Consider the following 70,383-nt stretch of genomic DNA (forward strand, 5'->3'; position numbering starts at 1 on the left):
GCCGCGCCTGCCCCACGGCGGCGGAGGGCCAGGCCGCGCCGCCCGCCTCCCCGCCGGCTCCCGCAGGGCGCATGCGCGGCAGCCGGGTGAAGCCGTTGCCCTCACAGCGTGCCCGGAGCGGGGCGTGTCGGGGGCGGGGCTGCGCCGCCGAGTCACTGCCCCGGGCTCCCCGCGCTGCCGGGATTTGCACCGAGCGTTTCGGTAATAAAAAGTGCGAATGTGCCCAGCCGGCACCGCCCGCCTTCAAACCCCTCCGTGCCTTAACTGTGGCAACCGCGGCGCTTGGAAAACTGGCCTCGAAAAAGATGGGGTGCTGCCAAATTCCTCCCATGACCTCTACTTCTAAACAGAGCACTACACAAGTATGTTTTGCGTACCCAAATGAATAAGCAACCTTACCCACACAACAGCGCACGAGGAAATAGCTGTATTTAAGAGCTTACAGAGATTAAGTGACGCTTCAACAGCTGCTCGGCAGTCCTGCACTTCCATGGCGTTTACTGAAGCTTTCGCTTAAAGTCTGCACGTTTATCTTATAGACACAGCATTTAGGTCATTAATGTAATTCGCAAGAGGCTGTATCTGAGATGTGAAGTCTTCGTCTACAGTTTCATTCTCTCTGAGCAAGCAAAGTGATGATATTCTTAATTCTCACTCTTATGGGATTGCCGAGAAGGCATTTTCTGTTCTGTTACAGCAGCCTAAATTCCCAGCAGTATGAAAAACGCAAGATACTTCCTCCAGCACCACGGCAGCCCTCCACCAACAGCCTGTTATGGAAGAGAAGTGTCTGCCTTGTGCTCGCTGCTTGTATTTGTGATTTGTGAGCTCCAAATCCTGGTTTGCTTCCAGAATTATGCTCAACCTGTATAAACAAGAAGTATCATGAGCAGCAGAACTTACTAAATCTCATTTCTGTCTCATGTTTGAATTTTCTCATGTTTAATTCTGGTGGTCAATGGGACAGAGTCCAGTTGGACACCTGTGTCTAGTGGAGTCCCTCAAGGGTCGGTACTGGGACCAGTACTATGCAATATATTCATTAATGACTTGGATGAGGGAATAGAGTGCACTGTCAGCAAGTTCGCTGATGATACCAAACTGGGAGGAGTGGCTGACACAACGGAAGGCTGCGCAGCCATTCAGAGAGACCTGGACAGGCTGGAGAGTTGGGCGGGGAGAAATTTAATGAAATATAACAAGGGCAAGTGTAGAGTCCTGCATCTGGGCAAGAACAACCCCATGTACCAGTACAAGTTGGGGGCAGAGCTGTTGGAGAGCAGCGGAGGGGAAAGGGACCTGGGGGTCCTAGTGGACAGCAGGATGACCATGAGCCAGCAGTGTGCCCTTGTGGCCAAGAAGGCCAATGGCATCCTGGGGTGTATTAGAAGGGGTGTGGTTAGCAGGTCGAGAGAGGTTCTCCTCCCCCTCTACTCTGCCCTGGTGAGGCCGCATCTGGAATATTGTGTCCAGTTCTGGGCCCCTCAGTTCAAGAAGGACAGGGAACTGCTAGAGAGAGTCCAGTGCAGAGCCACGAAGATGATTAAGGGAGTGGAACATCTCCCTTATGAGGAGAGGCTGAGGGAGCTGGGTCTCTTTAGCTTAGAGAAGAGGAGACTGAGGGGTGACCTCATTAATGCTTTTAAATATGTAAAGGGCAAGTGTCATGAGGATGGAGCCAGGCTCTTCTCAGTGACATCCATTGACAGGACAAGGGGCAATGGGTGCAAGCTGGAACACAGGAGCTTCCACTTAAATATGAGGAAAAACTTCTTTATGGTGAGGGTGACCGAACACTGGAACGGGCTGCCCAGAGAGGTTGTGGAGTCTCCTTCTCTGGAGACATTCAAAACCCGCCTGGACGCGTTCCTGTGTGATATGGTCTAGGCAATCCTGCTCCGGCAGGGGGTTGGACTAGATGATCTTTCGAGGTCCCTTCCAATCCCTAACATTCTGTGATTCTGTGATTCTGTGATTAATGAGACAGACATTCCAGCTGAGGCTTTTTTAAGTCATTTTTCTGTAAGTATTCTCTGGTGTTTCAGTAAAGGATGTGAAGTTACTAATAGGCCTTAATGGCCTTGTCTGACCGTGGTCACCCTCCTGGGGCCTGCTCCTGACCCTGCCCGCGGGCTGATATCCCGGCCTGGCCTCAGCACGAGGAGGATCCTCTGCAGACCAGGGTTTAAACAGCCAGCCCCTGTCACCCTTATGGCACATTAACCGCTAAGAAACAGAATCCCCCTCCCCGTTCCGAGCCCATTTCTCCGGGCGCAGCCCCGCGTCCCCCGCCGCTGTCAGACCCTGCGGGAGGAAACACCCGCCCGCCGCTCGCACACGGCCCCGCCCCGCCCCGTTGCCATGACTCCGCGGGAGGGCGGGGCCTCGGCGCCATGGCAACGGGGCGGGGCACAGCGGGCTGAGAAGCCGGGGCGTCACGTGGCGTGGCGGCACGCGCCCGCGACCCTTTCCCCCTCCCCCCTGCGGCGCCGCGGCGGCACGTGGGCCGCGGCCGGTAATGGGCCGCTCCCCGCGTGCCTTGAACCTTCCCGCTGCCCGTAGGCGGGTGACACCGCCCGCCCAGCCGGGACAGCGGTGCTGATTGGTCGGAGGGGTGGGGGAGGCGGGGTCTCCGCCGCGCAGGCGCAGTGGGGCGCGCAGCTCAGGAGGCGGCGGGCGGCGGCGCGGCGGTTTCCGTGGTTGGCGCGCGAGCGGCGGCGGTTGGGCGCGCGCAAGATGGTGAGAGGAGCCCGCGCTGCCTGAGGGGGGGCACCGGGGGGAGCCCGACCGCCGCCGCGGGCAGGATGCGGCCGCGAAGGGACCCCCGCTGAGGCGGGAGGGGCGGCGTGAGGCCGGTGTCCCCGCGCGGCCGGGGAGGAAGGTCTGAGGGGAGAGCGGGGCGGGGGCGGGCACCGTGCTCCTCAGGGCGAGCCGGTGCCCTTCGGTCTGGGGATGCTGCCCGGGAAGGCGCCACCGTGAGAAGCTCTCCCGGCCCTGCCCTGCCCGGCCCCCGGGTGGTGCCGCGCTCACCTGCTGCCCCGCCGGCGAACGACACCACCTCGGTTGTTTCTGTGCTGGGCGCTGGCAGCCTGCGGGGGGAGAGTGAAGAAGCAGCTGTTAAAAAAGGAAGTCGTGACCTGCCTGGCCAGCGGCTGCTCGGCGGGCGGCTAAATCGGTGTCTGGAAATCTTTTTCCAGATGTGTGGCTGGTGTGGATGGTTTAACCACCGGCAGCACCCCCCGCTGCGCCCGTCGGCAGCTGTGCCCGCTGCCCGTGCAGCCCTCCCGTCCCTTAACTTGACTTTCTTTAGTTTTTATTAAACCAAGCTTAGCCCCGACAGATGACCCGAATCTGATGTCACCATGTGTTTTGCAGGCACAGCCTTCAACCTCTCCTAGGGATTTATGTTTGTGTGGCTGCACAGGTATAAGCAAAATTTCTGGGGGTGTTTAGCCTGGAGAAGAGGAGGCTCAGAGGTGACCTTATTGCAGTCTACAACTACCTGAAGGGAGGTTGTAGTGCAGTGGGAATTGGCCTCTTCTCCCAGGCAACTAGTGATAGGACAAGAGGACACAGCCTCAAGCTTCGCCAGGGGAGGTTCAGGTTGGACATTAGGAAGCATTTCTTCTCAGAAAGGGTCATTAGACATTGGAAGGGGCTGCCCAGGGAGGTTGTGGAGTCACCATCTGTGGAGGTGTCTAAGAAAAGACTGGACGTGGCACTTAGTGCCCTGGTCTAGTTGACATGGTGGTGTCAGGGCAATGGTTGGACTCGATGATCCCAGAGGTCTCTTCCAACCTGATTGCTTCTGTGAAAAGCACTGCTTACCCTGCAGTGTCTGCTGGAAGACAGCAGGAAACTGCTTGGGACTCTTATCCCAAGCTGAGTCTGGAGGACTGGGAGAAATGCTTCCTTCAGAAAAGAGCATTTGATACAGAATATGATTTCAACTTTAAAATGTAGCCGTGAATTCTGTTTGGTTGTTTTTTTGTTGTTTTTTTTTTTTAAGTAGAGATCTCCTGAAGTAGTGAGAGTGGGTATTAATGACATTTGTAGATCAGACGGAGCCAAGAACACTCTTTAGGGGAAACAAAATAATGAAGGCTGCACACCCAGTGCCTGACCTGTCCTGTCCCAGCAGAGCCTGATTTCCTCTCCAGCTGTTGAAAGGAAGCAGAGGCACAAGACTTTGTGCCAGAATTTGATCAAGGTGGAAGTCTTTTTAGGAGTAACAACAAACATAGGATATTTGCAAGGTGATTTTGGAAGTGGGGATGGAGAGACACTGTTCTGCTTTTTGACGAAAATCTCACAAACAAGCCAATGTTGAATGGCAGGAGACAGAACTCAGAGTTTAAATAGTACCTTTCTTCCGATTTGTAAGCTGTGATGTGTCTCAATGAAATATCTCTTTAGTAGAGCTTGTGATAGGTAATCTTGCAACTACTTTTTTATTTGAGCATTTTTTTTTTTAAAGAAGTCTTGAAATGCAGTTGTTTTGGCACAAAAACTGGGATGCCTTAGGAATTTACAAATTCAATAATATGAATAAGCTGGAGATGTTCAATAACTTTTATTTGTCTAGCTGGCTTGTGTCTCTTAGCTGTGGTGATAGAGGTTGTGTATATAAAATGTTGCTCAGGAAATGGCTGTGATTGGCTTGGTACAGTTTAAAAACTGCATGTGTAATGGAAGATAACCTGCATGGTTGCTTGTGAAATAATCATTTCCTTCCCCATCTTCAGTGTGATGACTAATATGTTATCTGGACAGTTCTGAAAACTTGGAGTTAGTGACATGTAAGCCCATGGGGGAAAGCATGCCTGCTTTTTGATTCAAATGGCTCAAGGGCTTTCTGTGTGCATAAATCTCAAAAGTTCTGTTAATATTTTTGTGAGTAAAAATAAGCAGTGACCATTGGTTACCATCTCTGTTCTTCTGAAATATTAATAGTAGCTCCTATTATTTTAAATGCTTAAATTAGTTTAGCCAGGGTACTGCCGCTCTGAGGGGCTTCCTTGTTCCAGGACTTGTCTTGGCAAATGAACTTCTGTGAGCTATGAGAATAATCCCACTTCAGGAACAGCTAATAAAATACTTCTAGTTAACTCTGTGGCTTTGAGGAGGGATATTAAAACAGAGAAGTGTTCTCTTTTTGTGTTTTTTAAAAACAGCTTTCATCCATGGTTTTTCTGGTTTATGTGTATGTTCTGGAACTTTGGACAAGCTGCATGCAGTTCCACTTTAGTAGGGTTTATGTGCACATATGTGTGACATGGGGATTTTTTTCTGGTTTACTAGAAAGATTTATCTTTCCCTTTTCACTGCCATTTCCCTTTTGTAGAGTGAATCTCTGGTGGTTTGTGATGTTGCTGAAGACCTGGTGGAGAAACTGAGAAAATTCCGGTTTCGTAAAGAAACCAACAATGCTGCCATTATAAGTAAGTTAAAAACATGTCTGACAAAAATTGCGAGGTCTTGCAGAAAATCCAGTCTCTTCTTTTCCTTCCTGTGTAATGTTGCTGCTGCAATAGGTAAATGTGAGTCAAGAGGCTGTTTTTGTATGAACTTCAGTACTTCAAATTCTGCCTGTAATTTTAACAGTAAAGCAACAATGTTCTTATGATACAAGACTTCATCTGCTCTTAGTAGAGTATTTGTACTTAATTGGGGCTCAAAGTCTACCACTGGTTGTAAAATGATAGTCAAAAATGTCAAGGCACAGTCATTTTGAGTTTGTGAATTCTGTAGCCTTTAAGTAAGGGAGTTTGACATTTCTGTCTCTGACATTTGAGAAAAGTGTATGACAATGAACAGCACTTAGACTGTGCCCTTCTCTTCAGTGATTTTGTGAAGTCATGGGATAGACTGAAGAAGCAGAATGGAAGCACAAGGAACATACTTGGGGAATGTTAAAAAGCTTCACGCATATGTTGTATAAAATGATTGAAGAACCATTGACGTATGTTTTATTTTGATTTATAGTGAAAATCGACAAGGATAAGCAGTTGGTGGTGCTGGATGAGGAGCATGAGGTTTGTTAAATGAATTGTAAATAAGAGTATCTTCAGCCTGCAATGTATTGTTATCTCTAAGGTACTGCCTTAGTTTCAAATTGTTATCAAACTCTTAATCTAATTTGGGTCATGAGCTTATTTAAATGCATGGTCACTCTGCATGTAACACACAGCACTATTAATAGTGGAACTATGCAGAAGCAATTGAGTTGACTAATTAATTGCACAAAGAAGTTATTTTAAAAGCTGTTATGATACAGCTAGGTAAAAAGCATCTTTGGCACCTGCTGGCTTTTTGAAGAGATTTCTGCTGTGCTTCCACGTAGATCTGCGTATTTGACTGTGAGCTGATCTGCCATCAATTAGAAGCTAGGATTGCTAATCCTCTGCAGACTCTAAATTTGATAGGTGGCATAATAAGGTCAGCCCAGCGTGTAGCGTTTCTTAATGGTACAGAGGGCAAAATTAAATCCTTCCCAGGGACTGGAGCATTAACTGTAGCTTTTATTCCCTAGAATGTAGCAGTTAATGTAACATTTAAATAGAACGGGGACTCTTGCTTGCTCAAGGAGGAAGGAGTGAATTTTTCAAAAGCACCATTTATGTAGCTGATTTTAACAGATACTTTTTGGTGTGTGCTTGTTTACTTCTGTTTAGCACTGGAGTTAGAAAAGCACAGTAGCTGCCAGCATATCCAACTACAGCCAAAAATGTTTTCTAAACTCATTATGCCTAAAATAGGGATGATTATTCATGCTAACATTAATTCTGTGTTTAGTCATAGGAGTCTATTAGCTAAATCTAAGTTTTCCTAAACTGCTGTAGTAATTTGTGCAAGAGATCAGTTATCAGTTCAAGTGTAGATACACATTGACTTGGAGCTGTTTCACTGTTCGGTTATTCTGCTTTAGCCTTCATAGTATCCCTTCAAGTGCAAGATCATTTGTTCAAACATTGCTTGTGTTTAATGTTACCAGGGTATTTCCCCCGATGAGCTAAAAGACGAGCTGCCTGAGAGACAACCTCGATATCCTTCTTGTGCTGCTGCTGTTTGGTCTTACTCACTCCTGGAAGCTGTTCAAAATGTTCAGAGTTGTACTTCACCTTTTTAGGCCAAAACTTGCCTGTAGTGCGACTTCACAGATGTTTTATTTGTGAGATAACCCAGGGATCAGTTCTCATGATGCACTGAACAGTTGTCCCATTTGATGAAACAATGACACATTTAAGCCTTTCGTGAGATTTTATTTCCTTTTAGACTATATAATGTTTGGGGAAGTAAAGCGAAGCCACGCTGCTGTTAGTGCAAAGATGTGAGTAAAATGTACCAGTTTTGTATGTGGCTACTTCTAAATATAGAAAAATGCCTGTGTAACTTAGGATCTGTTTTGGTCCTTGCTATTTTGCTACAGTTACTGATTCTGGGTGTGCTGTAGGCATGTGATCCAGGGAAGAATTCCTGTATTTAAAAAAAAAAAAAGGCAAGTAAATTATTTTTTAACTAGATGAAATAAGAGGGGTACTTGAGTTACATGTGAAGAAAATACCTGCCTCCATTAGCCTCAAAAGCTGGCTGGCACTATTCCACGTGCCATTCTGAATCTTTCCCTTCATGACCATAGTGCAGTAGGAGGCTAAAAAGCAGGAGTCCTAGCTAAAACTTGAGTTCAAATTCAGCAAAACACCTGAAACAATGAAGTGCTTAGTCTGCAAAGAAAGAATTTGGCTTTCATTAAGCCAGAAACACATAGGTGGGTGTGGGAAACCTTTTTACAAAGCTGGGAGAGGAATATTTGCAATGAAAGGGTGATTTTTAGCTGAGACAGCCCTCACACCCAGCTGTGGTGGAGGTTGGTAAAGACAGGGGGGATCAGTTCTGAAAGTCACGTATGGAAGTGAGAACAGGAGAACAATGAGACTACTTATCAAATTTAAAGCATCTTCTAGAATGCAAGACTTATTTATGCCTGCAGCAGCCTCTGATAACTGAGGATTATATCGTAATAAAATCATTGATTTCTTAGTTTCTTTAACCTCAGAAAAAACATTTATTGTGTATAGTTACAAGTATCAGCATGATGATGGAAGAGTTTCTTATCCGTTGTGCTTTATCTTCTCCAGTCCAGTTGGTGAGTGACCACTGTGAATGGTAGCTACTGTGTGCTGTAAATATGGGAATGTTCTTTGCTATGGAAGATAAAATGACTGCTTAATGCTCAAATAGTGGTTCAGATGCTTAAGGCTAGATTTGCTTATGCCACTGCTGGAAGCAAGGCACTATAAAGCTATGGCATTATCTGGAAACCTTCTTTGGCAGAGAGGAATCTCTAGTGATTAGCTCCATCCTCACCATCAGCTCATGACAAGCATAAACATGTCCATCTGCCTGGATCTCCCTAGTTGCTGGAGGTTTTCACTGCCTCTGGGGTTTACGTTTAGGGCACTTAGGAAGTATGATAGAAGAGATTCTTTCCTTTCCATTTCTGAAGGCTGAACGGAGTGTTAGTTTCCTGCATAGCTGGCCAAAAGGTGTGTCTGTCTAAGTGTGCCTGCCCACTGTGTTCTCAGTGGTGTGCTCAGCAACACCCTCCTGTAACGAAAGGAGCCTGGAGCACTCTGCATCTATTCATGTAGGTTTAACCTAATGTGTTTCCTGTCACTCTCCTCAAATCTTGGGAAATCCTCAAAATATGACCAGATAAGGCTCAGGAAATGAGTGAGGAGAGGGCTGGAAGATACCACCTCTGTTCCTGAGGGTTTCTCTTCACCTCTGTCCATCTTGCTGTTCGGATGTTAGGGGCTGGGTGGGAAGAAATTCCGTCTCAGAAGGGCATGGGAACCCATGTCTACTCATGAAAGGAACAGGTCTCTGTAAAAGGGTTAGGATGGGATTAGAGAGGAGGGTTTTCCAGGGGGCTGATATGCAATGGGCAGCAACAGAGGATGCCTCCAAACAGTGCTGTGATGCCAAGGTCTAAAGGGCTGTCACAGCTGTGGGTGAAAAGGAGAAAAAGAGGGCTCCATAACCCAGATCTGGGCAGGTGGAAGTGCTGGGTGAACAGACTGTGTTCAAGGAGAGAGAGACTGTAATCTTGGGTTGTAATCGTGGGTTGTCCCAAGTTTATATAGAGCAGTATCTTCTTCTGCTTGTGTCACAGCAACCCTCAACATAAACATACCTGTGCAGGGAACTGTGTACTTTTAATAGAAGCCAAATAGCCTGTGACTTGATCTGGACTTACAGAGCTGAATTGCTCCTGTGGCTTCCATCTGTGTTCTGAATTGTAATAGGGTAGCTTGGTGTTACTGCATCAGCCTTGTTATCCTCTAGAGGAAGATAAACTGCTTGCATTGTTTTACTCTTCATTACTCAGAACTAGAATAACTAGGTAGGTAAAAGAGTTTAGCAACTAGTGAGCACACTCTTCTGTAGTTACCTGAGCATCTTTGTATGAATGTGCTGGGTGTTACTTCTCTTCAGAAGGACAGATGTTCTGTGAGTTAGGACAGCAGTAAAAAACTTCCTGGGAGACCCTGAAATAGCAAAGCAGGCAAGTACTTCATAGGAAAAGAGAGCTTAGACAATGTTCTTTCTGGGTGGCATGATTTTAAAGTACATTTGTATCTAGAAACTTCTAAACAAGAAACTTCTAAAGAAAAGCTTTAAAAAAAGCTTTCAGAAAAAATTCTGCAAACATAAGTTAGTGGTTAGACTGATACTGGAGTCAGAAACAATGAACCATTAGTTGGGACTCTAAACAGCAGCTAACTTCAACTGTACTGAAGTTGCTCTGTGTTTGGTGCAGGGCAGGGGAGTCATTTTGAGCTACCAAATCCGTTGGGGGTATTTGAGGAGAGATTAGGAGAAAGAACAACAAATTCAAACTGACTTGGTTGGTTCTCAGTTTGTCTCCAGCTCAAAGGCATGCGCTGTAAAGATCTGTGTAAGTGTAACTACCAAAAACATGGGAATACTCCAGAAATAGCAAGAGGGCAAAGAATTTAATGTAGTGCAATCAGCGCGCTACTGTAGTGGAGCGAGGTGCTGCTTTGTTGGCTGTTGTGATTCAAGTTTGATTGCTGCAATATTTGGTAGCTCTAAGCAGAAATACAGGTGCATGTTGAGACCACCAATTCAACCTGCACAACTGTTACTTCTGGAAATGCTTTTCAAGTACTACACTGAAAGTAAGAGCAAGTATGATAATGTATATAAAGAAACAGGTCACTTTTCTGAATGGGGACTTCAGCTTTCAGTTTGGATTCTTTTAAAAAAGATAATTTATTTTTGAAGTGTGTCAGTAAAAAACTAAACAAAACCTCTTTTTTTCCACACAACTACAGGATGTAAGCCTGAACAGCAGATGATGTATGCTGGAAGCAAGAATAAGCTTGTACAGACAGCTGAACTCACTAAGGTATAACTGACTAGTTGAAATAACTGTCTCCCCCTTAAATGCAGGTTGCAGAAGCTGTTTTGTGTCTTGCTTGCACCTATTGCAAGAAGGGTGTTACGAGACTTTGTAATTACAGTGAACAGATTCTGTTTCAGGAAGGCTGAAGAGAGGGGTATATGTGGAGATTTCTGGAGTTTTAGGCTACATGAAGAACAGTGTTCTCTAAAATATCCATTGGTGGGATGGATGTCTTTGGGGAATTAATTATTGATGGGAAGAATAGACTGAAGGCTTAGCATGGTGTGGTGTGGACTAGTTTTGCTGCATGGTTTATGGGGTTGTATACTTGCAGAACATAGCCTTCAGAATAAGTAACATATGTGCCCAGTGCTGAACAATTCTAAATCTTCCTCTGTTTGCTTCCTCCAGTACTGACACCAGAAGAAATCACTGCATTCACTAGGCCTAGGTATATATATTTTAAAAAAGAAAATGCCACCTAATTGAAATTTTGTAGATCTTTGAAGTATCTGCTTAACTGGCACCTAGATTTCTTAAAGTTTTAGCTTCAACCAATAAAGCTAAATAGAGTCAGTGGTCACTTCAGGTTTTTCATACAATGTGAAATGACTTCACCATTCCCCAAGAGCACTGTTCCCTTTTGGCCTTCCTTATCCTGACTGAGTACTTTAACATCCCAGTAAAAACATATATTGGGCCAATAAGAAAACTGTGAACTTTTACCTCTTCTGCCTGTACCTTGTAAGAAAGGACCTCCCTGTTCTACATTAGACATCAAGTTGACAGGAGTAAATAGGAGGGAAGCAGAAGATAAGATGGTGGAAGCAATCAGTACAGCCTCAAGAAATCTTTTGTTAGATCTGTTGAAGCTGCATCTCAGAGGCCTGAGAGCTCTAGCATCTTTGGTAGAAGGGTTCCTTCAGGTGGGAGGCAGTTTTCAATGAGTGAGAAGGAAGAGTTGGTGAGATGAAGGTGAAAGGCTGGGGAGTAGCTGTACTGGAGTTACTATCACTTGTCAAGTGGGAGAAATTCAGTCTGAAAGGCTTTTGAATGAAAGTGCAGGAGTGGATATAGAGGTCCATGGTCATCTTCCTACTGAGCTGGAGAAGATAGCTTGTCTCCACTTTGGGTTGCTTACTTACTCTTCACATGTGCTTTATTCTTGCTAGTCACTGAGCTACATTTCATTTCAGCGCATGCTGTGACTTCCTTCTGGTGTGATTTCTGCATGTGACTCAACTGAGTCCTCTTTTTTTCAGTGGCTTGTATATTAGCTTGGCTTCTGTTAAGCTGTTCTGTTCTTATAACCCTGAATTTTGGGTTTTCCCTTTATCTTTTACTTAAAAAAAAAAAAAAAATCAGTATTAGTTAATAGTAGTGGATCACTGTCTGAATACAAGAAGCAGTGTCCAGAGTCCACTCCAGCAGAGATGGGAAATGAGGAAGAAAAGATAGAAAACTTTAATTGTTTCCTGAAGAAGATTAAAATGGTAAAATGGCTGAGGGCAGGGCTAAATAGGAAGTTCATTCCAAACAGCAGGTTTACTGCGAAGCTTGTTTCTTGAGTCTTACAAAATCCCATCCATTCTGTTGGCCTAAGCGTGCTTTTTGCAGCTGTGTACTCCATACCATTGGAAGGGCAGATAACTGATACAGTGCTGACATAGCTTTATTTTCAGTGTTGTCAGAATAGTAACAGCAGTCTCCAGTTAAAATATTTTTCTTGATTTCATTGCCTAGAAGAACACTTTTGATGGGCTGTAGATATGTAAAATGTGCTTACCTGACTCTTCTGAAAGGATGATTCATTTGTGGGCATGTCAAAAACTCCAGTTAGCAATACAGTATTAACTTAGCCTTTCTTCAAGGGTATTTAAAAAAAAACAAAAACCAAACCAAAACAGTTACTTCTCCATGTGGAATGTAAAGAGTATATTGGTGTCTTTGGTCTTGTTTTCTGCTTCAAGGCTATGTCAAATGTTTCTTCAAGACTTCCGCAAAGCTTTGGGTTGGTGGTTTTTGGGGTTTTTTGCAAGTTTTCTATTCTGAGGCATCTCAGGCTTGTTTCTTACAGGGAAGAATGTATGCTACTGGATACTATGGATTTATTTCAGCTCAGAGAAGGACTAACTGTCTTGGGCTGAGCAAAATTCCTGAACTTTGGGCTTAATTCAGCCCAGAGGTTAAATTAATTTGTATTCAAATAGACAATCTTCTTGCTGAGATACTGCACATGAGATGGTGCCTTTTCAGAGTAACTTTAAAATATAGTACATGCACTGTTCTCAGATATTCTTAAAGAAGAAGAATGAAGTCTAGAAACAGGATTATGGGATTCTTGTTCAAGTTAGTAATATTCCTTGCCACTTAGTCTTGTGTATTTTCCACCAACGTTACTTTAGAATATTAACAGATCCTTTCAAGCAAGCACATGAAATCTCTAGGTTGGTTACTGGTTTATTACTGCTCAAACAGTGTGGAAAGGTATTGACTGTATTGTGTGCTTATCACCTTCAAGTACCATCACCTCAAGAATTATGCAATGCAATTTTGTTTAGGTATTTGAAATAAGAAATACAGAAGACCTAACTGAAGAATGGCTGCGTGAGAAACTGGGCTTCTTCCATTAAGAAAACCTCTGTAATAAGTATTTATGTACCATCCTGATAATACTGGAACCAGACATGAATACTTACATCTAAAAAATGCACTGTATTTACATCTGTCTCCTGCAGTATAGCTCTTGTGCAAAGTTTGTGCAAAGAATAGCAGGTCTGTCTCCTTGAAGTAACAAATCTTTGCAGGTGTTTCCTTATTTGTACCTGTTAAAAGGGAATACTCCTCTGCAGGGACTCCTTTTGCACTCTTGTGACTAATATTTCTATAACTAAAATAGTTCAGTTCTGGATTTATAACTATCTACAAATGTAATTTGGAAGCTGATGCTAACTTTTTCTGAGCTACAGGTGCATCCTTATGACATATACTAGCCATTTATATGCAGAAATTGTGTACTGTCACTTACTTTTCAGACTTTTTTGACTTAATGGCTTCTCAAGTTTGAAAACTACTCCCTGGAAGCATTTAGTATTAAAAAGACAAAATCCTTGTACAGCAAATCCATCCCTTTCTCTTTCCATTGAGTCCATGTGAACTTTCTCAAATTCTTGGAACTAATTTTTGTCATTCCAGTAATTCCTCAGTTGACTGAGTCAATCTTACTAAATTTCAGGGCAAAGCTTTGACTGTCCAGTTCTCATGCTAATATAGTCTTACAGGAACTAGATGATAACTAAGGGCTGAATTACAACTCTGGTTACTCTTGTACCAGGTGTCTTGCATATATAACTTATTACACTGTTAAGAAGTTTACCTCTTTGCTCATTTCCTGGTATATGAACACCTGTTAATACTGTGTGCCTTTAATTTGTTAGCTTTAAAATGACTTGAGAATTTTACACTGCCACAAATTTGGTAAAAACTTTGTTAAAGAATCCAAGTAACATTTTTGCCTAGTGCCTCGCGTTGCAGTTGACATCTGTAAAAAACATAAAGAAGCTAACCTCATTTTCTTTGAAATTCCAGTCATCTGCTCCATTTGTAGGAGTCAGGAGGTTAAAGCTGTTCATTATAATGAATGATTTATATCTCTTTTATTATAAAAGTTGGCCACATATAACTGTTGAGTACTTTAATGACAGTCTCTACCTTTCTTAACTATTTGTTGGTCAAAATTACATTCCAGATAAAGCTTTTGCATAAGTGATAATTTGATTTTTCATTTACTTAACGGTTCATCTCTTTGAAACAGCAAATATGCTAATGTGAAAATAGTATTTAACTTTTATAAATGACCAGTCTTTTTACAGGTCTGTTTTATACTGAATAGAGTAGTTGTCTGATACGGGACACGTTCAGCCCATGCAGTGGCAAAAGGAGTGCTCATGTAACAGTATCTCACTATCTTGCTCATGAGTGTTTGTTGTGCTACTGAATTAAGTATCTGCGTAAGAGCAGCTTCCTGTTGATAACATACCTTAAAATACAGCTGCTCTAACAAATCTGTTCGGTGAGAAGGGGTGCAGTGTTAAATTTGGAGGCCAGTATTTCATGCTGTGAAACCTTTGCTGAAAGAAGGTTTATTTTACATTTGTAAACATATGTTGTGTTAGTGTTAAAACACTAATTCCTCTAAGATCACAAGGAATTCATTTGCAAAGGTCCTCAGTCTTGGTAAATCTCTTCTTAGTTTGATGTTACTGCTCATTTATTTGTATACAAATCTGACTTGAGAGGAGCTTTTCAAAATACATGTTGGAATGATGCAATTAAATTGATCTTTCAGTGCAGGAATGCTTGTAATTAAATTTCTGTGTTAACGTAGTGAACTGGAAAAACAATTTCATTTCCCTGGACAAAAAAAATGTTGATTATGAAACTGTTGCTTGATCATTCTGTACTACAGATTAATAAAAACAATGTCTTTTGTGACAAACATTGTATAAATAAGACTCTGGCTTAAAGAATAGTGTCATTCTAAGCATGAGTCTTGAAACAGCAAGAATCTTGTGGGCATTGTGCTAAAGGTAAGGCATGTCAAAGTACAGCGTGGGTGAGAGGGAAGCTGCCACTTGTAACGTTCAGCTTGATTTGCAGTGGGGAAAACTGGATTAATCATCTTTGTCATTGTACCTTGTACACTGGTGGGCTGCCAGCATCCAACTGCTGCTTGCACAGGTCTTGACGAAAATAACTGTAAAAGGGCCTGTCTCTCCAGAGAGGAAGGGAGGACCTGCTGCAGTCAAATGATTGAATTTGTTTCTTCATCTCTGTATCAGTCCAACTTCTGCCAAGAAAATATTGCTACTTAGGGCTATGTCTTCAGTCCGAGTTTTTTTCTTTTCACTTTGGATGTTCTTGTTGCCTCCACTTAAGGACTTTCTGCCTTGGGTGTTACCCCTCAACTCTTGCAGAAAGCAGACAAATCCTGATGAGAGCCTTAAAGCCCACTTTCTTGTGAAAGGTGATGTTGATGCTGTGCAGCCCACCAGTGTTATCCTTCAAACAGCCTTGCTTGGTAGCTGTACCTCCTTTGTCTCTGAGCTGTGGAAGTGAGGAAGCAGCTGCAGGTACTTGGAGGATGAGTGTGCAGAGGATGTTTGCTGTTCTAGGCTTGTTTGTGGTTTCCTTGGTTTTAATGCAGTGTTTTGACACAACCATCTGCTGCTTACTGTCCTAGGCTCTTGAGGTACAGGTAGTGCTAATACTTGATTAAACAAAGACATTAATTATGTCAAAATCTTTCCTGCACAGATAAGACTTGTTTTCATAACATACTTTTCCCACCTTATCTTTAGAACTGTGTTTTCTGTACTGCTGCCCCCTTAAGATCAGTGGGAGGCAGATGTGTCCATGTTCACAAGGCCAGTATGTTCTGACTGTGTGTTACTAGTGAGTTGCCCAAGTGTAATCATACATTTGTCTTGAATTTTCAGATCTCTAAAGAGGGTTCAAACTAAGGGACAAGATAAATTAACTAATGCCACCAATGGGAGCCTTTGTAGCTCTGTAGGTGTGAGAGTCAGCATTTTCCATTGTGAGCTCCTATTTTTCAGGAGTTAATAAGTTGGCCATAAAATCCTTGGCCTAGACTTAAAAGTCTCTCATAAAGGGAGACTTCTGCCACAATTAATCTAGTTTGCTTTAAATACTGAATAGATGGCTGGAATACAGCTCTTGTAATCCTATCAATTGATGGTAAGCTGAATTAAAGCATGAGTTTGCATGTCAGCCCATAAAATGGACTTGTATTGTTTGAATAATTTTAACAAAAAAAATGTAAATGCTGGTATTTGATGGTTTAAGTGTGTTTCTAGTATCGTGAATACTGTATTGATCTATCAAAGGAGGCAATAATGCAGGTGTTGACACCTTTTCACTTCTCCAAAGGAGCATCTTAGGCATTTGTACCAGGATTCCATTTTTGTATCTTTAACTGTAAAATAGCTAGTCCAGAAATGATGTTAAACTGGTGAGAGAGGTCTGAATGGAGCATACAAAAGCCAGGGAGTTCAATGCCTCACTTTAGGGGTCACAAAAAAGAAATATCATGCAATGTATTTTTTTGATAGGTACCTCTAGTAGCTGTGAAATGGAGGTGTGACGGGACGTGAGAAGGGGCGCAGTGAAACTCTTGCTTTTGTTACGTGATCCAGACTCGGTGTGACCTGTGTGCTGTGACACGGCGGGGTGGGCAGCGGTGCTGTGGGTGGTAAAGGTGCAAGAGGTTCATGGCCAGCTTTGAGAATTTGGCAATTCCATGAAAATCTCAGTAACCAGTACAACTTACGTATGCTGTTTAGTCTCTGCTAGTTCACATTGCATGTTTACTTTAAACCAAATCTTTTTTGCTAAGCATGGTGCTTGTATTGGTTTAAATAAAATGTTTAATTAAGAGGTTCTGTTGCCCTGTTTTAATTGCAAAGTAGCATATCAGTCATGAGCGTCTGACAGGGGAAATGCTATTAATACCAGGTATGACCTTCCTCCTTTTCTCAGCTTCCTGGAGTTTGCTTTGCACTTGTAGCGTGGTCTTCAGTCTTAAATGCGCTCCCTCACTTGCTCTTCTACCTAAAATAGTTCCTCTTTCCATCTGTTGTGAAGGGTGGTAGCAAGGGAGAGGGGAGGACAGCAGCTGATGGAGTACTGCGGGATAACTGCTGTCCTCTGCTGCTTTGCACCTTTGTGTCACAAACCTCAGCGTGTGTACTTGTGAGCTGCAAGACAGTGTGGGGGCTCAACTGCATTCTGAAATGCCACTTAGACTTCCATGTTGCACCTCTCCCACAAGGTCAAGGCTCCTGGCATAACCTGGAGCTGTGAAATACAATACAGAGTGCAGGTGCCAACTGAACATTATGTTAGAGTAGTTGTCAAGGAGAGCTTGAAGGGATCAAAGGAACTTAGTTGTACCTTATCCTTCTCACAGTTGCTGGCTCATCTCTTTCCTGCTCAAGAGACCAACAGATTCAGTTGATCAAAGCACTCCTTTTCCTTACTCTTGACTATTTCTTCCTTTCCTGACCTTGGAGATTTTTTTTTTTTCCTATATTGTGGAAAAAACTGCTAAAGAGAATACAAGGAATTTAGCTTTGGTAGCTGATGTATGTTGTTTTTGCCAATGCTGAAGAACAGCATTAATGGGCCCCAGCTTAAACATGATAAAAGTAAACCCCTTCTCCCAGGTGAGAGAGGTCTGTGAAGGAGAAAATGCACAGCTGCTTCAGCACATCTGGCTCTTGAATGGCATCTTGGTCACCTAAGTGTTGCAAGAAAATCTGTTGCCAAAAGCTCTGGAAAAAACCCAGCTGAGCTGCTGTGGGAGAAGAATGTTTCTCAAGGACAGCTGATTAAAGGGAAGGAGAGAGAAAAAAAGGAATAAACAGCTCCCACATCAGAGGGGGAGGTCACTGGTGGCGTCCTGTGGCATTCTCTGTTGTTCACCGAGTATGCTTAACTAGAAAATGAGGTGATGGTTCACTGGTACTGCTACATCATCGAGACAATTTTTTCTGAGATCTGAGAGATCCTTTTGTAAAAACAAGAGCTGACTAAAGAGAATTGCAAGGAGATGTAGGGAGATGAAGTGAAGGGCAGCTGCTTTCATTTAGGAAAGGTCACTGACTTGTAATAGTTGTATGAAAAGGGTATTAAAGTCAAAGCTAGAGTAGGGAATAGGAAGCAAAGTGGAAAACCTCTGTGCAGCAGTACAAATCTGCAGTGAGTGTGTAGCCTGAGTATCACACACAGCTGGTGCTTTTTCTTCCAGGTGTGTGAATAGCTGGCCTGCCAGGACTAGAAGGAGTTTGCTAAGGATATCCCTTGGCTTGGCAGGGCCTTTGGGGACAGAATCACAGAATCACAGAATGTTAGGGATTGGAAGGGACCTCGAAAGATCATCTAGTCCAACCCCTGCCGGAGCAGGATTGCCTAGACCATATCACACAGGAACGTGTCCAGGCGGGTTTTGAATGTCTCCAGAGAAGGAGACTCCACAACCTCTCTGGGCAGCCTGTTCCAGTGTTCGGTCACCCTCACCATAAAGAAGTTTTTCCTCATATTTAAGTGGAAGCTCCTGTGTTCCAGCTTGCACCCATTGCCCCTTGTCCTGTCAATGGATGTCACTGAGAAGAGACTGGCTCCATCCTCATGACACTTGCCCTTTACATATTTAAAAGCATTAATGAGGTCACCCCTCAGTCTCCTCTTCTCTAAGCTAAAGAGACCCAGCTCCCTCAGCCTCTCCTCATAAGGGAGATGTTCCACCCCCTTAATCATCTTCGTGGCTCTGCGCTGGACTCTCTCTAGCAGTTCCCTGTCCTTCTTGAACTGAGGGGCCCAGAACTGGACACAATATTCCAGATGCGGCCTCACCAGGGCAGAGTAGAGGGGGAGGAGAACCTCTCTCGACCTGCTAACCACACCCCTTCTAATACACCCCAGGATGCCATTGGCCTTCTTGGCCACAAGGGCACACTGCTGGCTCATGGTCATCCTGCTGTCCACTAGGACCCCCAGGTCCCTTTCCCCTCCGCTGCTCTCCAACAGCTCTGCCCCCAACTTGTACTGGTACATGGGGTTGTTCTTGCCCAGATGCAGGACTCTACACTTGCCCTTGTTATATTTCATTAAATTTCTCCCCGCCCAACTCTCCAGCCTGTCCAGGTCCCTCTGAAAGGCTGCGCAGCCTTCCGTTGTGTCAGCCACTCCTCCCAGTTTTGTGTCATCAGCGAACTTGCTGACAGTGCACTCTATTCCCTCATCCAAGTCATTAATGAATATATTGCATAGTACTGGTCCCAGTACCGACCCTTGAGGGACTCCACTAGACACAGGCCTCCAACTGGACTCTGCCCCATTGACCACCACTCTCTGGCTTCTTTCCTTCAGCCAGTTCACAATCCACCTCACTACCCGATCATCCAGACCACACTTCCTCAGTTTAGCTGCGAGGATGCTGTGGGAGACCGTGTCAAATGCTTTACTGAAATCAAGATAGACCACATCCACAGCTTTACCATCTCAGAGAAGAGGAGAAATGTAGTTGGTTCTGGAGGAGCTGGAAGAGGAGGTGGGGCAATTGGTGCCCATATGTGCTGGAGTCTCCTGGCTGTGAAAGGGACACCAGTCAAAGGTTCTTGTGAGCCTGCCTGTGCCTACTGTTCCGTGTCCCCCATGGGTCACAGAACTGATTGGAGTACAAGCTGGTTCCCCCAAGCTCCTTACCTGCTCCTCACAGGTGAAGGTCCTGCCACATTGTGTATGGGTACGTGTGAGGGTGGGGAAGTCAAGCAGAAGCAGGTAAGATATTGATACGGTGCCACTGAGAGGCAGAAGGGCTGGGTGTTGAGCAGCCTTCGGGGGGAGTGCTGGCAGGGAGGCTGTGGGACAGAGACCTGAGCACTCTGTGGGTGTAAGAGTGGTTGGGGGTTATTCTGCTGGGCTCCTGTATGGTAGGAGTGATGATTTAAGGTGGGCCTCACCCCCTGGAACAAAAATGAGGACATGTGGCAGGTGGGCCATCCCCTGCACTTGTTAGTTTGCACAGTCATGTCAGCTGCAGTTTTGGTGATGCCCCCAGGGCCTTCTGCAGCAGCATGGGAGACCTCACCTGTGTGGGGACATTGTGGGGGTTGGCTAAGGCACCTCTTCATTACTGCAGGCATGCTAGCTGCTGTAAAGACCCAACAAAGTCTAGTTGGATTGTTCCTGTGTTACAGTAGAAAATAGAACAAGACTTGTCAACATCCTAAGATGTGGCTGGTTAGAAAAAAAACGTGCTCAGCTTTGTGTGGGAAAGCCTGCACGGAGGGGTTTAGAGTTCTCCGTGCTGGAGTTCTTGGACTTTGCTTCTACATGTATGACTCTAGTTTGGTAATATTCTCTGCAGGGTCTTCCCTTAGGGCAGGCAACTGCTTCTCTCTAACAGCAAAGGAAGAGCTGTATGGAGATGGTACCAAGTTTGTGGAGCAGCTGCTTCTTCCCCATCTCCTCCAGAAGGGTATTGAGCCCAGGGAATCACTCCTGTGCGCTGAGCTGCCCTCCAGGCTGGTCTGGGTACACAGCTTAAATTGTGACTGCTGGGGAAGAGAGAATTTTTCTGGGATCTGAGAGGAAGCCCTGCTGTTCCTAAAGAGCAGCCTTGAACTGCCAGATATGCAGGCATATAGGTTGCTGTAGCTTAGCAAGGAAAAGGAGTTGTACTTCTCAAAATATATCTCTGGGGGTCATCAGTCGGGGAACTGGCAACCTCTCTCTGGGCTGTTGTATAACGTAGTGGACTGGCTTGATTTGTGCTGTATTCAAGGCGTTGGGAGCTTCATTTCCAGCCATCTTTCAATGAACACAACAATTCTGAAGTACAAGAAGCCCTGGCATTAGCTTTTAATTTCTCCAATTCATACACATTTATATCTGCCACGTCTTTATATTGAAAGGTTGAGCATGAGGCTGAGGCAATTACATACCTCAATTTTCATTTTGTGGAAAACAGAGAAGGAAAATGGTGAAATACTAAACGGGCAATGTTCTCTGGCAGTGGTTAGGACACTACTGGCATGTAAAATTGTATCTGCATCTGTGTAAACTTGGCCACCGTTCCCCTCCCAGTTCTCGTAGGCTTTCTTCCCTATCTGCTGTTCTTTTGGTGCTACTAAGATTATGTGCTCTTGTGGGGATAACAGGCTGGCTGCTGCAGTGTGTGTATGCTGTGTCGTGTACAGCCTCGCCTTGGTCTGACTAGGCTCTCTGTCTTCCCTCTAATGTGCCCATAAAGTGAAGTAGATGATTTTAATACATTTGCATAGACGTCGTTAATCAGCGTGGTCCATTTTGTCACACCGCAGGGGGATTGTCTCCTCTGGACTGTTTTGTCATGTTTCATTCTTTCAGGGACTGCAAACATACTCTCGGTTAACCTCGTTCACCTTTGGTGGTAAGTGAGACATCTCGTAGGGAACGTGATTGAGCTCAGCTGAAACTCCCCTGACAGCTCTAGCCATTCCTCAGCAGGAGACAGCGGGGAGAGGAGAGCAATTATCAGCCAGAAAGGCTCTGAATGCAGAACAGATGTGAACACTGGGAAAACAGCATGACTGTCTTTCACGGCAAATTTACTACTGCCACGGGGAAGTCCCATCAAGGCTCTTTGAAAGGCTCCCTGTTAACCGTTCCTGCTGTTATGTGCCATGGCAGGCAGCTAGTAGCATGAATGGAGCTTCTCTTCCCTTTTCTGCAGTACTCGGCTCAACAATCAATATAATGCACCCTTGAAATCCCCACACCAAACAGCATCTGTTGTCACCTCTTTTCTGCAGAAAAGGGGAAGACAGCAGAAGAAAATGGAGCAGAAAATATTCAGTTGAAAGGGAAAGGGGCAAAAGCCACCCTACACTTTCGCTGAGGCCTTAGAGGGCAGAAGTAGAGCAGAAAGTTAGGGGTCAGTGCCCTTATTTAGCTGAATAAGGAACAAGAGTGATTTAGTGTTTCTTCAGACTAATATCTAATTTTAAATATCCGCCGTTGGAAAATGCTGCTGGATAATTGGAAGGAGCATGTGCTCGCCTTGCTCACAATTGCAGTGTGCCTGGCCATCTGCTCTGACAGCAACAAATCCTGGATTGATTTGCGAATGTGATTAATTCAGCTAGGACGAGTGGATCAAGGGATCAGCTAGAGACAATATTTATACCCTACCTCCAACTATGAATGTGCAATTGTTTGGTTCAGAAGTACAAAACAAATTGTAGAGCTGTATTACTGGAAGAATAGAAAAATAGATGCATCCACTCAACAGCCCTTTTTTCCTTCGATGGCCCCGTTCCAAGGTCTGTAAGTACGGTCTAACGTAAGCCTGCTTTCCCTGTCCGTGAGGTGAAGCGGAGCTGCTCTCATTTTACAGAGAGCTGCTGCATCTTGATTCCCTCCGCTGCTCCTGCTGTTGCTCTCCTTGCCACAGTTTATTCCTCAGATCTTGGTGCTACTGGCTCTATGACCTCGTCCCCACGGCCTGGAGAGGCAGATGTGGAGCGTGAGCCAGCCGCCCCACCCTGCTCCCTGTGCCTGCGCTTACTGATGGGGGAACTGGTACTGACCTAGAGCCAGCCCAGGGCAGGACTTAAACCTTAAGAACAACCAGGGGGGTGGATTTCTAGCACTGATAGAGCCTTGAGCCGATTTGATAATACGGATATAGCTGGAGAGATCAAAAGCAAGATTTGTAGAGGAATTTAGATGTAGATGAAGGCTTTTGAAATCCTACTTAGTGTGATTTAAGCGTGCAAATACACATTGGGCCTGAAGATGCTGTACTCAAGGCCACATGGGATGTCTGTGGGAGAACAGGGATACCAAAGTCTCCTGCGTCCCATGCTGACTCTTTATTCTCCCTCCCGAATTTTCAAGCGTGCTGCAGATCTGCTGGGGACTGCAAGAGCTGCCTGGGGGAAGCATGAGGCTGTGATAACCAGGCTGTGTCTTCTGGCTGTTGACAAGGCACCGAGCCCTGAACAGCTTATTTTTTTTGATACAAAGCAGAAGTTGCGTGTATCTTCCCTCCTTTTGGGCAGAAACAATAACGATGTTCTGGCTGGTGGAAGAGTGAAGGCCTCATTTGTCCCAGTGAGTAGCTGCCCTGACTCTACCTCGATGCAATCTTCCCACCATATCCAGCAGTGACTGGGTTTCTGCAGAATTATTTCATGATTAGCAGTGAAATAATTAACAAGGGAGGCTATTTTTAGGTGTTGCCATTCAGTACCATACATAATGCCATCTTAAAATGCCACCACTGTGGTTTCAGCTTCTGTTTGTTCAGGCTGATATCGCTGCACTGGTTTGTATTTGGATCAGAATTTAAAGTTATTCATTGAAGAGCTAAGGACTAAGGGTGACATTTTTGGAGTCACCACCGCTGCAGTTAGGCTATCACAGAATGTTTTGGAAAATCCCTCTCTTTCTTTGTTAATGAGCGGCCGAATCCTGAAACACATTATAAAGTAGTCCTTGAAAAAACAATTAATGGTCCCTTTTCCTGATTGCACGCTGGTATTATGCCATGGGCTCGGAATTGTACAGATAGCCTTTACCAGGAGCTCTGCACAGCAAGAGAAAAACAAACCCAGTTATTAAGAGGACAGGTTGAGTATTCAGTGTTTAGCCTATTAAAACTGTTGCCATCTGACAGTAAATGTTGGAGGGATTGAGGCCGCGAGTGGATTCCATGGTGAGATGTGGTGAGATGCCCAGCAGCGTCTCTGTTTTGAAATTGAGTTTTAAATGTGATTCTTGTTTCTCTTGAAGCTTCCTTTCAAGTGCAATGGAATGTGTAACGTTAATTTGTTTATGTGGTCACACACATAATGGTAGAGTCTAAACAGGGATTCTAAAGATGAGTTAATGAGTGTAACAGGAAAGGATTTGCTGGTTTGGGAAGGAAGTTGGTGCACTTGCAAGTCCGGGGATCTTTTAATCTTGCTGATCAAAGATTGAGCAGTGAACCAACATCCTCCATCCTGGTATCCGTTAGCGCATAAATGAGGCGAGTGGGTGCAGAGATGGTGTACTGCTGCTGCTTCTGACGTGTAGTTAAAAGGTGTGCAGAAAGGTTACCTCTGCTCAACTACGTTAGAGGTACTTGGGGAGTCTCTTCTAAATTGTAGATGAACATTCAGATTTTTCTCTCCTGAAAACCCAGCATGCAAAGTCTTTATTGAAGTCAGCAGGATTTTTTTACTGAGTTTTTATTTACTGAGTAGATTCTTCCCTGATATCTATAACTGAATGACTATTTTTCCAAGGATATTATTTTTAGTGTTGAAGAATGTGGTTAACCCGTGCATTTCTACCATGATAATTCAGAGAAATTGCTCTGTAATCTTCCCTCGCAGCTCTCTGCCAAAGCACTGTTGTCATGACCTGCTAGAGTCATCTTTCTTCAGCTAAATCTTCCTTACAAACAGACTGTAACAGGATGAATTGTGACTGATTATATGACTCTTTTCCGATAAGGACAAATACTTGAGAGGGATTTAAGATGAAGTGAACAGACACTGGCATCTTCCCTTGGGATTCCACTCAGGATTAAACTCGATGAGTCCGGACTAAAAGGAAAGTGCGTTAAAAGCTGTAGGCCAGCTCCGGTTCTCCACTTCCTTACATTGTTTACAAAGTTTAATTGGAGAAAATTCTGAGAAGATACTCGGATGTTGTTTGATTTGAGATCCCAAATAAATGAATGAAATGAGAATTGATTAGACCCTTTTCTACAGAATTTGCTTCTAATTTCCTTTTGTGTTATCTTAAAAAGACAATCTATAATACAAGAAATCCTTCAACGAACACATCTTTCTTGTACAAGATTACAGCTGCCTTCCACTTTTCCTGACAAGATCATTGCAGCTGAACGGTATGCAAGCATCAGAGGTAACAGAGCGTTGCATTCCTTGAGGCAGAACCAGTATTAATTGCAAATGCAAGGCTGTGGCTGACACGCCTTTTTGTTTCTGGTACTACACATCCCTATTGCCCAACTGAATATAATTAACAACGTAGCACACCGTTGCTTATCCGGATGTAGAACACACCGTTCGTTTCCCTCTTCTTTCCCCACGTTTCAGCTAATATGGATCATACTTCCCTATCCAAACCCATCAGCATCTGTTATAGCTGGAGCGCTGGGAAGGAGATCGTACTGCAGCAATGACTTGTGTGTTCACAGCCGTGATGCTGCTGGTGACATTGTGGTGGCCAGCGCAGGCGTTACAGGAACAGCAGCCTGGCATAATCCCTTGTAGAGTCCTTAGTGTGTATTTATGTTCAACAAGGCCAAGAGCAAGGTCTTGCACGTGGGTCGGGGCAATTCCAAGCACAAATATGGGCTGGGCGGAGAATGGATTGAGAGCAGCCCTGAGGAGAAGGACTTGGGGTGATGGGTGACGAGAAGCTCACCATGAGCCGGCAATGTGCACTTGCAGCCCAGAGCCAACCGTATCCTGGGCTGCATCCCCAGCAGCATGGCCAGCAGGGCGAGGGAGGGGATTCTGCCCCTTTGCTCCACTCTCGTGAGACCCCCCCTGCAGTGCTGCGTCCAGCTGTGGGGCCCCCAACAGAAGGAGGACATGGAGCTGTTGGAGTGAGTCCAGAGGAGGCCACAAAGATGATCAGAGGGCTGAAGCACCTCTGCTGTGGAGACAGGCTGAGAGAGTTGGGGCTGTTCAGCCTGGAGAAGAGAAGGCTCCAGGGAGAACTTCTAGCACCTTCCAGTACCTGAAGGGGCTACAGGAAAGCTGGAGAGGGGCTTTTTACAAGGGCATGGAGTGACAGGACGAGGGGGAATGGTTTTAAACTGAAAGAGGGGAGATTTAGATTAGATATTAGGAAGAAATTCTTTGCTGTGAGGGTGGTGAGACACTGGCCCAGGTTGCCCAGAGAAGCTGTGGCTGCCCCCTCCCTGGCAGTGTTCAAGGCCAGGTTGGATGGGGCTTGGAGCAACCTGGTCTGGTGGAAGGTGTCCTGCACATGCCAGGGGGGTTGGAACTGGATGATCTTTAAGGTCCCTTCCAACCCAAACCATCCTGTGATTCTATGGTAACAGTTAAAGCAGTGGTGGTTACTATATCTGGGTACCTTTTAAAGTAAATATCTGCCTCGAATGGATCAAACTGCTGTTTTCCATATTGTGGTCAAAGACCAGCATTCCCCAGTCCCAAGGTATAACAGCATCTCTGCACACATCCTCTGTTTCTTTGCCTCCCACAGCTTTTCTGATGCAAATGACCCTCCTGGATGGCTTAGAAAAAGCCTGAAACAGGGAGTTTGAGCACTGAATGTCAGGTCTTCCAGCAAAGTCCACCCAAATGGCCTTGGGAGTAAGTGTATCTGTGCAGCTCGAGGTTACTCAATGTAAGAAATAAACAGTGTGCCAATAAATAAGGCCTAATAAAGCATCAAGTAAGTTATATGTGGAAAAGTGATTGCAGAGGAAGATGTTGGTCCCCTGTTGTTTCGAGCAATGAGGAGTGGTTGGGAGGTGGCTCTGATGCACTGCTGGGGGCTCAAGAGCCATGTCTGCGTGAGGTGGCGGTGCCGGCTGCTGGCACAAGCGAACCCCCCCTTTACCCAAGGTCTGTCCCTCACTGTACACGTTTCCTTCCGCAAAACATGAACGTGGTGGTTGCTCTCTTCCTCATCTGTCTTGTCACCCCGAGGCAGAAGGAAACCACAGCAGGCTCAGCCCTGATGTTCTTATTGCCTGGTGGACATCTTGTCTGTCCCCCTTGGATGGGGACGGGAAGGCTCCTGGGGCCGAGCAGGGCTGCACCCACCCCATGCTCACCCCTTCTTTTCTTTTCTTCCCTTTTAATTAACTATGGTTAATTTTAAAATGTTTTCTGAGTTTCACACTCATGTTTCATTGGTCATAATGACACTGCAGTGGTTTTATGGGAGTAGTTTGTGGACGAGATGAGTGATTTGATAGTGAAAGATCAACTTTTATGTTTGCAACGACCGATTTCCTAAAGACGGCTCATTTGCTACAGTTTCCCCTCTTATTTTCGTGAAGGAAATAAAGCTTCTGCTCATCTCTTATTGTGACACTCAATTAATTGTGGGTAAAGCTTTCCAGCAGATATCACCGGAAAACATTGTTTACTATTTGGCAGCTGTTATTTTTACAGAAATCATTACTGACGGTGCTTGTCTAGAGGAAATGATTGCAGAAACACCACCCAGACTTTCCTTTATTGCACAGTATCATTGCTTAAAGCTGGAACGACTTTTATATGACCCTGTGGAAAGAAAATGTGTCATGTTCTCCCCAAACTATTTGTTTTCTTGCTGTTTCTTTTGAGCAAGCCCCAAACTGGATAGATTTGCGACTGTATAAACTTGTTACCCCCCTCCTCCGGGGCATGCACAGCACAACCTTCTCCAGTATTTCTTCCTGACAGACATTTGCCATCTCCCTTTTCTCCAGACAAGGCTCATACCCTACCAGGCAATCCCCTCCCACACGGCACTACATAGAACCACAGAATCGTTTTGGTTGGAAAGGACCTTTAAGATCACCGAGTCCAACCATTAACTCAGCACTGCCAAGCCCACCACTAACCCATGTCCCTCAGCACCACATCTACACGGCTTTTAAATCCCCCCAGGGATGGGGACTCCACCACTGCCCTGGGCAGCCTGTTCCAACGCTTGACAACCCGTTTGGTGAAGAAATTGTTCCTGATATTCAGTCTAAACCTCCCCTGGTGCAACTTGAGGCCATTTCCTCTTGTCCCATCACTTGTTACCTGGGAGAAGAGACGGACCCCCACCCCGCTACACCCTCCTTTCAGGTAGCTGTAAACAGTGATAAGGTCTCCTCTCAGCCTCGTTTTCTCCAGGCTAAACACCCCCAGGTCCCTCAGCCGCTCCTCATCGCACTTGTGCTCCAGACCCTTCACCAGCTCCGTTGCCCCTCTCTGGGCTCACACAGTGTGATCTCACGCCCGTCTCCCCCATTTTAACCCCAAAACCATCGATCTTCTCTCACTTTGGGTTAATTCCACTTTCAAGCTGATCCCCCCCAGCCGTTTCCTTGCTCTTTGGTTGCAGGTGTCTGTCCGCACGCCCCATGTCTCACGCCCCGAGGGCCCCACGCCGTTTGCGGCGCGTTTCGCTGCCGGTGTCACCGCGGGAGGGAGCAGAGACCCGCCCCGCGCCCCCCGCCAGGAAATGGCGCCCCGCGCCCTGGCGGCGTGCCGGCGGGCGCCGGCAGGGGGCGCTGGCCGCGGGGCGGGGCGGCCCCGTCCCGGCGGTGAATGATCGCGCCCGGCATCCCCCGCGCCGCTCCCGGCCCGCCCGGCGCCGCCGCCATGGCCTTCACGTTCGCCGCCTTCTGCTACATGCTGGCGCTGCTGCTCACCGCCGCCCTCATCTTCTTCGCCATCTGGCATGTGAGTGCGCGGCCCTTGGCGCCGTCCCTCCCTGAGGGCCAGGGGCCCCGCATCCCCTCCCGCCGCCCGGCCCGAGGCGATGGGTTCCCCGCGTCCCCTCCCGCCGCCCGGCCTGAGGGGACGGCCGCCGGACCGAGAGCGAGTCCTGCCGGTGCGGCCCTTTCGGGGGCCGGCGCAGGCAGCGGGGGCCGGGCGGGGAGGGGGCTGGCCCGGCCCGGCCCGGCCCGGCTCGGCTCGGCCCGGCCCGGCTCAGGCGATGAGGGGCTGCGCCGCTTCCCCGGGGCCGAGCCGCGGTGGGAGCTGCGGTACCGCATCTGGTCCCCAGCCTCGTCCTTATCTTGAAGACGTGGAAATCTGGCGTTGTGTCTGTGGCTAAGATGAGTTTTCAATTGCTTATATAAGATACATCCATTTTATTAAAGGGTATTTTAGACGAGTGGCGTCTTTTTAAAATAGCGGTTGAAAATGTTTTAGTCTGGCGTCAGTTTGGCTGCTTGTTTAACAGAAATAACGAGTTAAGTGTTGCGTTCTTTTCATGTTTTATATTAAGACTTAATTTTTGAGATTTTTTTTCAATTATTATTATTATTTGGAGAGTTTTCTGTCTTGAACCTGACCCAGGGAGAGCCAGGAGCCTGCCGTGAGAGCCTGCTCCGGGAGAGGACGGGAGGAGGATGTTGTACTTGGCACTGCGTCAAGCTTCATAGTTATCCTTAACAAAAACCGTGCTGTGGTGATAGAAGCCCTGTCCCGTGAACATATTGGGGCTTATACTGAATGTAAATGAATCTGCTAATAAGTTGATCTGTCTTAAAACTTTTATAATGTTTAGTAGGACGGTTGTTCTGTAGATGTGGCTTTTGTATTTCATGCTGTGTCTTTCTCTGATTTTCATGGCATGAAAAGGTCGAGTATACGTATTTTTTTTTATGGATGCACCTTTTGGACCTATATGTGGGGTCAGCATTTACTGTGAGAGCAATGAGGCAAAACATTTGGCTGCTTTTTAAGATTGCTGTTGCTTTTTCTCGATTAACAAACCCTGTGTCAGGTTCCTGCTGGTGACTGAGAGTCGCTTTGGGGTCAGCGCACAGCGAGCGGGGTTAAAAACTGCTGACAGGGATGTTGGAAATTTGTTGTTCCTGGGGAGATAAAGAGGCAGAGGGTGGGCAGATGTCTGTGAATGCCTGAAGCACCTTCTGGTTTCTTGTTTGTGTGACCTATTTGAAATGTGTCTTTCCTGTGGGTTTATGACATTAGAAAGTACTCAGGAAAAATTCTGTGCCTGAGTATGATGGCAGCAGGTGAACCTTGTGGCTCTGTACCAAAATGCCACTTTTCATGGATAAAATCCATTGTTCGTGGACTGAAGAATCACAACTGCTTCGATTTTTGTTTTTTTTTCTAGATTATAGCGTTTGATGAACTGAAGACTGATTACAAGAATCCCATAGACCAATGTAATACGCTCAATCCTGTAAGTAGCACACTAAACACTTTTAAAAATAAATATATGTGAAGTGCTTAGTTTTGGTGTTACCCTGATATACTCCAACTAGGCCATAGAACTGCGTCTGGGTGGACAAAACCTAGCTGTTGGATAGACGTTCTACGGAAAATTCTTTGTCTGATTCTTTACTTTCAGTGTGAATATTCTGACTGTTATTAATCTGCTGGTGATCTTGTCAGCTGTCGTACTAACGTTCTTTCAATCTGCTTTCTACGTTTTCGGCACAAAGACAGTTGAAAAGGTCAAAAAGATTAAAAGAGTCAAAATTGCATTAAAGGTGTGTACTGCTTTTCAGTTTAACGTTTTTAATGCCACTTCCCTTTCATTTTGTTAGGAACATCTGTAATACTCTGAAGCTGTTTTGTTTAGTGTGCCTGCTCATCTGCTCGTTATTTCTTTGTTGGGGTTGATAACAACTTCATGGATTTCCATATTTTGTGCAAAACAATTTTGCTTGCTTACCCAGCGAAGTGGGGAAAACTGTTACATGCCTGTTCTGTGTGTCCTGTTGATGAGCTGAAGTAATTTCAGATAGAAATAAATCATACTTTGCAAGTAAGATTTATTGAACTCTGAGATTACAGGAGATTTAGTTGTTTTTTAAGCATTGACCAAGTCAATTTTGATCCTGTTTGAGGATTTCAGTGGGTGTAACGTGATAGGCGTTATCTTCGCTTCTTTGTTTGATGTTCCAGGGTCAGGGGTGTATCTTGGTGTCCTCTCTTGGATGCAGCTCTGACACTCCTTGGTTTGGGAAAAGACTTTGAGACAAACTGCTTGCATCTGTAACAGGCCAATAATAAAAGGGATACTTGTTAAAGAGCATATAGGGTGATACAGCAGGGTTTTGTGCATTTCTCATGGTTTTTACTTTGGCTTGATGTGCCCAGGCTGAGGTAGAATGCAGGAGCAGCACAGCCTGGGCTGTAACTTTATTGTGTTTTGAAGAGTTAAGTACATTTTGCAAATGAAAAATGAATTTACAGCAGCTGGGGAGGGGGAATGCGTGTTAGACATATGGCACATAAATTGACAGTGAGCTTTACAGCATGAGAACGGTGGGGAGGAGAAGAGGTGTAAGGCAGAGGATTGCACCTTGGAGAGCGAGGTTTGCTGCTGGGATGGCTGGGCATCTAACAGTTTCCCTTGCTTGGTCTGTTCTACAGTCATTTCTGCTACTGTATGGGGAAAGGCAGATTCTCATTACATTTATGCATTATGATCTTATCACAACCTTTGAAGTATTATAATGCGCATGTTTAACACAAATATTAACCTGTTAACGCACATGCATGTAGTGTTTATTTATATGATAACTTTGTGAATTGAAAATATTAAATAACTTAATATTTGCTGTTCTTGTGAAAGTAGCTCAGCCTCTAAAAGTGAAGTTAAGATCCTGACTCTTCAGGGGATCTGGTAAACGATGCTGGACAAACACACTGAAGTGTTGTTTTCCTGTACAAAGAATCAAAAATCCTGGTAGGAGTTGAGACACTTCAGTAGAAAGATTAGCCCAAAATAGTAACTGCTTAGTCCACTGTTGCTGCCTTCTCTTCCCTGCTCCTATTAAAGTAGTGTCTCTTCTCAGCAATGAGATTTCTTCCTCCCTCACTTCTCTGATAAATATCAGGGTAGAACATGATGTGGTTCATTTTCCTTTAGTCAGCCAGGGAGGATAAAGTGTGGTAGATTTGAAAGAGACAGGTATTCTGGTGTGGGAGTAGCGTGTAATAAACAAGATAAAGAAAAATGTGTTTTGAGATGTGAAGTTAGAGAAACAACAGATTTTCAGACCCGGTAAATCTGTCTCAGCAGGCTGCCAAGTGCATTGTGTATTGTATAGGGTGGTGGTTGTTGTTGTACTATAAATAATTGCCAGGTTGTAAATGGTAAGTATACAAAGAAGGATCTGGACAAAAATATTTGCGTGAAACATTTCATGTATGACAGCTTATTTTTGTTGATGTTGAATCAAGTTTGCTTTGTTTGGTATCCTTCATTTCCAGAAGCAGAATGTTGTAGCAAAGGAGGTGGTGAGAATGTCTGTTTGTTGGTAGTTTTTAGATTTCTAGGAAGATATTCTTGGGGTTTAACAGAACTGTCTGCTTAAAGAGAATGAGAAAATAATTATAAACCACTGAAACTTCGCTGTAGTCATCCTGTGCAACGTTAGTCACATCACACAAGAAAGGAGGGGCACAGTGTGGGGGGGTGTGTGTCTGCGTGCGCACACACACAGACAGTTTAAAGATTTGGGTAGAAATGGGGTGTTTTTCATGAGGAGATGTTTTAGTGGTCCCGAGCTGAGAAGTGAGAAGCTTGCAGATTTGCTTCTTTCTGAGTTGTGTGATAAAGGAGTAAATGGTGTCCCTTTGGGGTGACTTGTTTTAGAAAATCACAGAATCAATGAGGTTGGAAGAGCCCTCTGGGATCATCGAGTCCAACCATTGCCCTGACACCACCATGTCAACTAGACCATGGCACTAAGTGCCATGTCCAGGCTTTTCTTAAACACCTCCAGAGATGGTGACTCTACCACCTCCCTGGGCAGCCCCTTCCAATGGCTAATGACCCTTTCTGAGAAGAAATGCTTCCTAATGTCCAACCTGAACCTCCCCTGGCGAAGCTTGAGGCTGTGTCCTCTTGTCCTGTTGTTACTCTTGTGGCGAGTGTGAGGTTTTGCTGGCTCTTTGCGTGCGTTTAATCTGTGTATCTCCATATTATTCCTATTAATAGCACTAACACTACCTGGCATTTTGCGCTTTCTGTGATTTCATAGTGAACTGACAGTTAGCTCTGTGGGCTTCTGCTGGACAGCATGATGCCCTCAAGCATGCACGTTAGGGGCTTGTGAAGGAGAACGAAGCTGGCTGATGCGCCCCAGACCGTACGGGCAGAGCTGTGGGCCGTGCCCGCTGGCACTGCAGGCAGCACAGCACCCGTCCTGGTGCAGACCGGTGTGCCTCACAACGACGGTCCTGCTGGTTGGGTTTGATAAAGCTCTGCCTAGGATATGACATCTTGGCAATTTGAAAAATCGTGTATGTGTGAATACCTAAACAAAGCTGTAAAATGGGAAAACCCAAAACAACTTTTTGCCTATAAACCGTTATATGGAGCATGTTTCCTACTGATATTTCTCTGTTGCATGAGCAGAAATATCTCTATGATCTCTTCTGTTACGAAGTTCATGTGTAAAGCGTGGAATCTGTTAACAGTGCACTTAATTAAATAGAAGCAATTAAAAAAACTTGATCCTGAGCATTTAATTGTATACATTTTTCTTCTTGGTTCATGACTATCACGTGGAAACAGCAAGGCACATACCGCTAGTTGCTGTTTTCACTTTCTGCTCTCTTGTTCTTGTTAGTGTTGGTTTTTTAATCGTATTTTTGAAACAATAGCTTACCTCCAAAATAGATTAAACGCCACACATTTTGCTTTGAATAATCAAACCTTCTAACTCATATTTTTCTTTTCCAGCTTGTACTTCCAGAGTACCTCATCCATGCATTCTTCTGTGTTATGTTTCTCTGTGCAGCAGAGTGGCTTACGCTGGGTCTCAATATGCCTTTGTTGGCTTATCATATTTGGAGGTAATACTGATGCGCCTGGTATCTCTGTCCTCACGTTGATCGTTACTCGTGCTCCCGCTGCAGTGCTCCCTGTTAAGCGTTCTGTGTCTTTGGCAAGCAAAGATGCTTTCTGACATGACACTGAGAAAGCTTACATCACGGCTGTAAAATAAGAACCATCACTTTGCTTTCTCTGTCACTTTAATTTTTTATTCTCTCGTGCTGGGCAAGAATCGAGTTGTGTTGTGTGTGTGTTAAAGGCAGGTGACGTACCAAAGGTGGACGAGTACTGCAGGTTCGCAGCGTGGGTTGCCGGTAGAAGTGGCAATCCCGCTTTCCTCCTCCCACCTCTCCTTGTGCTGCTATTAGTCCTGTGCAGGGAGCTGCGGGAGGGAGCTGGTCTGGTTGAAATGTAGCCCAGCAAAACAGCTTTCACTGCGTGGCTGTGTCTGTGCTAGTCCTGGCGTGAGGAGGAATCGGAAGGGTGGAGGTAGGACTGTTCCCTTTGCCAGTCCCCTGCATTAAACTGCAATATCAGGGTTGTTTTGTGTTGCCCCGTGTGAATATTCTTTCAGCACGGTAGCCAGCGTGCGTTTCATTAACGAGCAGACGCTGTGGGTTACACTGGGTTATAAGTTGGTCTCTTCTCCAGCTTTTCCAACCCTTTCATAAGGAATCCCATTTTTCACCTATTTATAAATTTCTCCAGTTTCCTGTGGGTGTACGAGAGCTCATCATGGTTTAAGGCTGAGGTAAGCTCACGGCACCATCTGTGAAGGCTCTTCCATAGGCACGTTTAGTTTGGAGCTTCGTGTTGCTCTTGCAGTTTGCCATCTCCTACACGGAGCTGATGGACTCTGCTGTGAGGGGTGGGATTCAGTGTGTTCTGGTATTGCCTGGTGGGCGGGGGGCAGGGACCAATGTTACCCATCACCGTCACCACAAAACTAACCGTGTGTCGCTTTCAGGTACATGAGTAGACCTGTGATGAGTGGCCCTGGTCTGTATGATCCTACGACCATCATGAATGCAGATATTTTAGCCTATTGCCAGAAAGAAGGATGGTGCAAATTAGCATTCTACCTTCTATCGTTTTTTTACTACCTATATGGGTAAGTTTTTTTCCTCTGTCTCCCAACTAATTTTCAGTCTGAAATTTTGGGCTCAGTGCACAACAGAAATGTTGTACATAGGAATATATATAGTGCCAGCTGTGCTGAAAAAGAATCCACGATCACCATTTATTCTGTTTTAAAACACAAGTCTTAATTTGGTTGGAATTACTGATTTGGATCTGTACACCATGACTGGAGACTTGAAAGCTTCAAGCTTTTCTTTTAAGCTTACCATAATAACCCCCCCAGTATTTTCATTAAGAAACTGGAACAGTAATATTTTTCAAGTAGGTATTTTGATGTAAACGTGATTTCTGCTGAAATCAAAGGTAGAAGAGTCATTCCAAGAGTGAAGAGGGGTGGGAGGCACGAAAGCCAGTGCCACCGTCTGGTTCCTCCACCCAGTTGTTCTTCCAGCCCAGAAGCCAGCTCACTGCCTGGTGCTGACGTCTGCTTGGGGTGGGGTGACCCGGGAAGCGGGGTGCAGTCCTCCTTCCTCTCAGCATGCTGCGCTTCTTACACACAGCTGGAATAGTTTGGCTTTTAACACGTCGGCATCGCATTTATACGGAGCTCCCTGTAGGAACATCACTCGCTGTAGTGACAACCAGTTGTTGCATCAGTTTGTGTCGTGCTTTAGAACGCCCTTCTGACGTGTTTGGTGTGAAATCTTCAGTCACAATCCACGTACCTCACACAGATCTGTTCCTTAGAATACATGACTGTATAATTACATGTATAACGCTAATCAAAATGGTGCATCTTAATATTTTTATTTTATTTTCCAGCATGATTTACGTTCTGGTGAGCTCTTAAGAAGACGTCCAGCAAGCTTTGTTCCAGTTAAGTGCATGCAAAAGCCACAAAACATGGATTCTTTACAACGAGAACCTCCTACCAAGATTAAATACGGAACCTGCTCATGGCATTTGTGTTAGAAAACAATGACTCCCCTATTTTTAAAATATTTCCACATTTTATACTTGTGGAAAGACTGTTTTCTTATATTTTACTGGGACACTGAAATGAAAGAATTACATGTAAATGAATATAAAGATTACTGGGTTTTGAAAAGTTTTGACTTTGCACTCCATAAGGAACAGCCATAATCAAGTAGGTGTCTGTCACTGACTAGCCTTAGTTCACATGGGGTTTGCTTTAGGCTGGGCTTCGTAGTGGCTCCTTTGGACTTGCCTATCCCACTCTAACTATAAATCAGCTGTAGCTGCCGAGGGCTCGGGGAGGACTGGAAGTGCTGCATGTTTTACCTGTAGGTGATGTTGGTCTTAAGAGATGAATTCATGGACACAATTGCAAAAAAAAATAAGAGTTCTATTTCAGTTCATTGTATTTTTTTTCTATCTATCTGGTTAATCTTTCCCTGTATACGTGTGGGTCAGAGACTTCTGTGTTTTCACCGAACGTTAGCCTTGCTTTAATCTCAAACATATGTCATTGTGATAGAAGTTGAATTGTCCACAAAGGAGTGAATTTAAATGATGATTTTTTTTATTTTTTTAATGTCTGTGCTGTCTTATTAACAAATGGACAAACCTACAACATTTATCAAGTCCAATAATGAAAATACTCTTGAGTTTAAGAGTGATAGTACAGACCTTTCCAAAGCAGAAAGTGAGATTGTGAAGCTGCCCTGCTGTTCCTTAGTGCAATAAATAATAAAACAACAAAAAAATCTCAAATTCAGAAACACTTATTTTTACCTGGTGCCTTGTTTTGGTTTTAAATTGAACAGATACTCGCTGTATTCATCTGTTTGTTTGATGATGGGTAATTGCATTGCCTTTAAAAATAGAACACTGACTCCAGTTACGTCTGGAAAAGGGAAGCTCTCATTTCCTGCTTTTTTTTCATGGGGCTGCAGATAAACAGTAGGTGGGGCAGGGGAAGATGTTTCAGCTAAACTGATAATATTGCATTGTACATTGTGACTGCAACAGCTGCTTAATTTAGGAGTAATAATTAGCACTCTTGTTCATTCACCTCTGCTGGAAAATATGGAATGGTTTCCCAGTTCTAGTAAAACATTTTTGTATAAACTGTTTATTTTGTTCACTGTGTCTCTCTTGGGTGTCAGATGCAATAAAAGTCGTATGAATGGCTGCAGCGGGTCCGACCAGGAATCCAGCTGCTCCAGTACTGGTGTGTTGGACATGGGGCAGCGGCGATGACCAAGGAGAAAGAACACAGAACAGGGCAGGTATTGAATATCTCTGCCTGAATAGCAGGAGAATGTATTTGGAAACCTGATGCCCTGAGCTAGAGGTTTGGCATCTTAACCAGCCCTTGAATAGTTTTTCTTGCATTAATTCAGTTCCTTTTTCCTCACTTTCATAGCCTAGGATGAAAGATACCCCGAGACAGGGAGTTCTGCAATGGAATTACTCAGGTATGTAAAAAATACCTGTGTAAAAGTTGTGCTGAACTTCATTTGGTGCCCTTAAGCTCATATTTTTTAAGACATATTGAAAATTTCCCCCTTTCCACCTTATTTATGCTGGATGTGATTGAATAGACCTTCATCACTTCATATGTCAAAGCGGAGAAGTCTATAAATAATCTCTTTGTGATTGAGAGTCCTTCCATAGCTTTGTGATTATCCTTTCTCCTGCACAAATGTTCCTCTCCTAAGCTGGAGGAGACCAGAATGGTTGTTATCACATGAGATTTGGGTGCCCAGGGGATTTAGAGTAGCAGTTTCCTGCTCTCTGCTTCTGAATTTCTGTCCTTTTTTTCATAATGAACTGGGGGTATGAGAATTCAGGCTGGGATAACTTCAGATTCTCTTTCCTAAGTAATAACAGATACCTACAAGATTAATTTTATTTTTCCTGAGTGTCACAAAACATTTGCAACAGTTTCAGGCTTTATCTCACAGCCCTGATTTCTGTGCAAAGGCGCAAGTTCCGACCTGCACACCTCTGTGAGGAGCCCCTCCTCACCCCAAACACCTTACTCCTCTTCTATAACCCCTTTCCATCAGTTGTTAGTTGACAAGAGGATTTTCTTCCTTTTACAATTGTAATTTTGAGCTTTTATCAGAATTTTTGAAAGGCTTTTTGGGGAACTCAGGAATATTGTTCCTGTTGGATCATTTTTATTTTCCTGCTGCTTAGCTCCTTCAGAGACTGCTGCAAGATATGACTCAGCCTACGTAAGCAAAACTAATTAACCCTTTTGTATGTTTGTATATTTATTAATCTGTTATGGAAATGAGACTTACTGGCTCACAGCCCCTAGCTCTCCTTGGCCTTCTAAACAAATCTCTCATTTCCTTGGTACTTGGGCTGATTTAAGCCAAGATACACACCAGAATAAACAACACAGGACTTACTGAGTCCAACTGATTTTTCTTCTGAAAACCCCCTCCAGATGCAGAGTGGCTTTAGCTGGGAATATTTAGCAGAATGTTTGTAGCACTTGCACTGTCCTGGATGACAGGCTTTACTCATCTCATGTAAAGTGCGTGTGAGTGTTCCTGAACAAAGGAATTCAGAGGTGAAAACAGCGCCCTGGCTTGCCAGTGCAGTTCTACTGGTGAACTGGAATTCACTGCTAACCCCAGGAGCAAAATGCTTCCTTGGTCTGTCCTGCCTGCTGGGGTGAAATACGTGAGAGCTGAAGAATTTAAAGTGATTAAATGATCTCAGTTCAAAAGTCTGAACTGACAAAACATTGCAGAGAAAGGTCAGAAGCACAAGTTAGAAGTTAAAAAGTCCTAGGAGAGCACCGCGTGTTGAAGGGTGATGACCACCCAGCAGCATCCTTCAGCAAACGCTGTTTAGAAACTGGTTTCAACACTTATTTTTAAAAAAAGGTTAGTGCCTCCCAGCACCCACCCGGCTGCTAGGTGGTGTGAATGTTCCCATCTGTACCTAGTGATGCGAGCCTTGCATCTGAGTTTTACTGGAGTAGTCCTTGTGAAAGCAACTGGTGGATGTGGAGATGCACATACAACAACTAGCTCAAGTACCAGTCACTTCAGAACAGCAATGAGATAGCAAATGTCCTTTGGAGTTATGGAGAAAATAAAGAACATTTCTCTCCCTGTCAGCAAGGTTCCTGCTAAGCCATCTTAAAAAGCCATCTGACTTACTTAATACCTGAAAACTATCAGTGGCAAGGATTAAGTACTGAAGAAGGGACGCTTTTTTTTTTATTTCTGTTTGAGTGTTGGGGAGTAGTATCAGGGAAGGAACAATGCACACTTTGAGCAAAGTATTTTCTATGTAACTCCATGCTGTGGGAACTGGGAGAGTTCCTGTTGAGTGCCTTAGGGGTGGAGAAGGGAAGGGCAGTAAAAGCTAATTAAATATAATCTGTAGAAATCACCTTTAAGCACATGTTCAAGTGTCTGCATTCTAACAACACATTAAGAGGCTATAAATTTTAAAGTTAGCAAAGCAGCAAGTTCTACTTCAACTCAAAAACCACTGGTGCTGTGGAAGTCCCATGTCACAACTTCTAACCTGAAAAGTTACTGAAACTTTATCCAAACACACCATAAACATCCAGGTCACTGTACACAATAGGGAAGTGTAGGCTCCAGCTTTGGGGAATGCAGGAACATGACCCTCAGGAGCAGGACAGTAGCACTGCCCTGGTGGTGCTGCTGCTGAACAGGCAACCAGCTTGTTTCTAAAGCACTCAGGGAAAAAAGCCCTTTACAGAATTAACTACAAGGGAACAGGAGATGGTGACAAGGCAGGAGGACAGTCAGGATGCTGGCACTCAGCTGACAGCCACTGCACAGCCACTTCATCCCAGAGGCAACGGTTCCTCAACTCCATTGGTTTGTCCCACAGTGAAAGGCAGGGCCTGGGTGACACGGGCTTTCTTGCCAGAGCCAGAGCCTGCCTCGCAGGGCATCAGAGGATACCTGGGCGCCGAAGCAGATGCTCATCGCTTCCTCAGAATAGGACAGAACTAATTCAAATGTTTTTTCTTCAGGAGCCTGTTCATCATCTCTGGTCTTCATGAGTGGATATAGTTGAGCAGGAGAGATGTTCGCTATTACAGGTGTGTTGCTGTCAGAGTCTCTCCCCTCCACAGCTGACTGTTTATTTGCTTTCTCTAGTGCTACCACACACAAGTGCTGTGCCAGAATCAAACCCCCACAGCTACAGCAGCGTTTCCTCCTACCATATTCATACAAACCCCACCTGCTTGGTTTGTCACAGATCTTCAGTATAAAACCTCCTTCTGGAGGAAGGAGGGGGTCATATTGCTAAATATCACTGAACACACTAAGTGGAACCATGGCATTTTCAAATGAGTTCTTACAAGTTCATAAGGGGCGAGTGCTCCAGCAGGAACATTTTCATGCTTCACTTCCCTTTGGTTTAAAGCTAGAGCTGAGGTTTTTTTGAAAGAGCTCCAGTGATGTAATTTTTACCTAGCTACATTATCCCAGCATGACTCTCATACAAAGGCAGTAGAGAAGGAGTTATCTTTCATCTCTTCCCCCTTTTCCTTCCTCTACACACTGGAGCAGAAGGCAGCCTATCAATCAGCACTGGAAGCCTGCACTTAGCTGTTCTCTATTCTATTTCCTCCCATATTCTGCCTTCCCACCCAATTGCTCATCCCAGTTTTCACGCTACATAGAACAGAGGTGAAGTCAAAATGAAATTCAGTCACTGCTTTGACAGCCCGGCCTCCCTTCTACTCCGTGAGTTCACTGAAGCAGCCTGTAGGATGTCAACGTGAAAACATCAGCATACCAGTTCAACGGCAGCAGATGCACATGCTGTCAGTACCAAGTGATGTTAAATGTGAGGCAGACATTATGTAAGCATCATTATTACGTTGAAAACAAGCTCGTTATGCATGCAGGCCACCAGCAGAACAGTAATGAACAAACACATTCCATGTATTTTTAAGGCAGTGAGCGTTAAAGACTGCCAAACAGAAGATACTGTATGTCCTGTAGGATTTCCTTCCCCTACCCCAACACCTTACACCCAGATGTGAAGCGAGCAGCTGTGTCACCCAGGCAGTAGCGATGAGAAGCTGTAAAGGTCAGGAGTGAAGCATCTCATCCAGGTGTCTGCCGCAGCCACGTAGACACAAAGACACACCACACCAGTATTAGTTATCGCGATACCGATCTTAATGCTGTAGCCTTTGTTGCCAGATGTGCAGCCAGGTTGTCTCGAAAGTCATGGAGATAATTGTATTGCTGAAAAAGCACAACCAGATTTGTAATGAGTACTTTGGAAAAGGCACTACCCATCTTAAAAAGCTGTTTGATACCCCAGGATGAAAACTGCACCCTCTAGTCTGTTTAGTTTTTCTTGCATTTACTCCAAATCCTCTGGAATTTTTCACCCTGACACAGATTACACTGATCCAGGCTTGGCTCCTGTGGTTGCTCATGAGGGGCACACGTGAGCTCAAGGTAACGCAAGACATGGTCCTCAGTAGGTGGGAGCTGCATGTCAGAATTCAAGGCTGCTTTATTTGGGTCACCAGGAGTATTAATCTCTCCATAATGAGTCCATGATGCAGAACACAGCCTTTATCTAGTATGATGATGTTTATAGTAAGTTTATAGTAAGAGTTTTTAGGTCAATACTCCACATGACGTATGAGTTAATACATGAGTGTTCAAAAGGAGATAAAAAATGTCGGTCAGCAGAGGCTAAAGGACAGATTACCCACCCCAAGTGGCCGTGAAGGCTTCCAGTTGTAACATTTGATGATATCCTTCCCTGTCTCTTCAACCAGGGATGGAACTTTCTCCCCACCTGCCCTCTGGGTTTGTGGAAAACTGATTTCCAACAAGTAGTTTAAACAAGACTTGCTTTCCAGAGAGACTTAGAGCTAGCACAGAGACAGTCTTTAGGCAACTCCTTCTCCTCAGAAACTACTGTCTTGTAAACTTCTTAAATGTCAGCTCCTCTTTCCTATACACAGAACCTTTAAAAGAATAACATTTAGGACTCGTATCAACAGATATGTACACAGAGTAGCTAAAAGTCCTACCAAAAGAAGAAAATCCCATGATGTTCAGCAACTTAGGCCTCCCTCCATGCAGGTTTTAAACACCAGTGCTAGGGATACTTCTTAAAAGAAGACTGCCAGTATATTGATGTGCTAGCTGCCGAAGACAAACATGGCTAGCTGGGTTAGGAAGGTGGAACAAAACCAAGGCAGAAAAATCAAGCAGGTGTTCAAGTTGTGAGGAGAATTTGAGCACCAGAAAAAGGGACAATAGCTTAGTGAGTGATGAGCAGGGATAAGGAGGAGAAAGCAACAAGTTCCTAATGGTGGTGAAGAGCAGGCAGGGAGAACAGCTGGTGAATTCAGGACAGGCAGAACAAGACAGAATCAGCCTGAAAGCAGAAAGGTAGAAGCAGCTCAGACCCAAGAGAGCAGCGGGGGCACCAGCTGCAGAGCATCTCAGGCAGAGGGATCCCTTTGTGGAGGACTGTGCAAGCTCTCCACTCTCGTTTCAACACGTGTATTACCTGCTGTAGGCTCATTACCTTGATGGTCTGTATCGCCCCAGATCCTCTCAAGTTTCTGAGGCTGTCTATCGCTTGCTGAGGTGCCAGTGTGTCCGAAAGCTGAAGCAGGAGACATGCAGCTACTGTAAGGGAAAGAGGCATGCATGCTACTGAGCACCTCCTGCTGTGCACAGCACCACTTTTGTTCAGTAATAGGTTTGTTCCGTGAAAACCAGTCTAGCAAAACTCAGCCTTGTCATAATCAGGCTCATCTGTTGGATCTTTTGCTGAATGCTATTTGTTGGCACTGGCCACATCTGCCTGCTGCTCCTGCCCAAGCCTGCAGGCTTTGGAAACAGGTGAAAACCCTCCCACTGTTCCCCCCTGCCTTTCCAGCAGCGTTTGGGAGGCAAATTCTAGGCTTTTCAAGAGTCCCAGTACACCCAGTTAATTCCCCTCTGTGTCTTCTGACCACGTTTGGCAATATCACCACCCCTTCCTTCTGGGGCACACACAGTAACTAATGCCCCTAAAAGCTTTAGGGGGAACATTGGGCTGAAGAAAGATGCAAAGGAATAGGTTCATCTCCTCCTTCTCTTAAAGAGATGTTCAGGGAAGAGGGGAAAATGCAAACCCATCAGTCAGAGGAGACTGAAAATTGCAGGGAAAACAGAGAAAGAGTCAGAAAGTAAGAGAGAACTTTCTATCAGCCTCACAGAAAGCCTGACCCTGCCTCACCCTCCATCCTCTCACCTACATGCTCAGAGCTATTCCATGATGTACTTATGTCACTCATCACAAACAGTTTCTATACAGGCAGCTACCATTTGTTATACAGGCAACTACCAACTGTTTCTAAACAGTTACTACCATTTGACAACACCTTTCCCAAGAAATGGGCCCAAAACTGTTAACTAGCCTGCTACCTGTAGTAGCAGTTTGCATTGTAACCACAGCTAAGCTTCAAGCAGAACTGGGCTCCCTTAGACAGTGCTGTCTCACGAGAATGGGTTTGTCAGATGGGCATTGAGAGGGGGAAGACAAGCGCTTACTGAGACACGAGCGTCCAAGGCCACCGTAACAGCTGAAAGAGAAGAAAACATTTGGTTGTAACAAGCTATAGTAGGCTGCAACACCCAGAGCCCCCTCAATATGTAAGTGTACAGACACAATTCTTGCCTTAATACAATCAAGACGAGCAGTGGTATAAGTTAGGCTATACCTACAAGGCTATCTCCCATTTACTCTTCAGACCTTCCATAAGTACTGTCTTTCTAGAGAAATGGCAATTTTAAAGTTCCCCTTCATTCACAGTAATAGTCCCAAAGGCACAGGAGGATAGAAAAGGGCATGATAGACAATTCAGTTTCCTTTAAATCCTACTCCAGATGAAGGCTTTGATGATAGCTGTGAGCTAATGATAGCAGCAGGGCTCTGCATCAGCAGGAGGCCCAAGGACTCAGTGGATGTCTCCACTGGGAGCGCTCAGCAGGATCATTCAGGGAACGTGGAACTTGGAAAGCTCTTTCCCTCTACCCTGAGGTCAGCTACAAGTGTCTAAAGAAATTACTTTAAACCAGTTTCATGCAATTTAAGAGTGAATTTTGCACAGTTTATCACCGAGCCCCTGTTAAACAGCCCAGGGGTGTGTTATCCTCTGACAACAGCTGCTTTAGCTTACAACTTGTATTATACACCTGATACCCAACCAGGCTAGCAGCAAGGAGTCATGTGGTGCCATTCAACACACACTTCAAAGCACTTGCAGGAGAAAGCAAGGGCAAGTGGGAGATTCAAATCTGACAAGGGACAAGTTAGCTCCAAAAGGTTGCATGAGGAGAAACAAGCAGCTTTGCACAGCTTGAACTAACCCTAAAGAACATAACTGCCATTTGACAGGATTCTGTTTCAGCTGGTCATACATCTAGAGAGAAGTTGGTATCTTTTACAGGAATGGGGGGGTGAAAGGGAGGCAACCAGAACCTACTGTATGATTGTTCTCCGGTTACTGTCCAGGCAGCACCTGAGCTCTTCCAGAATTCTGCAGCACTTGGCAATGTCAGGAACATTCCCATCAATAATAGGATGGTGGTGCACACAGATCCCATGCTGTTGGTAGGTGTCTATAAGGTTTGGTACTCGGTATTTTGAGAGCTCTCCTCTGGTACAAAGCACAAATATATCCTGGGTCCCATAGTTCTTTAGTTCTCCTGCCAACAGATTAAGACACTTGCAAATAAACAAAAGCCTAACAAGCTTAAGGATAAACAGATAAGCTACTTGGTACTGATTCTCTTGTTTAGTCTTTGAGGTTAAGACAACAGGAGTTAGCAATTTTGCTCTGAGCAGCATTTAATTCTACTGAGGCTCTCCCACATTTGCCTTCAGGTAAACCCTGATAGGAATTTTCTCAGTTCAGAGCAAGTCTCAAGACAGGCCTCACTAGAACACACGTCAGCACTCAGAACAGTCTGTTAACTGCTGCCAGGTTAAGCATGATTCTGTCCCCTCTCCAGCTGTGACTATGCCCAGACACTGTGGGTTTTTGCTATTAGTCTCTGCTCTAGTAGTGTTTAGATGAATACTTGGCACAAATCTTTACATGATTTCATCTCTTCTATCCCAATCTTACTTTTCTCTGGGGAAAGGAGATTACAAGTTTGGAATTCATCTTGGTCCTAGCTGTTTTCAAGATGCCTTCTCCTGCACAGGATTTAGCAGCGCTGATAGTTACTGTGAAAGGTACACAGGTGTGTGCATAGCTCCAGCCTGGAAATACCCTGACTACTTACTCAGTATTTGGTAGAGAAGCCACAGAGAAAGTGGTGCTGCACACTTGAAAGCAATATCTAGCACTCATAACTGTGACTGTGTCAAGATATTTGCTGCATCTTCAAGCACAGTGTTACCAAAACTCAGAAAGACATTGCTGTCAGACATACCCCCAGCAAGACTTTGTAAAGAACCACGCTGTGTTCTAACATCGTGGCATGTGCACGGAAAACTACAGCATCCATTGCAAAAGTATGAATAACACACCACCATTTTAGATACCCCGTGTCTGGACCCTTGTGCCCAGATTAGATAAACACCAGCAGTCTCCAGACTAAGACAAAATTAACCTCTAGCTTCTCAGTAACTCACACTTTCAGTTTATCTGCATGTTGTTCTTGCCCATTACATCAAAATGAGAGGCACTTGTACACTGGCCAGAAGACTCACCTATATCTCTCTGAAGATTTCTTCTAACATCCTTAAACCTGCAACCTAAAGCAAATTACAAATGACAATTACCACTCCAGGTAAGTGACATTTATGGAATGGCTGCTACAGCAGAAGAATAGAGCACAGACAACCTCCCCCCAAAACCAAAGCACACAACAAAGCCACACCCCAAATAAAACACAGTTTTTATTTTTGCAAATAGCTCTCTAGCCCAGAAGACAGTTTAAACACCATTATCTGCTTAATACTGTAATGTAATAGGATTAAAACAACCTGCCCAAGGTTTTAAGCTGCTATGCATTTTCCAGATGAAAAGTTTTTGATATTATAAATCAGGATACAGCTTAAAAAACCTCACAAAACAAAAAACCCAACAAATAAAAGGGCTGGACAGAGATCACTTAAGAGTTGTCTGGTTGACTGGTAGGAAAGCAAGTTCCTTGTTCTCTAATACTCAGCACAAATCACATTAAAGTCCTCCTTACTATTCAATCTTCAGTGTATCGCTGCTTCCATTTTTTCCTCCTGTCATGCTAACAAGGCATTTTTGCAACCCCTACAGAATACTGCACTGCAATATTCACAGCTACCGTTTGGTTTGAGAGATGTAATTGCTCAAAACATTTGCACTGTGTCCTCTGTCTCTCCTCCTTCACTTACAGCCCCACAGGCACACAATCTTTACACCTGGCAACAATCAGGATTGTGCATGTCTTGAAACATCTTTTGCAAGCATGAGAGCAGAATCCTGCAGACCAAGAGCTGCATCGGCAAGGCTATGGCCGGAGGTTAGCTTCTGAAGATTAAACAGCTATTACATGAACAGCTCCTGTAGCTAAAAATATAATGCAGCTATTTTTGGCATATATGTTAACTGGCATTCAAGTGTTACTGGGATTCTCACTAGCCCTGGCCATCACTCACTTCAAGATACCTTAAATTAAAATACTAGTCAACATTTGTTTTCTAGTTCTTTAGTGTGGTATTAGTCCCAAGCTTCTATTTCTCAGAGTTGGCTAATGGAAGTCGAGTAACTTCTTTAAATGAAGTAGGGAAAGTTCACATTGCCACCACCACCACCTCTTTCATGACTGCAGCAGGTTCACCATGGCTGCAGTTTTGGTAGTTAAAAATACAGTGAAAGGCTTATATGTTTCTTTTTATATTATGGCCATGGTAAGCAAATGGTAGTGCAACCCAAACACTAAGGGAAAACAGTACAGAACAGTCAGTGCAATAAGTGAGTGTAATTTGAGCCCAGTATATCTTATAAAGGAATTATTTATCAGAGCAGTCTTGTTTCACTCATGTTGTTGCTTGTTATAACTAGTGAGTCAGGCTAAAAAGCCAAATATTTTAACTGACAACAGAAGACAGGCACTGTTCTCCTACCACTCTGCCAGACCATCCGCATTAAGATATTCTCTCAATTAGTCTTGGTATTTCTGAAATAATTATTCCAGTGGTAGATTACAAACCAAGTCACCCTACCAAGTAAATGCAACACAGAATTTTGGGGTACGAGGTATTACCTCTCCTCAGCTTCAAACATGCCCGCAAATTTCAGTGAATGCTTCTTACCTGGAAGGGAACATAACCCCAGGAACTCGGAAGAGTAGACAGGAGACAAAGACAACCTACCGGGATATAAAAAAATATAATTAAAAAGGAAGAACAGAACATTTTGATTATTTCAACAGGGATAACTCACTATGAGACACTCCTTTTCTGTGGGACCACGAGAAGAGTTACCTACCTATAATTTAATTTTAAGAATAAACCAGAAGTATTCCAGGGTTATTTCTACAACCTCAGGCAAGGGAAGGACAGGTTTGGTAGCGTTCTGCACCACATACCCCTGCCCAAGAGGGGAGAAAGCTGACAAATCCCCACCTTGGCACCGGGTCACCCGGTTCAGCACGACCGACAGCGGCCTGGCCCCGCGTCCGCCCGCAGCTCACCAGCACCGACTTAAACCTTGTTCCGGGCCCCGTCAGGCCAACCCCGACCGCAACCCCCGCTCCGGCACGGCTTTGTGCGGAGGAAAAAACCTCCCGTTCCGCAGGGGCAAACGCCCGCGGAGTTTCTGAGGGAAAAGCCACCCGCCCCGGGCCGCGTCTCACCAGGAGACCGGGAGCGGCCTCGGGTCCTCCTCCGCGACGTCTTCGTCAGAGGAGTCGAAGTCACCGGCGTCCATGGCGCAGGGCTGCGGCGGGAGGAGAGAGAGGGACTCACCGGGGGCCCGCTGAGGCGACTCCGGGGACCGGGACCCCGACCCCCGGAACCCCGACCCCCGGACCCCGGCCCCGGCCCTCACCGGCTTCACCATGGTGCTGCTCCCTAACCGCCACCTCCCGTTTGAACTGTCCCCGCCCACCCGAGCCATCCTCATTGGCCCAGCCCTTCCCTCCCTTCGTCCAATGGGAAGTTGCCACCGCCGGATGCATGGAAAACATCCTGCGGCTTCAGGAACGAAGCGCTTTGATTGGTGGGTAATGAAGGAGAGGCGGGCTTTTGTCGGCGATCTTTGCGTTGATTGGCTGAGGAGGTGAGGCGGGAAGGGGCTGTGTCTCGAGCTCCGGGTGGGCATTCGGGGTGGGGCGCCGTGAGGGCGCCGTGGGGGCGCTGTGAGGGGCCCGGCGGCTGCGCGGACGGCTCCGCCTTCCCTTAACCGCTTCTCAAAGCAGGCTTCGTGTTTCTGACTGGAAAAGGAGTGGAACTGGGTTTTTACTGGCCTATAGTGAGTCGCTGCTAAATTATCCCAGCCCTTTTCATCTGAGGTGCCGTTCCCGAGGTACGTGTGGTGCTGGGAAGCACCCAGCAAACATGCAGCACTCCCCAGGCTCCTGCAGCTCTGGCCTTCTATTTCCATTCGTCTCTCATGGTCTTATATCTGCTGTGGTGTGCTTACTGCAGATGGGGTGGGAGGGAAAAGTTGAAGGGAAGGGATGGGCCCTTCTTAAAAAGTGGTGTTGTGGGATCAACAATCTACATGCACACAAGCTGTGACTAAGACATGGAGGCAGATGTGAGCCTTCACTCACAGCACACCCGAGAGCAGGGAAGTGTTTGAATTTAGTGGGTTGGGGTGCAGTTTCCTGGCCCTTTTTCCAGAATCACAGACTGGTTGGGGTTGGAAGGCACCTCTGGAGACCATCCAGTCCAACCCCCTGTTCCAGTGCTTTGGCACCCTCAAAGTGAAGAAGTTTTTCCTCATATTGAGATGGAACTTCCCATGTTTCAGTTTGTGCCCATTGCCCCTTGTGCTGTCACTGGGCACCACTGACAAGAGCCTGGCTCCATCACCTTGACACCCACCCCTGAGGTATTTGTAAGTGTTGATAAGATTCCCCTCAGTCTTCTCTTCTCCAGTCTAAACAGCCCCTGCTCCCTCAGCCTCTCCTCATAAGGGAGATGCTCAAGTCCTCTAATCATCTTTGTAGCCCTCCCTGCCTTTTTGACATTAGCATGGTTTTTGTGTGCGACTGTGGTTTTTGTGGGTGCAGGGGAGTTTCCAGGGGGCTCCCAGGTGCCCTGCAGAGATTTTGGGTGGTCAGTTCTGGGTGCAGATAAAATAAACCTTTCTAAAAGCAGAAAATGAGCAATGCTTGCTCTTTTAAACCATGAACTTAATGTCAAACATTCTGGCAGCAGTAGGACGTCTAGCTCTTGGGACTGTCCAGACCTCACAGATACGCTCTTGGCATTGCTGCTTCAGTAGCTGACTCACAACTCCATGAGGAACGAAAGCTGGAGGTGGCTGTAGTATATGCTCTTGGGAGATCTCATGGAAAATTCAGCCTTAAAGCAATTAGATGTGTCCACATCCTGCCCTTGTCATGGCCCTCTTTTCTGATGTTCCGTGCAAATAGGTTTTAGGGATATTGCACGAGTTTTTATCTTAGCCTAACATGAAAGATGGCTCCAGGGGACAAAAAGAAAAAAAAGATTCTGGCTGCCTGATTTTTAAGAGCTAGGCTGTTGCCCATGGTTAGGGCATTTTAGTAGACCTCTTTTTGCAGCGTTTCTGGTTTATCATGCCAGTAACTCTGGCCATTAGTTAATAGGATGAAATGCAGAAATTGTTAGTGTAGAATTTTGGTTTTAAAAATTGTGTTAAGTATTTCACAGTCTGTGCATAGACATGTGTAGGACTGTGTTGTGAAGGAACCGGGCACGAATGGTGATTTTTGGCATCGATCTAGAGGTTAATGTATGGTAATGGAGACTTTCAAAGACGTTTGAAGTCGAAAGAATGTCTGTGTACAGATTCCTTAAGTGATTTGAGTCAAGCTTCGCCAGGGGAGGTTCAGGTTGGACATTAGGAAGAATTTCTTTTCAGAAAGGGTCATTAGACATTGGAAGGGGCTGCCCAGGGAGGTGGTGGAGTCACCATCTCTGGAGGGGTTTAAGAAAAGACTGGCCATGGCACTTAGTGCCATGGTCTAGTTGCCATGGTGGTGTCAGGGCAATGGTTGGACTCGATGATCCCAGAGGTCTCTTCCAACCTCATTGATTCTGTGATTCTGTGGTGGGATTCCCAGTAGAGCCAGTGCAAGATCTCCAGGTATGGAGATTTTAGAATTTAGTTCTCCATTAGTAACATTAGTTGCACAGCTGGAGGTTTTGATGAAACCTGCCTGAGAAGGATTGTAGAAGCAAATTGCTTGGTATTGCAGGATTTAGGGTAGGTTCAGGGAATGAAGACACAGATGATGAGGGGATCAAGGAGAAGACCAGTTTATTAAAACCCAGAATATGATAGCAGATGTACAAAAATTACATTGCCAAGAGTAATGGAGAATGAAAACACTGCAGATGTTGCTGACTAAGATGAGAAATGGGAAGAAATACATCCTAAGAACTGAGGCAACATGAGGACAGCCAACCACCTGCAAACATCATTTTATTAACTTCTACAGCCACTGCATGAAGGAATAGGTATGTTGTTTATTTCTGTTCACCGTCGTTTTAGCTCTGGCCCCCTTAGTGACTGTGTGCAACAGCCGTACTGTTTGATATAGATGTGAATTTGCTGTATTTTTTTCCCCGTGATTGATTTTGCCTATTCATGTGAAAGGTATTGCAGAATTTAAGTCTGAGGATTATATCTTTATGGAAGCACAGTGACATGAGAGTGATAAATACAAAAAAATAGCAACGATGATAACACTCCTGGTTGTTCTTTGAAAAGATGAAAGGAATTCTCTGGAGTCTGGGTGCCTTCACGTGGTAGAAATCAGTATGGTGTTGCATGGAATCTACAGTGGTAACAACGGCTGGAAATGACGAGGAGTCTGCAAAATGTGAGGATAGAGCTTGGGCTCTGTTGTGGCAGAAATGAATAGATATAGTATGTAAGTATGAATCTGAAGTAAATGTAGGGAAAAGGTTGGGGAAAAAGCCCCAAACACTGAGGAGGCCTGTGAGATTTCTTATTGCCCAGGGCATCTTGCAGCATTAATTGACAAATATTATGTTTATTAGCTGACTACCTATTAGGGTTGTCTGTTTATTTCTTAAATTGAGCTGTTGCCCAGCACATCAAATTGGAATGTGCTAAAGCATCTAGATCAGGTGGTTTGCGATGTGTTTTATAGGAAAGACTAACAGGAGCTGGTCTGCAAGGAAGTGTCCTTTTGGCACGTAAAAAGGAAAGCGTCAACATCACGTCTGAACCTTCTGGAATTTTTTGTCAGTTTATAGGTTGGAGGCCTGTGCAAAGTGAAGAAAAATAGTCACGGGCATGGACTGGAATACATAGTTTGGAAAATTCATTTAATTGGTGAGAGAGGGTGATGAAGATGGTATGATTTAACCAGAATTTTAATTGGGCTTTCAGATAAATGGTTGTGCCAGGAACTGTTGTCTACAAACACCTAATGGGAGGGTGTAGAGGCAGACTCTTCTTAGTGGTGCGTAGCAGAAAGAGAAGAGATAATGGACAAAAGTTGGAACATGGGAAGTCAGCACTCCATATAAGAATAAAATTGCTTACTGTGGGTGTGCTCAAGCGTTGGAGCAGGGGAGCGGACAGGCTGTGGGATCTCCATCCTCGGGGATACTCCAGACTTGGCTGCGCAAGGCCCCGAGCAGCCAGTCCTCCCTGGGCCTGCCTTGGGCAGGAGGTTGCACCACAGACCTCTGGGGTCTCTTCCAACCTACATAACCTGTGATTCTGTAAAACCTGGGTGTAATTGTAGTTGGGAAATGCTTAATGGGCATTTTTACTCTAAATCATTACCTTGATTGCTTTGCTTTAATTTTATCCTTTTCCTTCTTGTCAGGGTCTTCCTGCCCTGTGCTCGGCTCTGTGTGGGTAAACCCTCTTCCTGGTGCAGATACCTTCTGGGCCCACTTAGCTTTGTTCACTTTCAAGTAGGGACATTATCTTCTCTGGGTTAAACAAATGCTTGATATACAGTGAGGAGTGTTATGGTACTCTAAATAAAGAATAATTTTTCTTTGCAAGCACAGGGAATACCAGAAAGTGGTAATTGTTGGGAAAGGCTGATATCTTAGTGGTTCCATTTGCCCTCATTCATTTATCAGTCTTGTGCTAGGTATTGTATATCTTTGCATCGTATCCAGAGGTAAGATTCATACCAATTGTTTCTGAAAACAGGTTAAAGTCTTTCTTTAGTCCACATGAATTGCATTATCCTCAGGTTTCATATCCTAATGCAGGTAATTATTGCCTTATTTGTTCATAATATTCTTCAAATTTTGAGGGAAAAAACCCCTGACAACAACAATCAATAAGAATTTGAGTGGTGAGTTTGTGCGTACACGGTAGCTGCTTGGGGTTATGTTTTTTTGGTTGGCTTTTTGCTTTGAGAGAGATAATAACGCCTGTGTGGCATGACATGAGACACTTATGCCTCTAATGCAGTAATAAATACCCTCCCAGAGATATTAAAAATAATTTGCAGTGAGGTGGGTCAAACAGCAAGATTTTCGACGGAGCCCTATATGCCACGATTTAAATAGTGTATGTAGAATGGGTTTGTGGTCTGGCAGCAAAATCTGTATACAAGATTTGTCATGTAGGAAAAAGGTATATGACAATATATGGGGTTCTCATGGACCCAATCGTGCCTCCTGTGAAAGCAATCCTATTCAAACCTATCTGGGTTTCAGGTCATTTTTATTTCTCATTTCTCAGCAAACAGTCAAGCTCTTAAGAGCCAGCTGGCTTTCAGATGTTACTCTGGTTATACCTGGCTCTCATGTCTGTGTGCACCAAACCAAAGACAAAGTGGAGGTCTTTATACCCTGAGTTCATTGCTTGTCATACCAGTAAAGTGTTAAGATTCCAATTGCCAGACGAATACAGTTAAGCCTAATCTGGTTTTGCTGTCCTTGGGTCAGGGGAACAGCCCTCAGCCCTGGGGACAGTGGAGTGGTTCATATATGTAGTATCTTCTATCTGCTATTCTGCACTCAGGTTTCCTGGAGAAAATAAGTAATTGATTTACTTCAGGTAAAAGCCTGGGAGTGAACTGGTGTGTATCCAGTGGAGATAGCCAGGGACTGGTGTGAAACAAGGAGTGAACAAACTTGATGGTACATAGTCTTAGCAGGTATCTTGTTCAAAGATAAACCTTTAACAAACAAGCTATGTTCTTTTTACTGCAAGGAGTCGAAATGAGATCTGGAATGTCCAAACCACCAAAATAATTTTAAGATCATTGGTAACTGATTGTTCCAAACAACCATCTGTAATGCTGAAGACTTGTTAGTCACCTCTCATTTCATATCAGTTTCTGGAAGTTGTGTTTTAGTAGGATTAATTAATAGACGTAGTGTTCCAAGGGATGCACTGTAATGTCTTTGGGAGCACTCCACTGGTGATATCACCAGAAGATCCCACGGGGCATCATTTCAATTTTTCAGATTGTTGTTTTGAGAGGGAATAAATAATAGATGGAACAGAGTTTCAAAATTTTCAAGCATCTTCTCTTTCCCCCCCCTTGACTTTAAATTGTATGTTTGTAGGAAACTGAACACCACTACATTATCAGTTTTACATTGCACCTCACAATGAGGACATGAATGGAAAATTCTTGTTACGTGAGATAAAATTGTGTAATGTTTGGAGAAATAGTTCTAACCTGAGACACAGAAGAAAATTTTAGAATTGCAACCACAATTTTGGGAGATTCTGTATGTTTTCCATGTCATTAGTTCTTCAGCTACGGTAGAGTATGTTTTGTTAGGGTTTTATTCAAAACTGTGCCAATAAAACACTGACAGAAATGTTGGTCAATGGTGATTGTCTGCTCCAAGCCAAAGTGTTTGCTGAAGGCAGATTCTTTGCAAGATATATTATTTCAGAATAACAAGCAACTACCCTCCTACTCCAAATTTTTTGAGGGAACTTTATTTTTTTCACATGCATGTGGTTTTTCATTGCTTTCCATCACAACCCAAATGCATTTGTGGCAGACAGCTGGCTGGAAACATAAAGTTCATGGATTGGCTTTCTTTTCTGTCAATAAAGCTTCAAATCTGTAATTTCTCTATAGCTCTGAACAAAACCACTCTGCCTGCTGAGAACAGCCATGGGCTTGAGGAGTGACTTACTTGTGAATATGGTGTTATATGCTGCTGCTGCTGCCATAGAGCTGGATTTATGGATTGTTATGCCAGGACAGTACCATGCAGTTAAGAGTTGAAAGAAAGACAGAGCGGCTTAAGCTCTGTCTAGCCCTATAAATCCTACTTGTCTATTGAATTAAAACCAGAACTGAGATTTGGCCCTAAAGCTGGTGATGAAAAACAGTGTTGTAGAGTAACTGCTGACGACACAGGTAAATAAAATAGTGTTCCATGCAGTTTTATCATGGTTACTGACAATTGTTAGTGGAGATGAACTTGTGCATTTCCAGGCAGGGTGCAGCCCTGCTTTTGTTGAGACTAATGACATAAGTGTCGCTGGGATCAGGATATTTTGACTTGCAGTCTTCAAAATATCCCTGTTTATTCTGAATTGTAATGTGAAGCCTTTTATAGCTCCAAAGAAGGCCTAGTGCTGTTTGAAGTTGAGAATTGTGCCATCTTGCGCAGCTGATGTGAGATGGTGCATGTTTCTTACCTGCCCTTTTATCACAGTTCTTTCATTTTTTATATATATATTTATTTATTATTTTTTCTGGTTGTGTTAAATACACAAAAGTTATACCTAATGTGGTAAAGAAAGTCTCTGTAATGGTACTTCTTGTTTTGTTTCGTTTCCATGACTTTTTCTTTCTACAGTTCATAACCTTGAAGAATCCTATTTTAATGGAAATGATTATTTAAAAGATTTTTCCCTACTGTATGATTTCTTTCATATTTCAGACTGGAATTGCCTGTTAAATAGAATAAAAACTAAAAATATTTTTTAACTTAGTGTTTAGCACAGTGTGGTATGATTATAACTTGACTATATGTGCCCGACCAGAATACAAGTAATAATCACAGTTAATGGCAACAATACAGCAGACGAGTCTGCAACAGTTGTGTCTTACTGCTTCAAAGCAGGTCATTTGTGGATATCTGTATTGCACTGTGTACGCAGCAGCATACTTACCTGTGTGGTTACTTGATTTACACTGGATAAAGTCGTATTTGCAACAAATACAATGTTGCCTGTGGAGCTGAGCATCAAAAGTTGGTCATTGGCTTGGCATACGGTATGAGCAATTTTTATTCCAAGTTATATGTGGCCATGTAGATCTCGTTCTTTTCATCATGGGACCTACTTGTTCTTTATTATCATTCAAATATCCCTTAATGTCTAACAATATAGGAATGGAGAGGAATAATAGTGAAAGTGAAGTTGGCAAAATTTTAGGAAGCATTTCTTCTCAGCAAGGGTCATTAGACATTGGAAGGGGCTGCCCAGGGAGGTGGTGGAGTCACCATCTCTGGAGGGGTTTAAGACAAGACTGGACATGGCACTTAGTGCCATGGTCTAGTTGCCGTGGTGGTGTCAGGGCAATGGTTGGACTCGATGATCCCAGAGGTCTCTTCCAACCTGATTGATTCTGTGATTCTGTGATTCTGTAATAATTTCTACGAAACTTTTGGAGGGTGGAGATCCTGTTTGCAAGCAAAATGGTTTAAATTCTTATAAATTTTTTTTTTCTGTATTTGTGGTTTTTGGTGAATGTGAAGTTTCACAGCAACGATCAAACCAGGACACAGCAGTGACAGTAGGAAAGAAGGAAAGTGTGAAAGAGCGAAAAGAGCTTTGAAGGCCAAGTCTTCAACTAATAAAGTTGCCACGTTTGGTGGCTGTTCAGGTTCAGACTAACTGGAGATCATATTCTCCTTAGGAAATGTTATTATTTCTGTTTTCTTTTATCAGCTTTGTAGAGAATTCTTTCCTATTTAACATTGATCCAGATAATATAAAATTGAACTTTTAAAATGTATGCTTCCTTTTTGGTAAAAAAGATGAAATGGAAAATATTGTGTATAGATGAATTTATTCTTTTTCATTGGACTTACCAAGTTGCTCACAAGAAGTCTACAGTGAGGCTAGGGCTTTTGTATGTTTCTGGCTTGCTCTTCCAGACATTGTCTTTTCAATGATGTTAAATATTTGGTCCATGACAGCACAGGTTTTTGCAGTAGAGATGATATGAAGTCCCAGACAGACAGCTGAATTATTACTTCAGTCATTGTGAAAACAGCAGGAGGTGAAGTTTTGAGTGAGTGCCTGTGAAATAATTTCATGAACCGTAATGAAGGTAAAGGAACCAAACCAAATATTTAATAAATGGACATATGTTTAAATTATGTTTAAAGCTTGATAGTCCAGGAAAGTTTTTGAAGGTTCTGGCATAGTGAATCTTCTTTTTTTTTTATGCTAGTCAATGGAAATATCAGAGCACAGGACTGAATAAATTTACATGTTTTCTTTCTCAATTTTTCCTGTTTTTCAGAGAGTTGTAGTGAAAATTAGCCACAGTGTCGCCAACTGGGGTGACTTATGAAAAACTTAACTATTCATAGTCCAGATTTTTCAGCCCAAGGAAGGATTCTAAGCTATCGAAGTGCAACTTGGAATGGAAAAGTGCGATACTAACAATAGTTACTTCCTGCAAAGTGTAAAATCTGATTTCAAGGGACTCGCTCTGGGAGGGCAGAGGAATGAAGGGGGGATGTTGTGCCAGGGTTTAGTATCTGTATGTTCAAGTGACTAAAACATGTTGCTGTCTCTTGCTGTTTGTGTCTGTGGATATGTGTGGTGACCGTAAGAAAAGGGGGTTAAAGCACTGGATGCAAAGTCAGAGGATTTTTTCTTTTCTTAGTTCTGTAGTCATTTATCTTAGCCTGTTCCCTCAAACTGTATGTTGCAGAGAAGGGTTTGCCCCGAGAATGTTAGTGGATAGAAGTTACTGGAGGGAGTCCAAAAATAAAAATGCAGTTTTCGGAAAAGTAACATAGAAAGGAATTTTATTTTGAAGATTTTGAAATGCATCTGTTTTTTCCATTCACTCATCTTAAGTAGTTAGCGAAAAAAATAGTCAGAAGTGTTCCCCAAATGGTTTGGGAAATTTCTTCAGTTAATTAAAACCTGGAGCTTGATCAAAAAGCAGCTAGGTTGCCCAGCTGGCCTAGTAAGATGTATCAGAAGTAGGAAGTCCTTTTTGGCTCCTAAATCTTACTTTTATGTTTGGGAATCTAGGAGCAATAGGGTTATCAAATTATCTCCTTAAATCTCCTGTGTAACACAAGATAATGAATGTCACTGAGCCATCTCCATAGTATTGTTGAAGACTGTGAATAGACAAAAGGATAGCAGTGATCAGGAGCTGAAGTTGGGTGGTGATGGCAGAGAGATCAAAGCGCTATACATGCCAGAAGCTTGTGCAATGGAAGGAAAATGACTGGATGAATTATACCTACACACTGCCAGCAGGTATGTCATTTATTTTGCTGGGTGTCTACTCATTTCACTTCAGAGAGAATCATCCTGGCTCAAACTGTGGTGATTATAATATCCGTAAGCAAAATGCATCACCCGAGCACTTCATCCAGCCTGTCTGAAGTTCCATCTCCAGCTGTGTCCAATGCTTTATGAAAGCATTGATATTAGCTCAATAGTAAACTTCTGGGGAGACTGGTTTTGCAATCTTCTCGTTACTTTAATTTTTAAACCCAAATCCTACACACAGTAATTCACGATTCACTTGGAAGGTGTTTAGTCCTTCCCCTCAGCATGAAGTTCAGTTTCAGTGCAACTCATGTTTTTTAAGTAGGTTTAGGTTTGATCAGCAGTTAGGTAGAAAAGACTGAAGGAAAACTCAGCAAAATTTAGCTGGTGTCAAGTGTCAAGATGACCAGGTCTCATGGTGCAGGCCTCATGGAGTCTGTGATAGTAAGGAAACATTTGAAGAACCAAAACAATAAAGTAAAAAAGACAAATTACTTAAGCAGTAGAGTAGAGAATGCTATTGGAAGTTCATAGACATCCATCAAAGATGCTGTCATATTTAGATTAAGGGAATAAAAAAACTCAAGTTAAATATAAGGTGGTAGTAACACAGCTGAAGAGATTTTGAGGAGCAATCTCCCTGGAGATACAAAACTGCTCATATGCTTTTTCCAGTCATATAGGAAGCAGAACTTGCCAGGGAATTTTTATGGCCTATTGACAGTGGTGTAAGAGGAATCCTTAATGACGATAAAGTTGAAGACTAAGTGAATTATTTGAATCAATGTTCTTTGCAGAGTAGCTTAGGGATCTTCCAAGACTAGAGTGTTTCTTTATTCAAGATGTCTCTGAGGAACTGCCTCAAATTACAATGTCAGTAGAAGAGTTTAGAAAAAAACCCAACATGATGAAAATGAAGAATAAATGACTAGAAGCAGAAGGTGTTCGCTCAAGAATTTCAAAGACATCTGATAATGAGTTCACCAAACTACTCTGGTATGCTGCTGCTTTCTGTCTTGAAATGGAGATCACTGGGATGGCAGGTGGCAGACACCGAGCCTACTTTTGGTAGAGTACTAACAAGGATCCAAGAGACTTATGTGGGCCTGACTGCCATATTAAGGTGGTTGAAACTATAATAAAAATAGAAATAATAGGCACTTGGGTAAGTAAGCTAGAATGGCAAAGAATAAACACTGCTTTTACAGAGGGAAATCAAGCCTCAAAGATCTGTTAAGAATTTTTGGAAGGAATTAAGAAATTGCACTCTTTTGGTGCAATTCTGTTGGTTACAAGAATGATTTTGACCTAGTCCCATCGCTGGCTTAGTGTGTCTTCTCATTCCACCATATGATTTTGGATTTATGGGCTTATTGTTTGTAAGCACGTTCGGAACACTTAAGGTAAAGATGCTTTGCAATGTATGATGATACTTACTTAAGGATATTATCCTGTTGAGCAATACATATCTTTTCATATGAGTCTGGAAGGCTCTGAATACCAGCTTGAGGAAAAACAAGGCCTACGTGCAACAAAGGGCAAACGTACCATGCCTACATCAACTTCCCTGCACTCGAGGGAGTTGGGTACCAATTTTAGAGTGAGGAGAGGGTGGGTAAATAATCTTCCTCCCGTTCTTGGCAGTATTTGCCGTGGGGTTATTGCTGTGCAGTCACTGAGTGCACTCAGCAGTATGCTTGTGAGGGAGGGAACAACTCCCAGGGTGTGAAGCCACTGAGGTTTGCAAAGCATCTCTGGGCCAAGAGCTTCCCATCCCAGTTATGTGAAGGCTTCATACAGGTAAGGGTGATCCTCCCTAGTTTTACTGTCTCCTAAGCAGTAGAGGGCGATCTTGACTTAAAAATTTGGACTTTACACCTATCAGTGCCTGCCTTTTACAAATTGCTGCCGAAAGAATGAAGGTTTTTATCTCTAGAAACACATAGGATCAGATGTCTGTATTATTCTCTGTAAATGTTATCTTTGTTAAAGATACTCGCAGTAACTATCAGGTTTTACGCCACACAGCAACGTTTCTCTATATTAAGTGAGAATTACTAAAGTAAAACCATTATAATACTAATTGAGCAAATAATAGAACCCACTGTGCAAGAAGACTATAAAAGTCTGCTGTAAATGAGCAATACCCAAGAAGTATTCTGAAATTAAAATTTTTCTAGACTTAGGATAAAAAATATTGAAACATTTTTGTTCATGAAGTGTAGATAAAACTGATAATTATTATTTGGCTTAGTACATTACATGAAAAACAGGGAAACAACATTCTAAATGTATTCTGTAAACATTTCTGTACGAAGGTGTCTGCCCTTTATCTGTATACATGGAGATGGCTGACTGCAAATTGAGGCGCTAAACCAGCCTCCAGTATCCAGGTGGGTAGTTCTGTTTACACAGACTATTCTTATGAGTATGGACAGTCTGCATGAGTAAAAGCTGAAAGATTAATGCTTAAGTCACTCAGACACCAAAAAATATGAAGCAAGTGACTGGGTAGAGAGTTGTTCTGAATATTTTTTTGGTGCTAGAGTTTTTAAACTGTTTTTTTTTTTTAACACATTTATTTTTATTTTGTATAACATTTTGTATTCCTAACATGTCACCTGGAGACCAGTGTGCTAAAGTGTTTGGCCACTATGAAGGAGAATGACTGAACTATTGTAGATGCCCTGTCTTGATAAACTTCTTTGTCAATTAATGTTACAAATGCCCTTAGTCTTCCAACTGGGTTTTCCTCTCACAGCCCTGTGATAGTTCCCTGTGGCTCCAGGATGGAACAATCCTGGGCAGTAAAGAGATTGAGATAATGACAGTCCATGGTGACAGCAGGGCTGGCAGAGCCAGCCTGGGGGAAGAAAGACACATACTTGCCAATAGAAATACCTCCATCCTTTGGGAATTGTGGCTTGGGAATCAAAGCTGACCTCATAGACAAGAATGATGGAGAACAAGCTTTTGATTTATGACTAGATGAAGCTCACAGTCTGCCCTTCTGATCCTTCTTTACAACACACCTTTTGTATTTTATATGAGCTCTTTCACTTTATTCTCAGAATGTTATCTCTTGGGGTATCATTTTTAAGTCTTTCAGTGTCGTAGTAGTTCACTCATCTCCTTCATAGCAGCTTTTTTAAAATGAAGCTAAAATCCCTTTTTAGTATCACAAATAAACTGTCATTTATATTTGACATGACGGATCAGCTACTTTGCTTTTTGTTTGTTTTTTTTTCTGGGTTCCACTGGAAGCTAAAACCCTATTTGCTTTCTAGACTGCACGCTCATCTAGGGAATCCCATTTGCATTCACTGGTGCCTTGGTTGCCTCAAGTACTTATTTGCACTTGAATATGAAAAAATTGCATTTTTAATACTGAAATTTATGGGCCAAATCCTTAGTACGATGTTGACCTCTACTGAGTTCAATGAAGCTATGCTGCTTTTCACCACCAATCCCTAATTAAGGCATCCGTTATAATGATTGGAACAATATGTCCCTCTGCTAGGACGTCTGCTATCTGCTACCTGATCACTTTGTCTTATAGGTCTTAAGCAAAACTGTGAACTCTCTGAAAGTGTTAAAAATCTGAATCTGGGTCTAAATCTTTTTAGCTTGTTCTTGTCCAAGTTATCTGTTGTTCATATTTTCCTAATCTTTGCTGTGTCCTCTGTGACAAGCCATAGAAAGGGCATAAAAAGCATTTACAGTGGTGTCATTTATAAATGGGAAGGACTATGACAGCATAAGATCAAGCACAGCTTTCTGAAAAGGAATGTTTCTGTGCATCAGCTCCGTCGTATCTGTGTTCAGGGTGTTTGTATTTCCATATATCTGTCAGTCTGTCTGTCATCTGCCTGCCTGTCTTCCTGACTTATATGACTGTTGATAAATATGCTCCATTGGTGATTAAAAGGAAGTGACCTCATAAGTTTGTCTTTTCAACCACAAAGGTTTGGTTGTAACGTGACATTCCATCCTATTACTCTGGTTTACACCAAATTCAACAACTTGTGGCCTGCAGATACTCAGTATAAAGAGCAGAAAGAGACTGACCTTGACAACCTCATTTCTCATTCCTTTCTTGTTATAGGTAATATAGCTGAAAATGTGGTTTTAATTATAGTACTAATGAAAACTGAAAATCCAGACAGACACTTGACAAACTCTGGTACGCTTTATATTACATTTGTGCTAACTACAAAGTATCCAGCTGGGTGTAACATTATATCTCTTTTCCTTGAGCATCCGCCTGACTTAAGCTGTATAATTAATGTGTACTTTGGCTGGAGGTCAGCTTACAGTTGGTTTTTTAGAATTTTTACATTTTTTAAGATGTTGTAATGAAATGAATATGTTTATTACCTCTGTGCCTGCATTCCCCAGGGGGAGTTAATACCTGTGGAGGAGCACTGGTTGGGAGAACTTGAATCAAAATGCTTCTGCCAGCTGAGTCTGAAATCTGTTTTCAAAAGTAGGTGTAAGAAATAGAATCAAAGAACGTAATGTCCACAGATGTGTTTAACTTTGATTCACCTCCTTTGTACGGTTTGTTGATTTTAAGTTATGACACTGATACACAATTGCCCAAAGTAGAATTTGTGAAGGGATTTCTTTTATTTCTTTTCTTTTTGCTTTGGAAAGCACTTTGTTTTCAGAACTCACCAACGAGAAACTGATGTTCTCAACTAAAGCCAAAAGCACTAAAAGCAGGTTCCCTGCCAAGCCCCACCAGTGCACCTTCATCCTGACCTGTCTTAACTCTGCTATTCCAGTCGGGCATCTGACTGCACTAGCATGTGTATGTAATCGTGTTAAATTAAATACTGGTTTTCATGATATAGACAAATGCTCGCTTGGGACCAGACTGAAATTAGCTTTGAAGCAGTTTTATTGTGATGTAAGGCAAAGCTGAAATTGGGTTGCAAACGGTAAAAATCCACAGACTTGCATTACACTGCTGTTGTCGAGGACTTGCTGCAGAATCTGAAATTTTTCTTAGTGAAAATATTAGTGTGATTCTTATGCCAAACTTCCAAAAACCATTTCTGACATGAAAGGAAATGGCTGCAGTACAGCCACATTCGCAGTGGGGGCCTCAAGGTGTTACTCTTAGAAATGAATGCATAATGATTTTCGAATGACCTTTTCTGGCATGTTCCTGTGGCTGTTAATGTGGTTTGATGTTTGTGCGAATGCACAAAGAGCCTATCATCTACCTAGCCTGTCTGCAGCTGTGCTTTAAACTTGTTTGCTGATACAGATGATCTGAGGAAAGTTTAAGATTTCTTCTTAACAGTCTCAAATTGTTTCTGCTTTCTCTTTTTGTGATCACAAAGCCAACCATGGATGTGAAAAAAATGGTTTCTTCTGAAAAATTATTCGTAAGCAGCTTTGCTAACATTTCACTAATTTTTGGAAGACAAACTGAGTCCAACTGATCAAAAGGTCTCCCCAAAACATTATAGCTAACAGGTGACTGTTTTTAAAAATTGCCTTTCTAAAAATGATTGGTGGGTAGAGTTCCTTAAAGGCTGTACCTTGTCCTGAAGGATATTTTGGAAAATATGATGCTAAAGTGATACATTTCCTTTGTTCAAAGGAGGATATAAATTTTAGAAATAATAATCTTATACATTTGTGTTCCCGAAACATTGAGAAGCCTGACCTGAATTCAAGCTCTGTAGGACCAAATGCTGCACTGACATGCACAGCAAGAGAGAGCCTTTGTTCCAAGGGCAATCTAAAGAGACACCATAGGCAAATCCCAGTCCCTGTTCCTACCACAACTACTGAACTGGTTTTCATAGTGTCTTGTGAGCGCCCATTTGGCATTGAGGGAGATGCACCGGCATCAATTAAAGGCATTTCCCATCTCAAAGAGGAAATAGCACCTAGTCTCCAGTTAGTAAACAGCTCAAAAAATGAATTAAACCAGATGTTGCTGAGCTCTTGGTATTGACACACATGGTAGTGCAGCCTTTAAAGTGTCCCTCCTGTGGCCCCTCTAGTTATATTAAGATCTTATTTCCATCCTATAAACATTTAGGAGAACGATTAAGAAACAGTACCCCATTCATATCCCATGTTATGCCGAGAAAAGTTCATGGCTGCATTGTTTCTTGAGTGAAAGTGTGCTGGATGGGTAATGTAATACCACTTGTTATTCCATTAACTGTTACTAAATGGACTTACAGGACAGAAGTACCTGAAAGTGTTTAATATTTGTGCATTACTATTGTTTGGCTTGTTTTCTCCCCATGGTAATTTGGACTCTATTTCTCCTTCACCTTAGCCATTCTACTGAATAGTCCCATTAACCTTAGTGGAGCTACTATAACTAGTATCTTTGTTCTAATTTGCTTCCCATCATCTGCTATTTTCAGCTCATGATTTGGAATGAAGAGATTGATGCTGAGGCACTAATTCTCCATTTGGCATCAAATAACAAGCACAGGCATGAGGATAAATTAATTTGAAGAATAGCTTGGTATTTGCTGGACAATACAACACAAATCAATGGGGAACTTCCTCCAGGATAAAAAAAAATGGGTGCATCTTTCCACGAAGACCTCTTTTCATAACAAACTGAAAGACTGTTTTGTGTGGGTGTGGGGTCGTTACTCTTCTGGAGGGAAAGCGAAGGCAACAAGATGGGTTATACACTTGTGACTGAGGGCAGTGAGACAGTGGGGTCTAGGCTGGATCCAACTGCGTTGTGGACTGGGGCAATATGCTGCCCAGTGGCTATGCCTTTGCCATATAACCCAAAGAATATGCTGTGTGCTGGGTAATACCTCTGTTTGGGAACACTAATGAAGGAGGGAGGTGCTGCTTTCTCAGCCTTTCCTCCAAGATGTCAATGCCTATAAGTGATAAATTATCAGCAGTGGGGGTGTTAGATGGTCCTGGTGTAGAAAGGAGCTATGTGCTTTATGAGCAAGAACAGCAAACCTATGTAACTGATTACATCACAGAATCACAGAATCAACCAGGTTGGAAGAGCCCTCTGGGATCATCGAGTCCAACCATTGCCCTGACACCACCATGGCAACTAGACCATGGCACTAAGTGCCATGTCCAGTCTTTTCTTAAACCCCTCCAGAGATGGTGACTCCACCACCTCCCTGGGCAGCCCCTTCCAATGTCTAACGACCCTTGCTGAGAAGAAATGCTTCCTAATGTCCAACCTGAACCTCCCCGGCGAAGCTTGAGGCTGTGTCCTCTTGTCCTAGCGCTAGTTGCCTGGGAGAAGAGGCCGACTCTCACTTCACTACAACCTCCCTTCAGGTAGTTGTAGACTGCAATAAGGTCACCTCAGACTGCAATAAGGTCACCTCAGACCTCAATAAGGTCACCTCAAAAGGTCATCCTATAGATGTGATGGATTCTCTAAGTCAAGGCTGATATTTGTATACTGCCATGCAAACATAAGCTGATGGGCCTCTGTGCTAGAAATGAGGGCAACTACCTGCTCATCTGCAGGTAGTAGAAAAAACCATTTATCTCTATTTGGATTTCCTGCACTGAGTCTGGAGGACTCTAAGCTACACCTGTGCATCTTTGTGTTTTACCTTCCTTAGTGAGGGCAATGAGATACTGCTAGTTAACTCTTTGAGATGTCTCTTCCATTTTTATTTCCTTTTGACAGCAGAGGCACAGGCCTCCCACTGAATTTCTTGGAGATGGAAATAGTTTACTCCAATGAAAGCTTCAGCCATAAGTGTTCTGCATTTGTGTCCTGTGTATCAGCATTGCAAGATAAAGCTGTTCTGGGAACGTGGAAAAAAGTGTTGAATTTTCTGATTTGCCCACTCATACATAACCGTATCGCAGTATTATGCTTGTCATATACTATGTGTGTTTTCGATTAATCACGTATTTATAAAAGCTACAAATACAAATAGAAAAAGGAGGGTCAGCATGACAGCACCTTGCACAGTACATTTCATTTTAAGTTTTGGTTTGTTGGATTTGACAAGATGCTTGTGCCTTCGACTTAGGTTGTGCAGCAGATGGAATTCATTGGGGTAGATTTCTCCTCTGGAGCAGTAGTTTTTTTCATATAACATTTCAGAGGAATGGCTGGAGGAAAGTTGAGACAGTTTTCTTTGCTGGGAACAATATTGGAAAACAGTTTGATCTGTCCAGAGTAAAACCAAAAATCTATATACCTTATTTTACTGGTGCTGTAGTTCTTCAGGAAATGAGATGTACCTGTGCATGTTCCTGAATGTTTTGTATTTAGATCTCTGATTTACTTGAGCTTGCAGAGCTGTGGAAGTAGACTATTTTTTTTTTAAAGTATGGCTGCTGTTTATGTTTTATTGTTTGATGGGTTTCTTGTCTGTGTGGGGTACTGTATGTGTGCATATATTGATATGCACCTATCTACATGTATATGTTCTCACTTGAAGTATGTAGACTGTTAGGCTGCTGACTGGCAGATGCACTCAGGTGCTTCATTCTCTGACAGCAGTTTCAGTCTCAAATAACACCCTGCAAAACTTTATCTGCAGATACTATCAGCGACTCAAGAATGGACTCGGAGAGCAAAGGCGGGATGCAGTTCCATTTATTGGCAAGCACAGTTCTAGGCAGCCGGACAGCTCCCTTTTGACCACACAACTGAAGAGGATAAAAAATTTGAATTATTCCCAAAGTTACTAGCACTGGCTGCATGTTCCATGATACAGAAAGAAAAACATCAGTGCTTGCCCTGAGGAGTTCACAGTCTAGATTACAAAGTCTGATTGTGTAATATTTTATACTATATGCCATATTAGCTTGAGCCCAGAATTTTCTCTTGAGCCAATTTGTACAGATTCATACCTGTTCTCTGTTAAATTACATTAATTAATATTCACACAGTACTTGAGAAAGGAACATGTGAGGAAGGACACTGAACACATTCAGTTCTTGAGCTCTAACTCTGGAGGAGAGAAACATCATGTTTCCTAAATAGAAGCCCGTTCAAGAAAACATATATATACACTTTGTTTCCTGAACTGGCCCTTTTAAGTTTTGAAGCTGGAAGAGAATAAGATTCTCAACACATTAATCTTGGAAGTATAGTCATGAATAACAGATCTGAGGATAGGGTTTGGCACTAAACACCGACCATGGTTCTAATGATTTTATAGAATGCTATAGAACCAATCTGACCTTTTTAAAATTAGGGAAAAGAGGTACGTAAAAGTAATATTCTTCTGTCTGCAAGCCCTAAATCACATAAATTCTGAGATCCATTCTTCCACCTGTAAAGCACAGAGGAAAATATTTCCTTTCTCCCATCATCTGTCTGTAAGCTTTCACTTAGATTGCAAATATTTGGGGTAAACACCACTGCTTACTGTGTTTGCACAGCGCTTAGTACAGTGCTGCTGCTCCAGTTTCAATTAGGGGCTTCTGAAAATGTAATACTGCACAAGGATGGCAGGCAAATGTAGGGCTACATCCTGCTACAGTAGTGCAGTAAGCTAATTCCTTTTAAAAGCACAACAATTTATAATTTCACCAAGTGGTAGCTCTAATAGTAATGACAGTTCAGCACTAACCCGTGGCAGTGTATGTTCAGCATGGCAACAACATGCTTTCTGATACGTTGAATTACGATACAAGCGGTGGCCCCTGAGTTAAGTGTGGAATAGCTGCGGTGCTAGCTGATGGGCTATTTTGTACCTTGGATGCAGAGTTTTTATGATGGCCAATACTCTGAAACTCGTTCAGGCAATAAATTTACTTGCCTTTGAGTTTACAAGGCAATAAACAGTTGAGGCCTTTGACCTCAACGTTTACCAAATACATTTGCAGCAGTTGTGTTTATTGACAACTATTTATAGGGAAGTATTTTATACTGAATTTCACATGTGAAAGAGACCAGTTTAATTTTGCAGCTCTTATTCTTCTTTCTGATCTCTACTTCCTGTCTCTTTGATTTACTTTAATAGCTGAAGTTGCAGGTTAATGCTACAAAATACTCCATTATTGACAAAACAATTAATTTAAAGCTTTGTGCAAGATTTTTAGGACTTTATTTTTAGTTTGGATGACTGAGGTCAAGCACGTATGTGTGCTACGTTTTGCAAGGCATTGTATAAGGTTCATTTTACATTCTCTTATTAATCTTAATAGGTGTTTAGTAACTTGAAAACACTCCCTTTATTAGAAGATGAAGTGAAAAACCTGAATACAACAACAATAATAATACCATAAGCTCCTTTTCCCTGATTTGTAGGAAGCTGGGGTTGTCACTGTTTTCTGATGAGTAATTAGCATCATGGACGTTGAGGCTTCTCTACTCATCCAGAATATCTAGCGACTGACTAGTGTTTGCTGTGTACTCATAAAGACCGAGAACTCTGTCCTGCTCTGCAAAAATCTCTGCAGTTGAGGATTCCCTTCCATTTAGGCATGTGTGGGAGGGAAGCAAATCAGCTGCCATACCAGGGTTCTTCATAACAGTAAGTGGCAGACCAGCTGGAATTTTAACCAGCATAAACTCACATAGTCCTGAATCTGCTCTAATTTAGACCATGAATTTAATGAGAGACTGTCAGGCCCTGTGATTACTGGAAAGGAGAAAGGTAACAGTGCTTTCATCCCTTCCTGCAACTGTCAGCTGAGCTCATACTAGGTGCACCTGAGTAACTGTTCCCAAAACAATCCCTGCTTTTGGAGTTGACGCTTTTAAAATTGCATTGGCCCTGATCCAGCAAAATACTTGGGTTAATGTTTAATTTCAGGCATGAAGCTTGGGACTTCAGTGTGACTGCTCGTAAGCTTAAAGATAAGCACATGCTCAAGTTCCTTGTTGGAAAACAGCCAGCATACTTTTTATCTTGCAGCATCATGCCTCTAAGATATTAATTTCAATCTGTTGAACTCTGATTGCTTGAGTTCTTCTAGAAAAATGATTTCAGATGCTGTGGAATTATGGCTATTAATTTCTAAATAGCTCACCAGATTCTTGCCCCATGTAAGCTGCTTCATGCCAATTTGCAGCATCAGAGGATATGCTGCAGAGTTTTGATCAGGAAATCTTTATGTCGTTTTGCAATTGGACTTCTTTTTCCTTTTTGATGAATTATTTATCATTACTATCTACAGGCCAAGTGCAGCAACGTTATGAAATCTATTAGAAAAATAATATTTAACCAGATGGTCAGACTCTCAGGTGGGTTACGCTAAATAAGTTTAGAAAGGTGTCTCTTATGCTTCAATAAATCACTATAAATGGATCCACAGTAGATTGTCATCCAGTGTTGAATTTCATTCATGTCACATAAAGAAAATAGGCTCATCCTCTAGAGTGGGCCTGTCCACACAGGAAGAGGTTCATATACAAGATGTTTTATGTATTTGATGTGTTGAATGTTTAAATGAGTAAGAAGAATACTTTATCAGTGCAGCTTCAGCTTGCTTTGTGAATTATGTTTACGGCCCATATCCCAGATTCACACACTAGAGGTCTGTGGAAATGATACGAAATGGCACTGACTCACGTTGAGGTGGTGACAAACTGGAGTTCTGGGGCGGGACCCCATTTTCTTGGCACATCCGTTGTCTGCTTAATGAAGTGGCAGTGACGCTGGGCTGGAATTAAGGTCCTCTGATATGAAGGTGTGGGGGAAAGCCCTTTGCTTTGTTGGGTTGGGTTTTGGATGAGTACCAGAACCCTCCTAAGGAAATCCCATATCGGGATGCCTAGAAGGCTGCCTCAGTATGGATGCTTGGCTGAGTTTGCTCAGACATAAAGAGGGGATAGGCCCACCAGTCTGTAGGGGTGAATGCACGCAGCTTCGTTAGAGCTAAATATGAGTCAGAGAAGAAAAATGACACGGAGGAGGACAAGCGGGGAGGGACATCGCATTAGCAGCCTGACCGTATGACACTATAAAAGGCAGCTCCAGATCTGTCAGCACAACTGTGTGTGGAGCAAGCCAAGAAGCCAGATGCTGTTCCTGCCACTGAAAGACTATTTTCCACAGTTCAGTGTTGGGGCCTTGCGATGTAAATCCCTGCCCCACGTGTGGCCATGGGTGTGGGACCTTATTCCTGGCTAAAGTAGTGAACGTGGAAGAAAGGGAGGAATCTCGTGCTTACTTGGGCTGATTTATAAACTAAAATCAAATTAGTTGGATTGCATAGTCAATTTAAAAGAGGGGAGGGAAAAAAAAGGGTACTTTGTAACACTGAGTGATATATATGTTTAGGTAGCAGCATCTGCCTTCACTATCAGTGTGTCTCTTGGCTGTAGTCCTCCCTACAAACGCTCATTTCTAAGAAAGCATAAGAAATAAATATATTAATTTTAAAAGGAATTGTTAAGCTAATGAGAAGCATACTTAAAGTCACTGCTTTATCTGCTTCATCCTCCTTTGCATTTAAAATAGTCTTCCTATTTTCCTTTACATGCATCGATCGCAAAGGATTAAGCCTTCACATGGCACACATCCTGGGTGGAAGAGTCATACTCAAGAATAGCCTTTGGAGGCCAGTTGACAGAAATCCCCCCCTAATCATGCCACAGAGCCTTAAGGAATTATACCCACCTTTATATTTCCTCCTGGCCTGCTGGCTGCCCTCCAGAATCACTCTCCGCATTGCTGTGGAAGGAGTCACAAAGGTGCTGTTCTCTGTGGCCCACAAGGATTCACTCAGAAAAGCAACAATAAGGAAACTGGGCTGTTAAAATAAAAAGGTGCATCACAGAGTAGCCATTGGTCATAAATTTGCTGTTGACTCTTTTTTTTTGATAAAACATGTAGACTTCTTGTTTTGTATGTAGAAAATATCTACTTTCATGGACATTTTTGACTAAATCCCAAAAGACGTATTTTATGCTGAAAATCTATTTTTTATATCATTGGGGGTTATTGATCAAAAGTCATAATTTTCTACTGTAAATTTGTCAGAAATGACTACCTTTCCTTGACATTTTCAGGAAGTGGAAAAGCACTAACCATTTTGCCAGTAGCTTTAATAAGCTTCTAATATTTTCCTGGCGTATTCAGTACTTTTTGACTTTTATATTTTCATTGCGACCCAGAAATTTGGGGAGGGGGGGAAGAACTAGGTACTCAAAAAGAGCTGGAAGAGGACAAAA

The 70,383-nt window shown here is 43.5% G+C and overlaps 4 protein-coding genes across 9 annotated transcripts in view; 2 read left to right on the forward strand and 2 right to left on the reverse strand.

Moving 5' to 3' along the window:
- CGRRF1 (cell growth regulator with ring finger domain 1) overlaps positions 1–56 on the reverse strand; it is a 14,269-nt gene extending 14,213 nt beyond the window's left edge. For all 4 annotated transcript variants that reach the window (XR_011047989.1, XR_011047990.1, XM_068398669.1 and 1 more), the window contains exon 1: positions 1–56. This exon is cut by the window's left edge and continues 112 nt beyond it. The gene's annotated coding sequence lies outside the window, so the exon portion shown is untranslated.
- Positions 57–2,662: 2,606 nt separating this feature from the next.
- On the forward strand, positions 2,663–16,891 carry GMFB (glia maturation factor beta). 3 transcript variants are annotated; one of them, XM_068398587.1, is made up of 7 exons: positions 2,663–2,739; positions 5,345–5,441; positions 5,986–6,035; positions 6,995–7,044; positions 8,064–8,146; positions 10,362–10,435; positions 15,371–16,891. In XM_068398587.1, the coding sequence occupies exons 1-7, from the start codon at positions 2,737–2,739 to the stop codon at positions 15,548–15,550; spliced, it is 537 nt and encodes a 178-aa protein (XP_068254688.1). In that variant the 5' UTR covers positions 2,663–2,736; the 3' UTR covers positions 15,551–16,891. The 3 variants fall into 3 exon arrangements, with proteins under 3 accessions (XP_068254688.1, XP_068254690.1, XP_068254689.1); XM_068398589.1 differs by having other exon boundaries at positions 16,567–16,891; XM_068398588.1 differs by having other exon boundaries at positions 12,994–15,463.
- Positions 16,892–28,333: 11,442 nt separating this feature from the next.
- CNIH1 (cornichon family member 1) lies at positions 28,334–36,713 on the forward strand. Its single transcript, XM_068398591.1, has 5 exons — positions 28,334–28,437; positions 29,846–29,914; positions 33,434–33,546; positions 34,494–34,637; positions 35,429–36,713. Exons 1-5 carry the CDS (start codon positions 28,357–28,359, stop codon positions 35,454–35,456), a joined length of 435 nt encoding a protein of 144 aa, XP_068254692.1. The 5' UTR covers positions 28,334–28,356; the 3' UTR covers positions 35,457–36,713.
- A 4,039-nt stretch (positions 36,714–40,752) lies between these two features.
- CDKN3 (cyclin dependent kinase inhibitor 3) lies at positions 40,753–47,698 on the reverse strand. Its single transcript, XM_068399565.1, has 8 exons — positions 47,652–47,698; positions 47,458–47,540; positions 46,916–46,971; positions 45,332–45,376; positions 44,097–44,319; positions 43,162–43,193; positions 42,149–42,252; positions 40,753–40,839 (listed from the first exon to the last, which is right to left on the reverse strand). The coding sequence occupies exons 1-8, from the start codon at positions 47,661–47,663 to the stop codon at positions 40,753–40,755; spliced, it is 642 nt and encodes a 213-aa protein (XP_068255666.1). The 5' UTR covers positions 47,664–47,698.
- Positions 47,699–70,383: the final 22,685 nt, after the last annotated feature.

This window comes from Nyctibius grandis, chromosome 4, assembly GCF_013368605.1.
Source record: "Nyctibius grandis isolate bNycGra1 chromosome 4, bNycGra1.pri, whole genome shotgun sequence".
Classification (NCBI taxonomy): Eukaryota; Metazoa; Chordata; class Aves; order Nyctibiiformes; family Nyctibiidae; genus Nyctibius; species Nyctibius grandis.

What these genes read in the sequence shown, in the direction of transcription:
- GMFB (XM_068398587.1), top strand. An exon ending in TGCTGGATGAGGAGCATGAG is followed by an intron (nt 6,036 to 6,994) that starts GTTTGTTAAATG and finishes TAATGTTACCAG; the next exon opens with GGTATTTCCCCCGATGAGCT. An exon ending in TATCTTCTCCAGTCCAGTTG is followed by an intron (nt 8,147 to 10,361) that starts GTGAGTGACCAC and finishes ACACAACTACAG; the next exon opens with GATGTAAGCCTGAACAGCAG.
- CNIH1 (XM_068398591.1), top strand. Translation starts at nt 28,357, where the DNA reads ATGGCCTTCACGTTCGCCGCCTTCTGCTACATGCTGGCGCTGCTGCTC. An exon ending in TCTTCTTCGCCATCTGGCAT is followed by an intron (nt 28,438 to 29,845) that starts GTGAGTGCGCGG and finishes TTTTTTTTCTAG; the next exon opens with ATTATAGCGTTTGATGAACT. An exon ending in AATGTAATACGCTCAATCCT is followed by an intron (nt 29,915 to 33,433) that starts GTAAGTAGCACA and finishes TTTCTTTTCCAG; the next exon opens with CTTGTACTTCCAGAGTACCT.
- CDKN3 (XM_068399565.1), bottom strand. An exon ending in AGGCCGCTCCCGGTCTCCTG is followed by an intron (nt 46,972 to 47,457) that starts GTGAGACGCGGC and finishes ATATCCCGGTAG; the next exon opens with GTTGTCTTTGTCTCCTGTCT. An exon ending in CCTTGGACGCTCGTGTCTCA is followed by an intron (nt 42,253 to 43,161) that starts GTAAGCGCTTGT and finishes TTTCCCTTACAG; the next exon opens with TAGCTGCATGTCTCCTGCTT.